We start from the raw sequence: 66268 nt of genomic DNA, 5'->3' as shown, positions 1-66268 counted from the left end.
GCTAATCATTATGGCACAAACCATAATAGTGTCAACATCCCATCATCTCACAAGAAATAAGTGATCAATCTAAAAAACATGACCACAGCCTGCGCAATTATAAATTCCAAGCATAAGCCTTATTAGCACCTCTTGCGATAAGCATATACAATAGAATCCACCATTTGCGCCTCACGTGAAGTGGTTCAAGATCACTACTTCTTGCGTAATTACCTCTCTAAAGATATTTTGGTGACCAATTTGCGTTCATTCTTGATGCGCCCAACTAGCGCATTGAATCTTACAAGGAGCAAATTAATATACTACTAGTAAAGCATTCTATCCACAGTCTAATGAGCAAGGTCAATGTCTAAACAACTCAGTTGACCATTTATCAAAAATAACACTTATCATGCCGAATACGCCCACATAGCGTACTTTAGGCTCCCACAACAAAGAAAAGATCAAGGAATATAGGTCATCTGTTTCTCCCAAAGAGAATCCGAGGATTCACTCAATAGCTAAGGCTCTGGCTTTTACCGATAGGTAAGTCAATGGGTTTGCAATTTTGCATCTAGAAGCGTTCTAGGATATTCTTTATGTAAGTCATTGAAGGCAAAACAGGAATTCTCCCAAAACAATTCCTAAGGATCGTACATCCGAGCATATAAATTACATCACCCATGTCCATCATATCTAAAACAGAGGACTGCCCACCCTAGGTGGCGACAACCCTATAAATTCCTGGCTCATAATGACTAAGTAAGGAAAAACTTCTTTTGGACCATTGATCATGCCTCAGTCGTCTTCATTGATCATCGTTGGCCTATAATGGCTTGACGAAATCTAAGAACCACTATTTGGATAACTGTTTTAGGCTGTAAAAGATTTATTGGAACTAGCAACCTTTTTGTGCTCCTAACTTTTCACCATAAAAGCAGAAGGTAAATCCCTACGGATCTACTTATCCAATTCTCTAACGAGAAAGTTGGGTCATAATGTCCACAAATCAATGTTCCAAACTTATGTCAATCATAGCCTAAGTGGAAATAATTTCACTCCCCAGGAGGAAGTCTTCTCATGGTCTACACCTTCCTCAATGGTGCGACTTTTCGATATTTAGCGAACCTTATGTCTCAACAATGACTATCCAAATCACGCATAACTTTAGAATAGTTTCGCGTCATAATGGAAAGTCAATCAAATTATAGAAATGATTAATCCTCAAAGACTTTATCTTATACTGCGCAACATTGATCCACTTTCTAAAAACAGGGGACTAGAGCCTTTGGCATTATCCTAGGCTCTTTATCAACTTGCGGAGCAATCATGAATGTTTCCTTCTCAATCACCTAGTGATAACGTGGAAAATTTTCATATTCGCTAGCACGCAACTAAGAATGTAGAGTATTCTTCTCTAATGGAGTAATCTATTAGTAGGCACATCACTTCCACTGTCCCTAGGATATTGGAAATTTCTTTCCGTTCTCAACTAGGCTACATAAAAGCGCTATGCTTAGAGTTCTCTATCTTATAGAGTTCCAAAACTCTATTCACGTCACCTTTACTAGGAAAACTTTATGTGACTTAGTTACACTACCACAAAGCTGCTTACCTATATGCACATGATCAGGAGGGTTTACATGACCGCATACAATAATGCGCTACATAACCCTATGTGTTTACAAGACAGCATGCAATAATGCGCTATAGAACCCTAGGTCTTAACTTCACAACCTTATGAGAAGTAAAAAAAAAGATAAGCTGCTTAACGGTTACAGATCGCCCATAGATGACTCTCCGCAAACCCATTACTCAAATGGAGTGTAAAATCTAATATGAAGGGCACTTAGTTAGGGATATACGCAACAAACTAGTGCAATTCCCAATTGGGAAACATTTTGCGCCATTATCCACCTAACATTAACAATATTTAATTCCTTATCTCTACTACATCATTGTGTTGTTGAGTACTAGGAATAATCAATTTTCTAAGCATCTATTTCTCTTCACAGAGCTTTCTAAAAAAAACTCAAATAGATACTCACTACCTTGGTCAAAACTAAAAGCACAAAAGCTCTTATCTAATTGATCTCGACCTCATATGTGCAATGTCAAAAATCATCTCAAAACTTTTGACTTATGGGAGATCAAATAGTCTTGACTCAGATGCGTATCGTAATCTATAAATGAGTCGAGATTGAGGCTTAGCTATCATATCCTTACACATATCTATTCACAAATATCATAGTGGACTAAATGCGCCAATACAAATGACCTTCTACGGCTTTCCTACTTACTTGTGCGCAACCATTGCGAACAAAGTTACACATTCATATAAGAGCAGGATGTCACAAGCGAGTGGGCCCGAAAGGGCCTACTCAAACCATCCATGGCATCTTCTCATTAATGTGATTAAGTACAACAAGCCACCGGTTTATGTCCAATGTCATAAACTAATTCCAATCATCCTAATGTGTGAGTTCTCGAAGACAAGTTTATAGGTTTAGGCCCAACTACGTAATGACTCATGACTAATTCATGTTCACTAGATCATAGAAGGATGTCATGGAGATACCAAGTGCACTTAAGTCGCAAATTTAACTAGTAAGTGCTAATCCCCTGCACTTTCAAGTTAATTTTATGCTCCATACACTTTACTGCATCTAATTGAAAGATGACGATACTCTTCTGGCCATCTCTGTTTCTCGCTTCATAGTTACTTGCAATTAATTCTACTATCCACAAGAATGAGAGAATAAGCTATCAATCTATGACAGCTCCTAAAGTAACTTAAGCGCGAATTAGGCTAAAGAGTCTAATTCAACACAATGCTCTCACAAGCGATGCGTCAAATTCTTAGAGTCATAACAACCTTGTCGGCCTTGACCTTTTCATTACTATGCTGCAACGTTTGCGCTTAGTGGTCAACATTATTCAAAACGTTAGCCAGCTAAGGAATTATACAAAGAAGCACCTTCTCATGTCTCACACTCAAAGTGTGGGAACAGTAAGTGTCCAGACTAAGACAAGTTGGCAATGCTAATAGATTTTGCAGTTACTTGGCGCTAATCTCTTCACTTAGTGTTAATAGATTTTTCTGCTACTAAGAGCTAATCTTTTAACTTCAGGTAATACTTCAATGCACACTATTAAAGTGCGTGAAATTTTGCTCCATCCATTCCCAACAGTTGGATAGAGAGCAAAACACTGCTCATACTGTCTACTCGTCTTACACTTAATGACTAACTCATTTAAGCTCGCATTTCTTGGATAACGTGACTCTTGAATGTTACTTCATCCAGTGATGCAACATCATTACAAGTCAAATTACAAAGTCAATTCGCGCAGCTCAATAGTCAAGATCATATAGAGATCTATTGAGAGCTTAATAATTTCATAACTCCAAAACTCGCCAACCAAAACTACGTAGCATGCCGCTAACCATAGCGCACACATTAGTTTTTATTGTGCCAAACAAGGCAACAAAACCACGGCGACTTTGAGTCATGTTTCCTTACTTTGGCTCAATTAAGTTCTGACCTAAAGTCTCCAAGACTTTTGCTCATCTAAAGAATAGGATTACATTATTCACATTTGAACATCTCTACTAAGTCTAGGTCAACCAATTAACTTCCATAAGCTAAGTCAATTTAGAGAGAAATTCGTATTGGGATTAATTTGATTAGCATAATTTAATTTCGCCACAAAAATCGAAGTTAAATAGTGACAATATTACACAAGTCGTAAGATCGAAAATCCGTTATGGTTGTAATCATCTCTTGCGCCACAGGTAATAATTATCCAAAATTAATTTAATTTATGCACAAAATATTGATTTTCGGGAGTTAATCTATAAAGATTTCTCTCAACCGAATAACCTCCCACTAACTATGGCATGTCTAAAAGCATGATAAAAATTTTTGTCACAATTAATAATGAAATTTAAACAAATAACAATTAATCATTCTATTCTAATTACAACATATTAGAAACTCTAGGAAAAAACAACAATATGCTGTATTTAATATTCAAATTATGCCATAACAGAAAGTATATCACTTCTGAAAATTTCTGAAATTTTCTGGTATTTTTTGGAATCTTAAATAACTAATAAACTCACATAAAATTAGATATAAATATTTCAAAATCTGGTAAAATGCAATAACCATACTAGTAAATAGTAAACTATAACAATAGTCAACAACAAAAAATTCAGCCCCAGAAACTTAATCATGCAACACCAAATGCATTTTAAAGCAGAAATAATAAATTATTATTTCAGGAAAAATATTTTTTATTTTCATAAAATTTTGAAAATTTTACAGAAGATAAAAAATTTAATTCTAAGTCTAACGGTACCAACCATGCTTAAAACAAAGCTATAATGAATTAATTATGACCATTTAACGCGATTCAGAATTCAAAACAAAACAAACAGCGCCTTAGTACCAGCAGCCAAGCCAGCCAAGCTGCAGAGGAAAAACGGTGTGGCTCAGCACGCGGCTCAGAGAGCGGCTCAGCATACGGCGCGAGGCGGCTCAACGCGGCGCGGCGCATGGCGCGCGCGTGGCTGAGCACGTGGCGCGGCTCGAAATGGCGCGGTTTAACGCGAGGGTGTGGAAGGGTGCGGACGCCATCACTGACGGCGTCACCAGGCCCGTGCAGCTCGCGCGCCGCCTTCCAGGGTGTTTTCTGGTTCGATTTTGGTATTGCGAGACTCCATTTTTCAAAATAAAAACATTTATGGTCTTAAAAATGGCATTTAATGAACATAAAAATGATGTTTTTTTTTTACACTCTCAATTTAATAAGAGTGGAAGTGCAGAAACCATGCACTTTATCTTCCTCCTTCATTAATTTTCATGCATCTAATGTGTATATATTTATATAAAATTATACACCTATTTTAATGCATAAAAAAAAACACGAAAATACCCGTATTGGCTCTGATACCAATGTAAATCATAAAATATTATAACGCAGCGGATGATTAATTTCAAAGCCATACCTTTAAGCAGAGTCTGAAGTGAAGGATCTCGTGGGTAAATCACGTGCTTCCAGAATCTTGAACAACCAACCCAGCAGTGGAGTGATATTATAAAATGAATATCACCCACACAAATCACAGTGCAAAATGGCTTGATCGTTGTTTAATGGGAGAGAGTCAGAGAGAGAGTCTGGGAAAAAAGGTTATGGGTAAAAACCCCATAACGTATCTGATATACGTATCTGATATATCAATATATTATCTAAAATATATAATCAGATATATAACCACCAATATCTATCTATCCATCTATCTATGGATATGATAGATATAGATATCCTAAATGGTTATCCAAATAAGTTTTGAATTAAAATTCAAAATTATATAGATAAGGTTCCAAAGGTTCAGGTTCAAAAGGTTCAAAGGGTCATGCCACATGGGCGTCCAATTTCTAACATAAATTCAAATGTTATACATATTCCCAAAGGTCACTTATTTGTATATAAATAAGTGACAGCAGGTTTGGAATAATTGACACATATATATATTTATGAATCAGAAGTTTACCATTTTCTAACTTTCGGATAATCGACATTCTCGCGTGATAAACACCCTCACGGGTATTTCGATCAATTGCCATTGTTAGATTATCTTTCAGTGGTATCAGAGCAAGTTTGTACACATAATCGCAAATGTCAAATTACAGTCCGAAAGAACGTAAATTTTCTGAAAAGTTTTTACCGAAAATTCAGAGTATAATTGATCATCAATCTTCGGCTTTGGTTAATTCTGTTTGTTTATTTTATCATCACCAACGTGTTGTATTCCCAGAAAACTATCCAAAGAAAATAACCGTTGGTGATGCTATTGTTTTGAACCTTGCCGAAAGTGAGGCCGAATTGTACCGTTGGAAACAATTTTATAAAATATTTTTTCGGTTCGAATTGAGTCTCCAAATTGGCATCATCTTGTTCTTCTCAGAATTTTGATCACAACGGTGAAATTCGTTGTGAAAAACGGAAGATTTGATCCTCAAAATTCAAATTTTAGTCTATGGTCTCCGACTCCAATTGCCGAAGAAGACGACCGGAATAATACCTTTGGAGCCGTTGCAGCGTCTGAGTTAAATATAAATTCCATTGGGCCACACTCAAAAATTAAAAGAAAAGGCCCAAAAAATAAGAGTAACTGCAAGAAAATCAATTCCTTTGGGCTGCAAAATTAAAAGACATTTTTTGGGCCAATCCAAGAATCGGCCCAAGTCAATCAGAAGGAGCCCAGCAGCCCAAGGCCTTAAGGATCACCCAGCCCAGCGACGCAGCCCAACAGCCCAACGTTGCAGCCCAGCGTGCGCCTAGCTCCGCGCGTCGACCCAGCGCCCAGCACACCGCGTCCGTCTATTCTGCCCGACCCGCATGTTGACCCGCGCCCTGATCCGCACGTTGACCAACGGTTCACGCCGGTTCGGTCTCAACCAGTCCAAACCGGTCCAGCACAATACTTAGACCGGCAACAACCTGGTCCAATCGGTTTTTTGGCTCGTTCTCCCTCATTTCAAGGTCGTTTTCAGTCATTCAAAAGCCAAAATTTCCAGAATTCTTCTAAGAATTTTTCCGTGGATCGTTGTACTAAATTTTCTGAAAACAAAATTCGAGGAGGAGGCTATCCAAGGGTGTTACCAAGGAAAACATCCAAAGAACCATTGTTTAAAAGGCCCCATTGTGTTTCTTGGGCTCGTAACTATTATTACAATACTCATAAGCAAAGTATTAGGTCTATAACTACAAGGCAACAGTACTGTTCCATTCCTTCGCATGATTTTCATCATCGGGGCCGATTCAATAACTACAAGGCTTATCCTTATTAAGACCTGTTGTTGTCTTTAATTTTGCTTATTTTTATTTTTAGTTTAATATTGTAATATTCACATTTGAAAGTTTCATATTCACATTTGAATTTTCATAGTAACACATTTTGTTTTTAACATGGCTATTAAAAATACAATGGATTCTTCAAGAATCGAGATGCTTAATGGAAATAATTTCCGAGCATGGAAATGCCACATTTCTTATCTTCTTACACATGAGAAAACATTGCATACTTTATTGACTTCTAAACTAGATGATGATTCTAATTGGTTTCAAAATAAATGGATAGAAGATGATGCAATGACTAAGGCAACTATGTTACATAATATGAAAGATAACATTATTCCACTCTTTGAAGAACATGAAACTGCAAGACAACTAATAGAAGCACTAGAAAGTAAGTATGGCGTTCGATCGGATACTCAAATTCAATTGCTCTTGGACAAATATAATAACACTTGTATGAGTGATAAAGAGAGTGTTGGTGATCATGTTAATCAAATGGAATTAATTGCTAAAGAATTATCCAACGCTGGTCATTCTTTGTCGGACAAGATGCAAATAACAACCATACTTAATAGTCTTCCATTGTCTTGGGATCATGTTATCACATCTCTAATGCATAGCGGACGAGAGATTTCAATGGTAATATTGCATGTACTCTTAGTTTTGGAAGAAGAAAAAATGAAGCGCAGGCGTAAATAAGGATTGTCTTCTAACTTGTTGATGGCACAATCTTCACCACAACCACAGAATAATACCCACACACCATTCAATAAGAAAAAGACTACTTTTTTCAAGAAAAAATGGAAGAAGAGATTTCAGAAAGGATAGAAGAAACCGCAAGAATGGCAAAAACAACAACATCACCAGCATTAGATAAGTCCATGTTACAAGTGCAGTCAAAAAGGTCATATAAAAGCCAATTGCCCTTAGAAGAAAGCAGAAAAAGGATAATAACCCCATTACCATGACAATTTCTGAAGCAATGGTGCTTGAGCCTTCATCAAATTCATGGTGGATTAATTCTGCTGCAACTAGACATATTGTGCAAAATAAAGACATGTTCGTGGATTTTACTGAAAAGAAGGTTGGTGAACATAGAATCTACATGGGCAACAACTCCTATAGTGATGTTTTGGACATCGGCAATTGTCAATTCTCTATTGATGAAACTTCTATTGTGCTTCATGATGTGCTTTATGTACCCAACATTCGACGAAATTTAATTTCAGTTCCGGTGTTAACTCAAAAAGGTTTTGAGATTAATTTTAGGTTTAACACAGTATTGATTAAGAAAGGAAGTGTATTAGTGAAAGGTGTAAGAGTGAATGACATGTACTCTCTTCCTATTGATAATAAAGTATGTATTTCTGATTATTTGCATGTTTCTACTAGTAATAGTTCTTATTTATGGCATTTAAGGTTAGGTCATATTAATAAAAATAAAATGTCTCGAATGTTTAAAAGTGGCTTCTTGCCTAAAGTATGTTATGATGATTTTGATATATGTGAACCATGTATCAAAGGTAAAATGACTAGTAAGCCATTTTTTAAACATTGGAAATCATCGGAATTACTTGAAATAATTCATTTGGACATTTGTGACCCTTTAAGAACTAAAACTCATCGAGGCATGGAATACTTTATTACTTTCACTGATGATTATTCAAGATATGGACATATCTACCTTCTTAAACACAAATCAGAAGCACTTGACAAGTTTAAGGAATATAAATTAGAGGTAGAAAAGCAACTTGGTCGGTTCATTAAACACTTGAATAATAATAGAGGTGGCGAATATGAAGCTATGGACTCTTTTTGCAAGGACAATGGCATAAAACATTTGTTTACAATGCCATACACACCACAACAAAACAGGGTCGCAGAAAGACGAAATTGTACTCTCATGGAAATGACAAGGTCTATGATGGCTCATGCTGATCTTCCCATTCATTTTTGGACAAAAGCCAAACCTCTAACCCCTTACGAGTGCTGGCATGGAACTAAACCTAATGTTCAAAATCTCAAAGTTTGGGGATGTAAGGCACATGTACTTATTTCCAAACCTTTAAGGGATAAATTGAGAAGCAAAACTTAGGAATGCAAGTTTATTGGTTATGTCGAAAATAAGAGTGGTTATCGTTTTTACCATCCCGAACATGGATTAATAGACAGTAGAGATGCTATTTTTCTTGAATCCACTGATCTTGTTACTCCTATTGAACAAATTGAATTGCTCTCTGAAGTATCTCCGGATTCTTCTTTTCCTTCTTTATCACACAGTTCACATATTCTTCCTGAACCATCTAATAGTGGGAGCAAACGCAAACTACATGCCGTTGTTTTACCTACTTCGAATCCTGAGATAAGTGGGAGTAAGAGAGCAAGACGTCCATCTACGTCTTTGAAAGATTATTATGTTTTTCAAGTTGAAGAACTTAATAACTTAGTAGATGATCCTATTAGTTATAAAGAAGCAATGAGTAGTAATGATGCTACACAATGGCTTGAGGCAATGAATGAAAAACTTGACTCGATCAAGAAAAATGATGTTTAGGAATTAACCGATCTTCCGAATAGAAGAACAACCATTGGTTGCAAATGGGTTCTTAGAAAGAAATTCAAAGTAGATGGAACTTTGGAGAAATACAAGGCCATGTTAGTAGCTAAGGGATTCACTCAACAACCTGGAATAGACTTCGTAGATACATACTCTCCTGTTGCAAAATTTGCCTCAATAAGGATTCTAATGGCGGTAGTAGCCATGATGGATTTGGAATTGCATCAATTAGATGTTAAAACAGCTTTTCTCAATGGAGAATTAAAAGTGGAAATTTATATGATGCAACCTGATGGTTTCCAGAACCAAGGCAACGAGGATAAAGTCTATAAGTTGAAGAAATCCCTGTATGGACTTAAGCAATCTTTAAGACAATGGTACTTGAAATTCCACCAAGCCATTTTAGAAATGGGCTATGTTGTAAGTCCATTAGATCACTGCGTTTATATCTGGAAAAATGATGACAAGTTAGCAATATTGTCTTTATATGTGGATGACATATTGTTAGCAAGAAATTGTCCAGATATGATTATAAAAACCAAAAATTTCTTGGCATCTAGATTTGAAATGAAAGACATGGGTCTTGCAACCTATGTTCTAGGAATTAGAATTTCAAGAGATAGAAATTCAAAATTATTATATCATCAAGAGAAATATCTAGACAAGGTGCTCAAAAGATTTAATATGGATAACTGTAATTCTTTAAGTATGCCTGTTTGCAAGGGACAAAGTCTTAGTAAAAGTATGAGTCCTCAAACTAAGTCTGACGTTGAGGAAATGAGAAATGTCCCGTATGCCCAGGCAGTAGGCAGCCTAATGTATGCTATGACAAGCACAAGACTTGACATATGTCATGCAGTCGGATTGGTAAGTCGGTTTCAATCCAATCTAGGTAAGGAACACTGGCAAGCAGTTAAACGAATATTCAGATATTTAAAAGGCACTAAAAATTTGAAATTATGTTTTGGTTTGTGTAATCTAGACATAAAAGGATATACTGACGCGAATTTTGCAGGAGATGTAGATGATAGAAAATCTACTAGTGGTCATGTGTTCTTGTTTGGTGGAACAACAGTTTCTTGGTTAATTAAAAAACAGAGTTGTGTTGTAAAGTATACTATGGAAGCTGAATACATAGCTTACAGCACAGCTGTTAGTAATGTGGTCTGAATAAAACGATTTGTTAACAGTTTACAATTAGGTATACCTGTCAGACCGGTCAGTATGTTTTGTGACAATCAGTCTACCATCTCATTAATTAAAAGTGGAGCAAATAACTCTAAGGGAAAACATATTGATGTTAGTTACCACTATATTCAGGACATAGTGGAGAGAGGTGGAATTAAAGTTAACTATATACCCTCAGAAGAGATGGTGGCTGACCCTATGACCAAAGGGTTGTCTCTGGAAAAATTCAGAGAACATATAACTAATATGGGATTGAAAAATACCTAGCCAGGTGATTTAGCTACTTATATAAGAGCATAGTCGGATGACTTTGGGGACGCCTAGATAACCGATGTTTTTGCGACTTCATCTTGCATGGAAACATGTGTTTGGTCAGGTAACAAGATAGAGGAATTGACAAGGTACGAATATCATAGTTAGCATGAGATGTAAAGTCCATAATATGCAATGTGCAAACTAGATGATATTGTCTGCTTGATCAACAAAAAGTCATTAATAAGGTGTGATAAGGAAAACCTTTAGGAATGGGACTTAAAGGAAGTACTTAACAATAATTTCAGTGCAGGTCGACATATGAAAAATGTGTACGGCTGAAGTCGTCAATGGTGATTAGGTATGGACTATGAACCCATCACTGAAAATTGATGTCGTTCACTTGTTATATAGTGAATTGAAGTCATCTAGAATGTGTTGTCAGCGGGAGAACACGTTCATTCGAGTGCGATCAGATTGGTGGCAAAAATGTGCACACGTATGGCCAAGTCACAATTAGACGTCGATCTATGAGGTAATTTCATAGATGAAAGTTGACATGAGACAAAATTTTGGTACCAAGGTTAAAAATGCTCAACTCAGGTTTATCATCTTATTATGGTGTGTTCAAGTGGGAGATGATGGAATAAAGAGTGACCACACCATAATGTGGTGTGACTCACTTCACTCAATCTTCTCTCTCTTAAAGTTCTGAAGAACCTTCCCGCAAGAATGTTGAAACTATCTATTAGTTAGTTAATGGTTTGAATTTAAACATCAATAGACACAACTCATGGTGACTATTGTGATATGAAACAAATTCAAATGTTATACCTATTCCCAAAGGTCACTTATTTGTATATAAATAAGTGACAGCAGGTTTGGAATAATTGACACACATATATATTTATGAATCAGAAGTTTACCATTTGCTAACTTTCGGATAATCGACATTCTCGCGTGATAAACACCCTCATGGGTATTTCGATCAATTGCCATTGTTAGATTATCTTTCACTACTCACAAAAAGTCTCTTAAGCAAAAGAGAAGAGATCTTGGGTAGGAATGTCTTGTTAATTGATTGTAACTTGCGTCATAACTTGCAGCCATTGGTTCATTTAAGTTCTTACATTGACAAAGTTTGTTGTTTGTTGAGGTTCAAAGACAATAGACTTCCCCGATAGATATTCAAGTAGACAAGTCAGAAGCTCTTAATCCAGATATTCAGCCTGAAGCACTTCTCTATGACACCTTTGAACCAATAACATATGCTAAGGAAATTTCCATGTCAGAACGCCACTCCCTAGTTGTGAGTGATCTTGATGACCCACTGTTTATAGATATAAAAAAAATCGAAACAATTGGTTAAACCAAACCGAACTGGCTATATTTGGTTTGTTTTTAAATATGAATCAATCTGTGCAGTTTTCAAATTTTTTTTTTCCAGTTTCTATTAGGTATCACTTTAGGCACCTTGGTATCGAATTAAACCGAAAACGACTGAAAGTTTCCCATATTAAACATAATATATATTATATATAATGATATTGGTTGAGTACAAAGTTCACTTGATTCACTTAATTGTTTATTTTTTCTTAAATATTCTAGGTTTGACATTGCTAATATGATAAGTTATTAGTTTGCTATTCATATGTGCTTTGGTCAAGTTTTGCTACTACTATGCTTACATAGCCATAGTAGATGTTCATGTCAATTTTTATTTTTTATTTTAACTCTACCCGATAGACTTGTGATTAGTCTTATGGGATAATTGTTTTAAACTTTGGTTTTGCTTTGGTGTCAAGGCTTCGATTTTCAGATTATATTTTGTTTCTAATTTTACTTCAATATTTTTATATAAATTATTTACTATCTTACAAATTTAAAAAGTAACTCAAATTTAAGAAGGCTCTAAACCGATTAAACGCACCGAGCTGAACCGTTTGAATTGGTGTGGTTTGGTGCAGTTTAGTGAAAAAAATAGCCTATATCGGTTCTCAATGTAATAGAACCAACATTATTGGTTCAGTGTAAAATTTCACCTAAACACCGACCGTCCCGAATTGATTACATCCCTATCATTGTTAGAATAGGTCTCTAAGCAAGATGTGAATTTTTGTATGGGGTGTTCTAAGTGAATCCAAGCCCCAAGATATTGCAATGTGGGTCTAGACGATATGGAAACTATTGGCAAATTTCCTTAACCCCATGACCATGATCAAGGCAAGCCCAAGAGAGAGTCACGGATTGAAGATAGTATCAACAATCCAAGCTTGTTTCGCCCACCTCGGTGCAGAGCTCTTTGATCCAGATGTTTCAGTCTTGATAGCATCATGTTCTATCATTTTGAATGTCTTTTTTTTATTAAAAAAAAAAAAAAAACTTTTTTGGAGGGTTTTGCTACAGTGGCTGGTGGTTTTGAATGTGGCTGCTTGATGGGTTTATCTTGATTGCTATGCCTTTTTGGTTGCTGGTGGTTCCTTTGATATATTGGATGTGAACATGTTGTATTGAACTTTGTTCTATCTATATATTTGTCTTTTAATTTTCCTAAAAAAAAAAAAATATTATCTTATATCAAACAATTAAAAATAACCACTCTCATTTTATCTCATGTCCTGAGTATTATAAAATCCTTTTTGACCCCTTGATACATATCTAATTAGACAAGAGCATCTATTTACATACCATATAACATCTCAGTGCACACTATTGCAGGGTACACCACACCACACACAATTTTGATTTACTATTACTTTTTTGGGACAATTACAAAAGAAAAAAAACTCACACACACACACAAGATTTGAGTCTTATAACAAAATAAACATTGAGTTTTTAATTTTGTCAATTTAAATTCTAAACTTTTGATTTGTTTTCAATCTAAACCATTTGCGTATTTTTTAAAGTAAAATCAATAAAAAATTTAGTATTTTACTCATTAAACTCAAAGAAAAATATATTTTAGACATTTTATGTATACTTACATTGATTTTAATGACTAAAATAATATTTTTTGGGTCAATTTCACTTAACGGAAATATACAAATAGTTTAAATTAATTGATTATAATTTAAATTGATAAAATTAAAAATTAAAAATTTATTTTGTTAAAATGCTAAAACCTTGCCTTTCGTTGTTGGTTGTTGTTGTTGTTGTAATTGTCCTTATTTTCTTTTACAATTCACACCACATATAATTGTTGTTATAATTGTCCTTATTTTCTTTTACAATTCACACCACATAATCCTATAATACCCTTATCATCTAACCTATCTCTAACACTAACCAACCACCACTGACTGCAACCTTTTCCACTGCCGATGCTGCCTTTTCTGTCTTTCTTTGCCACCCTCTCTCTATCCCAACCCCCTCCATTTCCCTACGCCGCCGTTGTCAAGGAGAATAACACTATACAAATAATTGAAAACATAAAAAAATAGGTAAGTTACACTAACTTGTCCTTAGGTTCGGGAAAACACAGTTAGCCTACACTTTTTGACATAATTACAATCAGTGTGTTTAGTTTGAGTTTTCTGAATTAAGTTTTTTGAAAATTGACTTTTTTGATTTTTGTGTTTTTTTTAGTGAATATTTTTTAAATTTTAAACATTTTTTTTTACTTTTTTAGATGCACCTTACTTAGATGTATCTAAAAAGTAAAAAATTTGTGAAAAAATATTTTAAAAAATTAATAAATACATAAAAATACAAAAAATGTACTGAATTCTTTTATTTTTTTTGTATTTTTGATATTTAGTGAATTTTTAAAAGATTTTTTTTACAATTTTTTTACTTTTTAGGTGTATTTATGTTAGGTGTGTCTAAAAAGTAAAAAAATTACTTAAAATATTAAAAAAATTCAGTAAAAACAAAAAAACAAGAAAAATAAAAAAGTAGAATTTTCTGAAAAGTGTTTTTTGAAAAGTAGTAACAAGCAATGATTTTCTTTGACATTTTAATTCACATAGCAATTAAATCATTTTTATCAGTAATTTGTGAATTGTATGAATAAAAAAGAATAATATTGTCATCTATTTTGAACTAAAATGTATAAAATTTTAAATCCCAAATCCTAAATCTTAAATCATAATAATTGTAATAATCCTAGACCCTAAACCCTAATAATCTTAATAACCCTAAATCTAAACTCGAAATTCAGGATATCTGTATCATATTCAATGTCAATGTCATACATTTTATCCGAAAAATGATAAAATGTTATATTCAGTTCACACTATTTGTCTGACAAAATCGACAAGATTGTTCGTGTCATTTAAAATTTGTAAAGAAAGTAGCTATAATCATTAAATTTGTGGAGAGATCGCTTCATGAGAAATTCTATTATGCACACTCCTTGAAAGTAGTATACCATATGTACCCTTAGTTATACCATTTTCTTCTTTACTTATAACCAATTTTTATTTTATTTTTATTTTTATTATGACATTATTTTAGTTAAGACTCATGAAATCTTTGATTTTGACTCATATAGAGTTTGATTAGAAAATATATAATTATGCCGTTTTCTTACTTACTTATAAGATACATATAACACATACTTTTTGCCAATATTTATGCTGTTTCATATGTTTTTTTAAGAGGAATTATCTTATCTAATTAGGCTGTGTGCCCTTCCAATTCTAATTGTCTTGTCTAATTAAGTTATGTGCCTTTCCAATTCTATCAATTGCTTTATGTAACACATGGAATAAAAAATAATAAGTATGTAACTAATAAAATTATAAGGACATAATAGGTAAGATATGAGATGCACGTATGGTAATAACTTTTTTGTTTTTTAGGGTGCAATTTTGTTAAATTTGAGAAGAACACCCCCCATCCCGGCTCCTATTTATTTCCCACCTGTATTTGTTGCCCTAGATCGATCGTTTATCTCTGTCGGCGTTGATCCAACGGTCCTCTCGCTCTAGCCGCCTCTCCCTCCGAGCAACCCTCCCATCGAACCCGTTTGTTGCTCTATATTTCTCTCTGTCGGTGATCCTTTCTCACCAACAATGGTCCTCCCTGTCCCGCTCGAGTCGAAAAATCGCCGCTGGGATTCAAGTCCCAACTAGCACAATCCCTAATTCATCGGCGAGAAGCATCAGTAGATTCAACCACCACTACCACCGCGGTCCTCCTCCTCCATCGTAGCTCTCACAGGTATTCCCTTCTCTCTCTCTCTCTCTCTATGCATACATATACACACTGTATTTCTAGTCTAATATATGCTGTGATTTTTGTAATATTTTGTCTCCCTTTCTCTGTAATGTGTATGAAAATATAGATCTTAGATCTTGCTCATAACGATTCCTTTCTTTTGATTCACAATCTTCTCAATCTAATAAATATGTCGCTGATTTGCTCCCCAAGAATTGGCAATTGCTCTGGTTTTTTTGTTCTTCTGTTGCAACTTCCCTTCACTGTTGAACAGTAAGAGAGCCAAGAATAATTAGGGTTTCTCTGTGTGTAAATTATTATTATTATTATTATTTTTTGTTTGATTGTGAATTTGTAATCCCAGGTTCTATTCATGATTATGAATGCGTATTCTATTGATAGATTATATTTCTAGGTTCCTAACACCGGCCATGCTGATGAGGAATAGCAGCGCAACGCTAATTGCCTTTGTGATTAGATTAGATGTTTTGTGGTTGGAGTTGTGCTGGAATATTTTCCTTTCTTTTTCCAGTTGCTTGACTGATTATGATTTGAAACCAAGTTACCCATGCAGAGCTTCATCAATTTTTTTTTTTCTTTCTGATATATATATATATATATGAAATATGTGTATATTTATGTACATGTGTATATATATATATATATATTGGATCACTACATCTACAAAAACATCTCATAAGAAATATTGTCGCTTAGACACCAAATACTAGTGACTGCGAACAAAGGACTAGCATTAAGGAAACATGTATTGTCCATATAGCGATATGCATTATGGTGCTTGATACAGGATAAAGCAAGCACGCCTGTTAATGACTTACGAGAATGACCTAACCGCAATCACTTCTAATGGTCTGACTCTACGCGATTTGAATGATGTCCCACTAACCCTAACTTTGTACTACCCATCATTAAGCACAAACCCAGGAATAACATTAATTATAGTTTTATTTTATTTTATTTTATTTTATCTTAATTATGCCATATATGGTGTCATGATCTACTGTGCTGGAGGGGGTGGCCTAACGGCGGTAGCCAAAAGACAAATTTGTTCCTGTAATTGATTTTGGATTTCTTCAATTTGTTGATTACAGTATTCTACTTGTTGATTAGCCCAATTATCATTCGGAAATATGGTAAGAAACCGTATATAATTATTACGTCGAGAAATATAATAATATAATATTTCATTTAAAATAACAAGAATATCAACAAAACTCATACATAATAAAAATTTAAAAAGAAATACTTACAAGTATTGTCACTATTCTTTTATTGTTATACTTCAAACGGTAGGGAGGAAATTACACACTGAGAGTGAGAGGGAGAGAGTACAAACTTATAAACTGGAAAATAAAATTGCGTGCCTTCAACAAGGGTGAGACATCCCTTAAATAGAAAAAGAAAAGCTAATGGATAAGGATGAGCGAGACAAGTGGCGTGTCCTGGTTGGTGGTGGAGTCGATTATCTTATCTCCTCGAAATTCCCTTATCGCCGGTGTCGACAAAGGCCTGTTGGTTGACCAGCTGGTATTATGGTAGACAAGGAATCTACTTTAGCCGAAGGTAGATTTGTCGTGACATGAAGCTGGAAAGTGGTGCTGGATTGTTGGTGGAAAATGCATTATTCCGCTTTTCCTTTTTCTTTCTTGTCTTTTTCTTTGCCTATCTTTTCAGCAATAATTCCTATCAAGGAATCCCAAAATCTCCAAGATTTGGGTCGGCATCTACTGGATCTTGTGATTCGCCTGCCAATACTGTGAATTCATTATCATCCTCCTAAGGATTAGTATGGCCTTCATCTTCTGGATCTCCATGACTGGTACCAGATTTCATACTGGTATCATCTCTGGTGAATGACTGAAGAAATTGTTCTTTCATATAGTCTATACTTTTGATGACTAATTCTTGTTCTGAAAGTGCTGGATATTTTTATCGCAATTCATTTTGAATCTGGACAAAAGGATTCTGGACTGTTGGTGCAGCCGGGATAAGCTTGGGAGTAGCATCCCAGCAAGCCTGTATATGACTTTTAATTTTCTGGAGGAGTTCTTGATGAGGTTTTGGATCATCCATTTTATTCAACCATTTATAAAAGAAAACTCTCTTTAGACGGGGAACTTTGTTCTGGAAATCACATTGGAAATTCCATTTCCAAATCCATGGGATACCAAAGCGAATAACAAAATGGACTGTAGATTTAGACATAGAAATGTCCTTATATCCTGGAAGGTCGTATGCAATTTGCCATTCTTTAAATGCATTGCGAATATCTTCTGGAAAGGCATCGATTTGAATACCAAATTTATCCCACCAAATGAGAAACCAGTTTGGGAGATCGTTTTGAAAAATGTCAAGAAGAACACGGATAAACCAAGAATGATTTCGTGGGGGATTCATATAATAAAATGCTTGGGAAAAAGCATTGATATAATCCCAGTAACTGTAACGAGATTCTTTAGAGCGGATCCCAAGAGTACAGGTAACATGAGAATGCATACCACAAGCCGGCATGGGCAATATTTGCTGGATAGTAGCCTTACTGTAATTAATAGGGCTAGTTGTGCGGTTGGGCTCAGCAAAGGTATGTTTGAAATCAATAGAGGCAGTATCAACTAGGATCTGCTCATAAATGTATCTGTACTGATCAAAGTGAGGTAAAGAATGTTGAGTAGTCAAATACCTCCTTTTAATTTCCCATGGATCCTTCATTAATTGAATATCGGAATTTTCAATATAGAGGACGGTCTCCTCAATAATAAAATTCTGGACATAAGGTACTGGAGGAGTAAGGAGGACATCTTTAGCTGTATGGCTAGATTCCCCTTTTTTACTGGAAAAGGCATGTAAGCCTGGAAAGTCTGTATGATAGGGATTGGAACCCCTTCCTCAGCCCCGTCTGCCCGGGCCGCGGCCTCTACTGGACATTGTTTGGACCCTGCAAATATTCGCGGGTTAGAAAGTCAGGAAGAGAATTAGTTTCTCTTTTGATATATTCAATATCAAAATCAAATACTGAAAGTTGGCCCTGCCATAAGGCAAAAATTTGTTTTTGAGTCAGATTTTTAACATCTTTTTTAAAAATCTGTTTGCTGCGGAACAATCAACTCGGATAAAAAAATGTTGGTTTAATAAATCTTCCTGGAATTTTAAGACACATTTAACAATAGCTAAACATTCTTGTTTAATTGTCGGATAATTTTTAGTAGCTTGATGCCAAATACTAGAAGTAAATCTTAAAAGTTCTTCCTTTTTACTGTTGGGATTAAATTGTTTAAGTATGCCACCATAACCAAGATTAGAGGCATCGGTTTCAAAAATTTTCTTCCATTATGGATGTGGTAAAGAAAGACAAGGTAGAGTTTTTACTCTAGTCTTAATTTTCTAGACAGCTTCTGTATGCTCTGGTCCCCATGGAGGAGGATTTTTTCTAAGTTGGGAATATGAGATTGCTGGATCAGTAGCATGGTTAGGATAGTAATCATGGATATAATTCAAGCTTCCTAAAATCGCTGTAATTGGGTTTTATCTTTAATTTCGTCTGAAAATTTAGATGCAAATTCCATACTTCTATTAATGGGAATAACAGTACCATTATGGATATTATGACCCAAAAATCAGATTGTGGTTTGAAAAAGTTGCATTTTTGATGCAGAAACTACTAATCCATTTTTAATGATAACATGCTTAAAAATATTAAGATGTTTCATATGCTGGTCAATTGATGAAGAAAAAATTAAAACATCATCAATGTAATAAATGGAAAATTCTGTATAAGGATTGAAGATGTCATTCATAATATGCTGGAATTCAGATGGTGCATTTTTTAATCCAAATGGCATAACATTCCATTCAAAATGCCCAAAGGGTACTGGAAAAACAGTTTTGTATCTATCTTGTTCAGTGATTTGGACTTGCCAATATCTTGATTTCATGTCAAATTTAGAAAATATCACTGCATCCTGGAGGTGATCTAAAAGATCTTTTTTATTAGGAACTGGATACCTAATCCACTGTAAGACTTCCTTCAAAGGTTTGTAATTAATGACCAATCTTTTTTAATCTTGCTTAGCCTCTCAGAAAGAGAATTTACTGAGTCATTGTAGCATAACGATCTTAGTTTAACATTAAACACCTCGTTTAATAATTACCCAAAAAAAAAAACACCTCATTTAAGTTTTCTGAAATCACTTAAGCGTTCAATACTCAAGTCTAAAACGATAAATTTGAATCCCTTTTAATTTTCTTCCTATTTCGCTTTCTTTTCTTTGACTTTCTTGTCTAGCTCTCAAGATGATAGTTTCTCTCCAATTCTCTCCGTGCTTCTCCATCCTTCTCTCTTTCATTCAAGGAGCTAATTAGCTTGGGACCCTAATTGTTCCATTAGCTTAAGTGGCCAAGTTGAACTCAAACAAATCTTGCTTAGCCTCAAAGATAGAGAATTTACTAAGTAATTGCAACTTAACGATATTAGTTTAATATAAGCACCGCATTTAAGGTTTTCCAAATTGCTCAAGTGTTCAATTCTCAAGTCCAAAAAGACGAATGTGAATTCCCTATGATTTTTTTTCCTATTTCTCTTTCTTTTCTCTAACTATTTCTTCTCTCTCTCAAGAAAAAAGTTTCTCTCTAACTTTCTTTGTGCTTCTCCGTCCTTCTCTCTTTTGTTCTAGGAACTAATTAGCTTGGGCCCCTAATTGTTCCGTTAGTTTAAGTGGCCAAGTTTAACTCAAACAAATCTTGCTTAGCCTCTAAGAAAGAGAAGTTATTGAGTAATTGTAGCTGAACGATATTAGTTTAACATAAACACCTCATTTATGATTTTCGAAATCACCTAAGTGTCCAAGTCTCAAATCAAAAATGATTTTTTTTTTCCTATTTCTCTTTCTTTTCTCTAACTATCTCTTATGACTCTAAAGAAAAAAGTTTCTCTCTAACTTTGTCTGTGCTTCTCCATCCTTCTCTCTTTCGTTCCAGGAACTAATTAGCTTGGGCCCCTAATTGTTTCATTAGTTTAAGTGGCCAAGTTTAACTCAAACTAATCTTGCTTAGCCTCTAAGAAAGAGAATTTATTGAGTAACTGTAGCTGAACGATATTAGTTTACTTAAACACCTCATTTGTGATTTTTGAAATCACCCAAGTGCTCAATTCTCAACTCCAAAAGGATGAATGTGAGATTTTCTTCGTACTTCTCTTTCTTTTCTTGAACTTTCTCTTCTTCTCGCGCTCAAGATAAAAGTTTCTCTCCAACTTTCTCTGTGCTTCTCCATCCTTCTCTCTTTCGTTCAAGGAACTAATTAGCTTGGGACCCTAATTGTTCCATTAGCTTAAGTGGCCAAGTTTAAGTCAAACTAATGTTGCTTAGCCTCAAAGATAGAGAATTTACTGAGTAATTATCGATATTAGTTTGACTTGTCATTTAAGGTTTTCTAAATCACCTAAGTGTTCAATTCTCAAATCTAAAAGGATGAATTTGAATTCCCATTGATTTTCTTCCTCTTTCTGTTTCATTTCTTTAACTGTCTCTTCCAGCTCTCAAGAAAAAGGTTTCTCTCTAACTTCTTAGCGCTTCTCCATCCTTCTCTCTTTTTCGTTCTAGAAACTAATTAGCCTTGGCCCCCTAATTGTTTCATTTGTTCAAGTGGCGAAGTTTAAATCAAACTAATCTTGCTTAGCCTCTAACAAAGAGAATTTACTAAGTAATAAATTGTAACTTAACAACATTAGTTTAACTTCAATACCTCATTTAAGGTTTTCGAAATCTCCTAAGTGTTCAATTCTCAAGTCCAAAAGGTTTAATTTGAATTCTGTTTGATTTTCTTCCTATTTCTCTGACTTCTTGTCTAGCTCTCAAGAAGATAGTTTCTCTCTAACTTTCTCTGTGCTTCTCCATCCTTCTCTCTTTCGTTCTAGGAACTAATTAGCTTGGCCCCCTAATTGTTTCATTAGCCTAAGTGGCCAGGTTCAAATCGAACTAATCTTGCTTAGCCTCTAAGAAAACGAATTTACGGAGTAACTGTAGCTTAAAGATATTAGTTTAATTTAAACATCTCATCTGAGGTTTTCAAAATCACCTAAGTGTTCAATTCTCAAGTCCAAAAGGATGAATTTGAATTCCCTGTAATTTTCTTCGTATTTCTCTTTCATTTTCTCTCACTTTGTCTTCTAGCTCTCAAGAAGAAAGTTTCTCTCCAACTTTATCTATGCTTCTCCATGCTTCTCCATTCTGTTCTAGAAACTAATTGAAACTTTTTTCTTGAGAGATAGAAGAGATAGAGAAAAGAAAGAGAAATAGGAAAAAAAATTATAGGGAATTCACATTCGTCCTTTTGGACTTGAGAATTGAACACTTGGGCAATTTGGAAAACCTTAAATGCGGTGCTTATGTTAAACTAATATCGTTAAGTTGCAATTACTCAGTAAATTCTCTTTCTTAGACGCTAAGCAAGATTTGTTTGAGTTAAACATGGCCACTTAAGCTAATGGAACAATTAGGGTCCCAAGTGAATTAGTTTCCTTGAACGAAAGATAGAAGGATGGAGAAGCACGAAGAGAATTGGAGAGAAACTATTATCTTGAGAGCTAGACAAGAAAGTTAAAGAAAAGAAAGAGAAATTGGAAGATAATTAAAGGGAATTCAAATTTATTGTTTTAGACTTGAGTATTGAACGCATAAGTGATTTCAGAAAACTTAAATGAGGTTTTTTTTTTGGGTAATTATTAAACGAGGTGTTTAATGTTAAACTAAGATCGTTATGCTACAATGACTCAGTAAATTCTCTTTCTGAGAGGCTAAGTAAGATTAGTTTAAGTTAAACTTGGCCACTTTAGCAAATGAAACAATTAGGGGCGCAAGCTAATTTGTTCCCGGAACAAAAGAGAGAAGGATGGAGAGGTGCAGAGAAAGATAGAAACTTTCTACTTTAAGAGCCAGAAGAGTACAAAGTGCATGGAAGTACAAAGTAGTGTGGTTACTTCTGGCTATTTGCTACTTAGCTGTTGAGTGTGTTTATGCTCCTCATCAAATCTGCATGCGGCCCATGAACACATTTTGGGTTAAGTTGCTATTATGCTTGGGTTTTCTACTTTAATTCTGTGTTTTCTTTCTTTCATTTTGTCTGCTTAGATATGTTTTGTTAAACAGTTTATACTGGGTTGGACTAGGCTTTTTGCGATTTTGTTTTGTTTATTTTGGTTTTTGGTTCTGCTTCTTGTATAGTGCTTGGCTTGGGCCTGGGGTATGCCCCTTGTAGTGGTGTAAGTTAGAGAAAGTAAGAGAAAAGAAAGAGGAATTGGAAGAAAGTCAAAGGGAATTCAAATTCATCCTTCTGGGCTTGAGAATTTAACACTTAAATTATTTAAGAAACCATAAATGTGGTGCTTATGTTAAACTGATATAGTTAAGCTACAAATATTCAGTAAATTCTTTCTCTCAGTGGCTATGCAAGAATGGCAAATTGCATACAGTCACCTTCAAGGATATAAGGACATTTCTATGTCTAAATCTACAGTCCATTTTGTTATTCGCTTTGGTATCCCATGGATTTGGAAATGGAATTTCCAATGTGATTTCCAGAACAAAGTTCCCCGTCTAAAGAGAGTTTTCTTTTATAAATTGTGGAATAAAATGGATGATCCAAAACCTCATCAAGAACTCCTCTAGAAAATTAAAAGTCATATACAGGCTTGCTGGGATGCTACTCCCAAGCTTATCCCAGCTGCACCAACAGTCCAAAATCTTTTTGTCCAGATTCAAAATGAATTACGACAAAAATATCCAGTATTTTCAGAACAAGAATTAGTCATCAAAAGTATGGACTATATGAAAGAACAATTTCTTCAGTCATTCACCAGAGATGATACCAGTATGAAATTTGGTACCAGTCATGGAGATCCAGAAGATGAAGGCCATACTGATCTTTATGAGGATGATAATGAATTCACAGTATTGGCAGGCGAATCACAAGATCCAGTAGATGCCGACCCAAATCTTGGAGATTTTGGGATTCCTTGACAGGAATTATTGCTAAAAAGATAGGCAAAGAAAAAGCCAAGAAAGGAAAAGTAAAAGCGGAATAATGCATTTTCCACCAATAATCCAGCACCACTTTCCAGCTTCATGTCACGACAAATCTACTTTCGGCTAAAGTAGATTCCTTGTCTACCATAATACCAGCTGGCCATCCAGCAGGCCTTTGCCGACACCGGTGATAAGGGAATTTTGAGGAGATAAAATAATCGACTCCACCACCAACCAGGACACGCCACTTGTCTCGTTCATCCTTATCCATTAGCTGTTCTTTTTCTATTTAAGGGATGCCTCACCCTTGTTGAAGGCACGCAATTTTATTTTCCAGTTTATAAGTTTGTACTCTTTCCCTCTCTCTCTCTTGGTGTGTAATTTCCTCCCTACCGTTTGAAGTATAACAATAAAAGAATAGCGGCAGTACTTGTAAGTATTTCTTTTTAAGTTTTTATTATGTATGAGTTCTGTTGATATTCTTGTTGTTTTAAATGAAATATTAGATTATTATAATTCTCGACGTAATAATTATATCCAGTTTTTTACCATATTTCCGAATGATAATTGGGCTAATCAACAAGTAGAATATTGTAATCAACAAATTGAAAAAACCCAAAATCAATTACAGGAACAAATTTGTCTTTTGGCTACAGCCGTTAGGCCACCCCCTCTAGCACAGTAGATCATGAGACCATATATGGCATAATTAAGATAAAATAAAACTATAATTAATGTTATTCCTGGGTTTGTGCTTAATGATGGGTAGTACAAAGTTAGGGTTAGTGGGACGTCATTCAAATCGCGTAGAGTCAGACCATTAGAAGTGATTGCGGTTAGGTCATTCTCGTAAGTCGTTGACAGACGTGCTAGCTTTATCCTGTATCAAGCACCATTATTGGTATCAGAGCCATGTTTAAAGTTCATTATAGTTAGTTTTATTTTATTTTTAATTATACATATATGGTCATCATACAACCAGATGAGTACTCTTCCTACAGAAGAAGTAAATACAGTGGCCAATACAGTAGCTTCTACATCAGAAGCCAGAGAGTTTGTTGCTTATCAAGATGTCAAGGAGGCACTTGATAAATGGACAATACCAAAGGTTAAACCAGATACCATCTATAAGATAGGTATGCTAGACTTTTCTAGCAGAAAAATCATCAAAACCTTTGAACATGCAGCCTCAGTCCAAAATAATGATGAACTTATGTATTTAATACATATCCAGGATCTTTACCCTTTTTTACAGAAATACAAATACGTCCACATAGGACATGTTCAAGTGGCCTTTAAGCCATTGACCCTTCTACGTCAAAATACCAGTATTCAGTGTACATTACGAGATGGTAGATGTACCAATTGGAGAGCTTCACTTATGGGAGCCATAGAAACCAGTTTAGCTCATGGTCCAATATACTTTGATATATACCCAAATTTGAGCGTAGCCCTTGCAGATCAAAATCTTTCTGAGGTTTAAACTAAGAGTTTTGTCTCATTGTTATGAGTATCTTCCAGGATCACCACCATTTACGGTAATTTCCAGAATTTATTTAAAGGTTTTATCAACTTTAAATCCTTACATTAGAAAGCAGAGTGATCAAGGTCATACAGTGCTAATCGATACAAATTTATACAGTAGCCAAGTTGCTATGCCATAAATGATTGAATGGCAGAAAATAACTTTTCCAGACAGATGGCAAATTACCAATGCTGTTCCACCTCGACCTATTGTCCAGCAAAAACTGGATGATGTTATCCAAATTGAAGGAGGTAATGTCTTTCTTCGTTTCCAGCGACCACAAAGACAATTATCCAGGAGTATGTCAACCACTAGCGTTAGATCTACTCCTTTTAGAGAAGCCTATAGAGTAGACTTCCCTGAGTCATCCGGACATTCTACAGCTGAGCCTCTAGAATCAGTCATACAAGGTATGCCCTCTAGGTCACTAAGTAATCCTGACCACATAGATCCTATGGATCCAGTAGTCCAAGGGTTACAGTACTCAACAAATAGAATCCCACATGGTGTTTATGAACCACGGGAATCCAGTAGCAAAGGACCCTGTAGTCCTACAGCCAGTGACATGAATTTTGAAGTTTAATGAATTTTAATCCAGGAAGTGAAAATAGGAAAATCCTAAATCAGGATTTTTACCAGGATAAATATGCAAAATTCAGAGAATGGTATTTTGCAACACATACTTCAGACCAATTAAAAGAAACCAAAATTCAGTATTATAAGTATTTGGAAGAAAACCAAAAACTTCTATCATTTCCATTATGGTTTATGGAAAATGGTAGCATCCAGAATTCGCAAATAAATGTCTTAGCAAATGTTCATAAAAGTTGGGTAGCAACGGATGGTAATATAATTACTTCTATACATCCTCCACCCAAATCTCTAGAATTACTTCCTAGTGACTACTTCCAGTCAGCCTTTAGTTATTACTGCTTTTGTGGAACCTCCAGCAAACAGCACTAATACTTTGACAGTTAAGGAAATTATTCATATTTTTAAACAGCATAATTATACAAACCTTTTCTGTCAAACTATGGGCAAACAATTAACCAGAATTGAAGAAACAGTTGTTAATATTCAAAACACCTGTCATCTTCAACCAAAAACTCCAGACATACAACCTGTAGCTTTTAAGCCTACCCCTATAGTGACAAATTTTAATCTAAAACCTAAAAAGGATAATACAGAATTTATGGATACTCTTTTAAATAAGATTAAAAATCTTCATATAGGAGAATCTTCACAAGTTAACATGTTATCCAAAAATCATTTTAACTATCAAAATTTGGAATCACACCAAATATCTGAAATTCAGGCTAATTTCCAAAATGAACCCTCTTCTGTTAGTAAAGTCCATTATGGATCAAATATAGATAGAACTGTTTACATTGCTCCTAACAGGTATTATTATTCCAGACCTAGTCCTATGGATATCCTTTATGAAGAAGACTTTCTCCATAGCCAGAAATCATACCACAGTAGAACCATTTATGAATGGAATATTGATGGTCTTTCAGAATACTAGATATTTGAGGTACTTCAGCATATGCCCATGTTTGCAACAGTGTGCAAGCAGAATGAGAATATTGACCACCAAGTTGCTAGATTTATTGTTAGTGGTTTTATAGGACTACTCAAAGGATGGTGGGATAACATCCTTAGTACAACTCAAAATAATGAAATCCTAGGCTCTACTAGGGTTAAGATTGATCCAGATACTAGGGCAGAATCTACTGAACAAGATGCTGTTTACACTCTGGTAAACACTATAGTTCTCCACTTTATTGGTACTGTAACAGGTATTGAAGATCGTAGTAGAGAACTATTACAGAAATTAAGATGTCCATCTTTATCTCATTTTAGATGGTATAAAGATGTCTTCCTGATGAAAGTATATCGCAGAGCTAATGCCAATTCAGATCATTGGAAAGCTAAATTCATTGACGGTCTTCCTACTCTTTTTGCTGAAAGAGTCAGAAAGAAGTTATGAGATCGTCACAACCAATTAGCTATTCCATACAATAGAGATACCTATGGTCAACTCGTAGGTATTATCACTGATGAAGGACTTACTTTATGCAATGATCTTAAATTACAGCAACAGATGAAACATCATCTTACAGGAAGAAAAGAATTAAGCGAATTCTGCGAACAATTTGCCTATGATACAAAATTACAGTATCCTCAAAAACAGAAAAGGCATAAAATTGAAAAATCTCCAAAATATCATTCTAGGAGATACAGAAAACATAAATATGTTAAAAACCAAGTCCAGCAACAACCACCATCTAAAGGAAAACAAAAATCTTTCAGGAAAAAATCGAAATCTACAGTTAAATGCTACAAATGTAGACAGATAGGACATTATGCTAACCGTTGTAAGTCAAAGATACAACAAAAGCTAAATGAACTATCACTAGATAATGAAATCCGGCCGCAGATTCTCAGAATGCTTTCTGATGAATCAGATACTTCTTCAGATAATGAGGATGAGATTGCAGCACTTTATTCTTCAGATTCTGACACTGAATCTGAAAACTCTCCAGAAATTTGTGACTGCAAAACAAATCTTAATCAGATTTCCGATGAAGTCAACTATTGGAAAACTATAGTTGAAATAAATGGACTTGATATTGGAGGACCCAGTATCAATCTTCTTACAGAAGATGAGCAAAATATGATTAATATTGCTGATCAAATTTCTAATCCAGAAATGAAATTAAAATTCTTAGAATTATGTTTACAGCAACAGAAGCAGCAAGAAATTCTTCCTCCTCAGCACTACAGTATGAAAGAAGTTTTTCAAAGACTTTAACCTGTTACTGTTGAAAAATCTCTGACAATCTAGGATTTAAAAATGGAAGTCAATGCTTTAAAAGTTGAAATTAAACATTTACAAACTTCCAATATTGCTATTAATTCTGAAATAAAAAAGATTAATAGTCAATTACAAAACAAAGAAAAAGGGATAATTATCAATGAACCCGCTTCAAAATCCACTCCAGACTCAAAAGAGCTTGATTATCTCATGCTTATGAACACGGCAACCTTTCAGAAATGATATATCAAAATTACCTTGATGATAAAACCTGATTTTATCATAAAAGATGCTATTGCTCTGGTTGATAGTGGTGCTGATATGAATTGTATTAAGGAAGGATTAATTCTTACTAAATACTTTCATAAAACAACTCAGTCACTTACAAGTGCAAGTGGCAATTCTTTATATATCCAGTATACTTCCAGAAGTTTTAATCTGTAACTAAGGATTATGACTTCCCACTTCATTTGTTCTTATCAAGAACATGTCGCAGGCCATAATTCTTGGAACACCATTCCTATGTTTATTAATGCCAATCACTAAAATTGATTCCATAGGCATTCATACAACCCTAAATAATCAGCCGATTATTTTTGAGTTTATTACAGAACCATATACGAAAGAGTTAGATCAGATTAAAGATCTAGTTAATTTCAAAGAAAAACAAATTAATTTTTTACAAAAAGAAATTAGTTTTCTTACTACAGAACAAAGACTTCAACAGTCTTCTTTCCAGCAAAAAATCAAATCACTTGAACAAGAATTTCAACATGAAATCTGCAGTGATATTCCAAATGCTTTCTGGAATAGGAAGAAACACATAGTTTCTCTTCCTTATGAACCAGGTTATGATGAGCGGAAAATCCCAACCTGCGCTCGACCAAGTCAAATGAAGAAAGAGTATTTAGAGCTCTGTAAATCAGAAATTAATACTCTTCTCCAGAAAAACCTTATTCGTTCCAGTTATTCGTTCCAGTATATCTCCTTGGAGTTGTACTGCCTTTTATGTTAACAAAAATGCCGAAATTGAACGAGGTGTGCCAAGATTGGTCATTAATTACAAACCTTTGAATGAAGCCTTACAGTGGATAAGGTGTCCAGTTCCCTAATAAAAAAGATCTTTTAGATCGCCTCCTGGATGCAGTGATATTTTCTAAATTTGACATGAAATCAGGAGATTGGCAAGTCCAAATCACTGAACAAGATAGATACAAAATTGCTTTTACAGTACCCTTTGGGCATTTTGAATGGAATGCTATGCCATTTGGATTAAAAAATGTACCTTCTGAATTCCAGCATATTATGAATGATATCTTCCATCCTTATACAGAATTTTCCATTTGTTACATTGATGATGTTTTAATTTTTTCCTCATCAATTGACCAACATATGAAACATCTTAATATTTTTAAACATGCTATCATTAAAAATGGATTAGTAGTTTCTGCATAAAAAATGCAACTTTTTCAAACCACAATCCGATTTTTGGGTCATAATATCCATAATGGTACTATTATTCCCATTAATAGAAGCATGGAATTTGCATATAAATTTCCAGACGAAATTAAAGATAAAACCCTATTACAGCGATTTTTAGGAAGCTTGAATTATATCCATGATTACTATCCTAACCTTGCTACTGATGCAGCAATCTTATATTCCCGACATAGAAAAAATCCTCCAGAGCATATAGAAGCTGTCCAGAAAATTAAGACTAGAGTAAAAACTCTACCTTGTCTTTCTTTTCCACATCCAGAATGGAAGAAAATTGTTGAAACCGATGCCTCTAATCTTGGTTATGGTGGCATACTTAAACAATTTAATCCCAGCAGTAAAAAGGAAGAACTTTTAAGATTTACTTCTGGTATTTGGCATCAAGCTGCTAAAAATTATCCGACAATTAAACAAGAATGTTTAGCTATTGTTAAATGTGTTTTAAAATTTCAGGATGATTTATTAAACCAAAATTTTTTGATCCGAGTTGATTGTTCCGCAGCAAAACAGATTTTTAAAAAAGATGTTAAAAATTTGGCTCAAAAACAAATTTTTGCCACATGGCAGGGCCAACTTTCAGTATTTGATTTTGATATTGAATATATCAGAGGAGAAACTAATTCTCTTCCTGACTTTCTAACCCGCGAATATCTGCAGGGTCCAAACAATGTCCAGTAGAGGCCGCGGCCCGGGCAGACGGGGCCGAGGAAGGGGTTCCAATCCCTATCATACAGACTTTCCAGGCTTACATGCCTTTTCCAGTAAAAAAGGGAAATCTAGCCGTACAGCTAAAGATGTCCTCCTTACTTCTCCAGTACCTTATGTCCAGAATTTTATTATTGAGGAGACCGTCCTCTATATTGAAAATTCCGATATTCAATGGATGAACAGGAACAAATTTGTCTTTTGGCTACAGCCGTTAGGCCACCCTCTCCAGCACAGTAGATCATGAGACCATATATGGCATAATTAAGATAAAATAAAATAAAACTATAATTAATGTTATTCCTGGGTTTGTGCTTAATGATGGGTAGTACAAAGTTAGGGTTAGTGGGACGTCATTCAAGTCGCGTAGAGTCAGACCGTTAGCAGTGATTGCGGTTAGGTCATTCTCGTAAGTCGTTGACAGACGTGCTAGCTTTAGTTTGATTTGTTTTCTATCTAAATCATTTGCGTATTTTTTAAAGTAAAATCAATAAAAAAATTAGTATTTTAGTCATTAAACTCAAAGAAAAATATATTTTAGACATTTTATGTATACTTACATTGATTTTAATGACTAAAATAATATTTTTTGGGTCAATTTCACTTAACGAAAATATACAAATAGTTTAAATTAATAGATTATAATTTAAATTGATAAAATTAAAAATTCAAGATTTATTTTGTTAAAATGCTAAAACCTTGCCTTTTGTTGTTGTTGTTGTTGTTGTTGTTGTAATTGTCCTTATTTTCTTTTACAATTCACACCACATAATCCTATAATACCCTTATCATCTAACCTATCTCTATCACTAACCAACCACCACTGACTGCAACCCTTTCCACTACTGATGCTGCCTTTTCTGTCATTCTTTGCCACACTCTCTCTATCCCAACCCCCTCCATTTCCCTACGCCACCGTTGTCAAGGAGAATAACACTATACAAATTATTGAAAATATAAAAAAATAGGTAAATTACACTAACTTGTCCTTAGGTTCGGGAAAACACAGTGAGCCTACACTTTTTGACATAATTACAATGATTTTCTTTGACATTTTAATTCACATAGCAATTAAATCATTTTTTACCAGTAATTTGTGAAATTGTATGAATAAAAAAGAATAATATTGTCATCTGTACGAGCAAGAAATAATCTTCTCGTATAATCTTGTTGATCAAGTCTGCGTTCCTCCAAACGACGTCGCTTTACTCCTTGAAAACACAAACGTGAGCTAGCCGGTGGGTGTGTGTCAGATACCTGTCCGATGCCTAAGTCAGCAAAATAGACAAATAGACAAAAGCTCTGTGTATTCGAGAATCAAAGTTGTGTTACCTTTCCATAGGTGATGTTGTGAGCTTTTATAGGTTCCGTGTGGCGCAATCCTAGTAGGACTCTTATCTCGCCGTGCAGAGTCCTCTTAGGAATTACTCTCCTAAAAGATAATGCTTATCCTTCAACACCCCCCTCACTGCTTAAACCAAGTGAGATAGTCCTAACTCGGTGGTATATCCAAACGACCGAGCTAGCATTGCCATGGCACAATGACAATGTAACCGAGCTAACAATACTCATGTTGCATTTATCCCGGCACTTTATGTGTAATATGTACCTCGGCTTCGCCTGTAGATCGTGTTAACCATTGCGTACGTGGACCAAGCTACTCAATAGCAAGGTCTTGAGTTGAAGCCAAAAATACCTCGGCTCAAGATGGTTTGACCGAGCTAACTGTCACCGCGCCGACCGTAGTGACCGACCTAACCACCAAGCTCTCTCAGACCGGGCTATCTGTAAGGCTCCTCTGGACCGGACTAATTACAAGGCCCTTTTACTTAGCCCTTCTTACTGTGGCCCACAAAATGACCCATTACCCAGCTCGGCCCAATTTACATATAAATTACCCTCTCAATAATGTATAAAATTTTAAATCCCAAATCCTAAATCTTAAATCATAATAATTGTAATAATCCTAGACCCTAAACCCTAATAATCTTAATTACCCCAAATCTAAACTCGAAATTCAGGATATCTGTATTATATTCAATGTCAATGTCATACATTTTATCTGAAAAAATGATAAAATGTTATATTCAGTTCACACTATTTGTCTGACAAAATCGACAAGATTGTTCGTGTCATTTAAAATTTGTAAAGAAAATAGCTATAATTTCATTAAATTTGTGGAGAGATCGCTTCATGTGAAATTCTACTATACACACCCCTTGAAAGTAGCATACCATATGTACCCTTAGTTATATCATTTTCTTCTTTACTTATAACCAATTTTTATTTTTTTTTATTTTTATTATGACATTATTTTAGTTAGGACTCATGAGATCTTTGATTTTGACTCATATAGAGTTTGATTAGAAAATATAGAATTATGCCATTTTCTTACTTACTTATAAGGTACATATAATACATACTTTTTACCAATATTTCTGTTGATTCATATGTTTTTTAAGGCGGAATTATCTTGTCTAATTAGGCTTTGTGCCCTTCCAATTCTAATTGTCTTGTCTAATTAGGTTGTGTGCCTTTCCAATTCTATCAGTTGCTTTATGTAATACATAGAAGAGAAAATAAGAAATAATAAGTATGTAACTAATAAAATTATAAGGACATAATAGGTAGGATATGAGATGGACGTATGTAATAACTTCTTTTTTTTTAGGGTGCAATTTTGTTAAGTTTGAGAAGAACACCCCCCATCCCGGGTCCTATATATTTCCCACCTGTATTTGTTGCCCTAGATCGATCGTTTATCTCTGTCAGTGTTGAACCAACGGTCCTCTCGCTCTAGCCGCCTCTCCCTCCGAACCACCCTCCCATCGAACCCGTTTGTTGCCCTATATTTCTCTCTGTCAGTGATCCTGTCTCACCAACAATGGTCCTCCCTGTCCCGCTCGAGTCGAAAAATTGCCGCTGGGATTCAAGTCCCAACTAGCACAAACCCTAATTCATTGGCGAGAAGCATCAGTAGATTCAACCACCACTACCACCGCGGTCCTCCTCCTCCATCGTAGCTCTCACAGGTATTCCCTTCTCTCTCTCTCTCTCTCTATGCATATATATACACACTGTATTTCTAGTCTAATATATGCTGTGATTTTTGTAATATTTTGTCCCCCTTTCTCTGTAATGTGTATGAAAATATAGATCTTAGATCTTGCTCATAACGATTCCTTTCTTTTGATTCACAATCTTCTCAATCTAATAAATATGTCGCTGATTTGCTCCCCAAGAATTGGCAATTGCTCTGGTTTTTTTGTTCTTCTGTTGCAACTTCCCTTCACTGTTGAACAGTAAGAGAGCCAAGAATAATTAGGGTTTCTGTGTGTGTTAATTATTATTATTATTATTTTTTGTTTGATTGTGAATTTGTAATCCTAGGTTCTATTCATGATTATGAATGCGTATTCTATTGATAGATTATATTTCTAGGTTCCTAACACCGGCCATGCTGATGAGGAATAGCAGTGCAACGCTAATTGCCTTTGTGATTAGATTAGATGTTTTGTGGTTGGAGTTGTGCTGGAATATTTTCCTTTCTTTTTCTAGTTGCTTGACTGATTATGATTTGAAACCAAGTTACCCATGCAGAGCTTCATCAATTTTTTTTTTTCTTGATTAGATTAGATGTTTTGTGGTTGGAGTTGTGCTGGAATATTTTCCTTTCTTTTTCTAGTTGCTTGACTGATTATGATTTGAAACCAAGTTACCCATGCAGAGCTTCATCAATTTTTTTTTTTTCTTTCTGATATATATATGAAATATGTGTATATTTATGTACATGTGTATATATATATATATATTGGATCACTACATCTACAAAAACATCTCATAAGAAATATTGTCGCTTAGACACCAAATACTAGTGACTGCCAACAAAGGACTAGCATTAAGGAAACATGTATTGTCCATATAGCGATATACATTATATTTAAATATTTTTAAATATAAACTGAAAACTGAAAACGAAATGATTACCAAGCAGGTCCTTGGTAACTATTTTTTATTTTTTATAGTTATTATTCTTGTCTTATAACTCTTTGTTTAATAATTTCTCTGTAATTATTAGGTTTTTTTTTTTTTTTTTCTTTCTTGATGAATACATGTATTGTTTTATTTTATTTTACTTTATCTATTAGTTTGTTTGCCAATTAATCCTTGGAACAAATTTGTTGCTTCTACATGTCAATGATTAATGGTAAAAAAACAGACATCTTTCTCGAAATCTCCATTGAGACTTAAGTTCCTCTCTCAAATTACTTGGCAATCAAAATTATAATTATAATTTTTAATTAATTTATTTATGATAATTTTTCTCTCATTATTATTATTATTATTATTTCTTGATTAATATATATTATTTCTTGTTCTTTATCTATTAGTTTCTTTGCCAAGAAATCCTGAGAACAAAATTCATTGCTTGTGGGTGTCAGTGCTTGAAGTTAAAAAATCAAACATCTTTCTCACAATCTCTGTTGACTCTTAACTCTCAGATTTTTTGGCAATCCAAATTATAATCTTAATTTTCTATTTATTTATTTTTGATAATTTCTCTCATTATTTGGTTTTTTTCTTGATGAATGTATATTATATTTTTCTTGATTTTACTTTGTGTGTTAGTTTGTTTGTCATGAAATACTAGGAACAAAATTCATTGCTTTTACATCTCAATGCATGATGTTAAAAAAATGGATATCTTTCTCGCAGTGTCCATTGGGACTAGGTTCTTCTAAGATTTCTTGGCAATTAAATTTATAATCTTAACTCTCAATTTCTCAGCTTCCTTAATTAGTAAGTTTTTATGAGCTATGGTTTTTTGATTTGGTTACTTGGTAATTATTTATATTATGTTTTGTTTTCATAGTTCTTACTCTCGTCTCATAATTCGTTCTTTAATATTTTCTTTATTTTTCATGATTTTTCTCTAAATATTTGGTTTTCTTCGTGAAGAATATATATTATTTTTTGCTTTATTTTACTTTGTCTTTTAATTTGTTTGCCAAGAAATCGCGGGAACATAATTGATTTATTTTGGCTCTCAATGCTTAATGTTAAGAAAACAGTCATCTTTCTCGCAATCTGCATCGAGACTTAAGTTCCTCTCTAGATTTGTTGGCAAAGAAAATTATAATCTTAGTGTCTAATCTCTTTAAATTTAATAATTTTTCTCTCTTTTTTTGGTTTCCTTGTATATGTATTATTTCTTGCTTGATTTTACTTTATCTGTTAGTTTGTTTGCCAAGAAATCCTAAGAATAAAATTCATTCCTTTAGGTCCCGATGCTTGATGGTAAAAAAACGGACGCCTTTCTCACAGTCTTCATCGAGACTAAGTTCCTTCTCAGATATCTTGGCAATCGAATTTATAATCTTAATGCTCAATTTCTCTGTCTCCTTAATTATGACAATTTTTATAGGTTATGGTTTTTTTCATTTGGTTACTTGGTAATTATTTTATAATATTTCGCTTTCATAGATATTATTCTTTTCTTATAATTCTTTGTTTAATATATATTTTTTTATTTTTAATTATTTGGTTTTCTGCTTGATGAATATATATTATTTATTGCTTTATTTTACTTTATCTATTAATTTGTTTTGTCAAGAAATCCTTGGAACAAAATTTATTGCTTCATAATTGATGGTAAAAACACAGACATCTTTTTTGAAATCTCCTTTGAGACTAAGCTCCTCTTTTAGATTTCTTGGCAATCAAAATTATAATCTTAATTTTTAATTTATTTATTTTTGATAATATTTCTCTCATTATTTAGTTTTCTTCTTGATGAATGTATATTATGTTTTTCTTTATTTTAATTTATCTGGTAGTTTGTTTGCCATGGAATACGGGGAACAAAATACATTGCTTTTATGTCTCAATGCCTGATGTTAAAAAAACAGACATCTTTCTCGCAATCTCCATTAAGATTAAGTTCTTTTTATGATTTCTTCTCAATTCCTTAGTTTCCTTAATTACTACTTTTTTATGAGTTATGGTATTTTAATTTGCTTAGTTGGTAATTATTTATATAATGTTTTGTTTTCGTAGTTCTTGTTTTGTTCTTATAATTTGTTCTTTAATATTTTCCTTATTTTTCATGATTTTTCTATAATTATTTGGTTTTTTTCTTGATGAATATATATTATTTTATCTATTAGTTTGTATGCCAAGAACTCGGGGGAACAAAATTGATTGTTTTTGGGTCTCAAGGCTTATGTTAAAAAAACGGATATCTTTCTCACAATCTGCATTGAGTCTAAGTTCCTCTTTCAGATTTTTGGGCAAAGAAAAGTATAATCTTAAGTTGTAATTTCTTTGTTTTTTATAATTTTTCTCTTTATTTGGTTTCCTTCTTGATGAATATATATTATTTCTTATTTGCCCAGAAATCCTCCGAACAAATTTATTACTTTTGGGTCTCAAAGCTTGATGTTAAAACAACAAACATCTTTCTCACAATCTCCGTTGAAACTAAATTCTGTCTCAAATATCTTGGCAATCAAATTTATAATCTTAAATCTCAATATCTCGGTTTCCTTATAAGTTATGATTTTTTAATTTTGTTACTTTGTAATTATTTTATAATATTTTGTTTTCATAGTTATTATTCTTGTCTTATAATTCTTTGTTTGATATTTTCTTTATTTTTAATTATTTTTCTATAATTATTTGGTCTTCTTCTTGACGAATGTATATTATTTATTGCTTTATTTTACTTTATCTATTAGTTTGTTTGCTAAGAAATCCTTGGAACAATATTTATTGCTTTTGCATATGAATGATTGATGGTAAAAAAAACATACGTCTTTCTCAAAATCTCGGTTGAGGCAAAGAAAATTATTGGCAACGTTGCAACGAGAGAATTATAATCTTAATTTTTAATAGTTATTCTTCTTTCTTGATGAATATAATATTATTTCTTGCTTGATTTTATTTTATCTATTAGTTTGTTTTCCTAGAAATCCTGGGAACAAAATTCTTTGTTTTTTTTTTTTTTTTTTTCTTTTGAGTGAAATTCTTTGCTTTTGGGTTTCAATGATTGATGTTAAAAAAATGGATATCTTTCTCACAATCTCCATCAAGAAGACTAATTCCTTTTCAAATATCTTAGCAATCAAATTTATAATTTTAACTCTCAATTTCTCCATTTCCTTAATTATGATATGACATTTTTTTGAGTTATAGTTGTTTAATTTGGTTACTTGGTAATTATTTTATAGTATTTTATTTTCATAGTTATTATTCGGGTAAATTACAATGACACGCCCTCTGTTTATCTAAAATATGACTGTCAACCCCCCTTAATCTTTAAAATACCACTGCCACCCCTTGTCAGTAACCCAGTTAATTGAAATAATAAAATTATTGCAATACCCTTATTTATAAGATGAAATGCTACAATTTTTTATTTATTCCTCTTTAGTATACTGCAAATCACCACAACCATCTCCACTCATAAACCTTATCTTTCCTCACAAACACTCCAAACACAATTGATCAGATTTAGCGTGGCTGGTTTATGGGATTGGTGAGATTTACGCAGTTGATGATAGGTAATCGGCAAATGGTAATGCAATTTGGGTGTGATTGGGAGGTCGTGGATGCCAATGTTTGAGATTTGGAAGGCCATGGATGAGGTGATGATATGGGTTTTTGTGAGGAAAAACTAGTGGTGGAGGTAGGGTAGGCTGGTTGATTTGGGCAATAGAAGAGGGCAAGTCTGTTGGTGGTGGGTAATGGTCTTTGTTTTTTGTAGAAAAAGAGATATAAACATGGTTTATTTGGGCGTCCCTATTGATGGGTGATTTGAGTGGTTGATTTGGGCAGTGACACTGGGTTTTTTTTTGGGTGGGATTGGGAATCGGAGGTCAATGGAGGAGGTAGTGGCTGGTGAGGTGTTGCAGAGCATAGGAAAAAAAGAGGGAACCCAAATCTATGTTTCTGTTCACCGCGCATTTCTCGTCAAAATTGAAAGCATCAATTGGATTGGGTTTTTAATTCTTCACTAGTAGTTCATATGTGAATGTATATATATGTATTTGTTTGGTTTTATAAGATATAAAAGCCAATGAACTGAGTTTGAACTGAGTTTGTACTCGTTGTTTAAGGGAAAAATGAAAAGTTTTAGTGTATATACATACATATATATATATATATATATATTTATTAGTACTGTTAAGATATATGCATTTGTTCCTGTGTATATCATGTTTGTATTATGAGATTTGAAAAAATAATTTTATTTTATTTTATTTGCTGAAAATAAAACAAAATTACTGTTAGAAATTAAAATGAGGTCCTAATATGTTTATTGTTAATTGGTTATGGAGGAGGGGGAAAAGAAAGGGAAATGAAGATGGTGGTATTGTGCTGGGTTGGATGGTTTGATGCAAATTTGCAGGTATGAGAGGGAGAGAGTGTCTTACTGGAGAGATTTAAGTTTTGAGGAAATAAATAAAGCAGTCTTTACAAGGGCAAATTTGACATTTTGGATGAATTTTTGCTGATGTCATAATTTTTCATTAGGTCACTGGATGGTTGACTAACAGAAGGACCAAACTATTACAAAAATTACTAAGGTAAGGAGGGTAATGATATTTTAGAGAATAAAAGGGGCGACAGTATGATTTCAAATTTATTCAGGGGGTGTCAATGTATTTTAGGTTTATTATTCTGGTCTTATAAATTATAATTCTTTGTTTCATATTTTATTTATTTATTTATTATTTCTCTATTCTCTGTAGTTATTTGATTTTTTTGATGAATATATATTATTTATTGTTTTATTTTACTTTATATTATTTTTATTTATTTCAGTGCCTACCTATCATCTGTATTAGTTTCAGTAAATATAGCCATATTAAAAAGGTCAATATAATTATGTTAAAAATATGATAGTAGTTTGATTTTTATTACAAAATTTACTTAGGTAAGGAAGGGTAATGATATTTTAGAGAATAAAAGGGGTGACAGTATGATTTCAAATATATTTAAGGGGGTGTCGATGTAATTTAGCATTATTATTCTTGTCTTATAATTCTTGGTGAATATATAGTATTTATTGTTTTATTTTCTTTTATATTATCTTTGTTTATTTTAGTGTCTACCTACCATCTGCATTAATTTAAGTAATTTTAGCCATATTAGGAGGAAGGTTAGTAAAATTATGTCAAAAATACGATAGTAGTTTGATTTGATTGATTTTCTAAAAATTAAATTTTTGGTTTTCGTGCTTTTTTTGTTGAGAAAATTGATGAAACATCCCTCTCCAACTTTGTGTAGTAGAAGAGGTTCAAGATTTTTTTTTTTATTAGTTAAAGTCTCTGAACATTTTCACAGAAAAAATTTGACCCAAAGAAATTTTGCTTGACATAGAAATTTCGACTGACTTAGAAATTTCAACTTCGACTTAGAAAAATTTCAATTTTTGCGGAGAAATTTCAAATTTTTTTTGTGGAAATTGAAATTTCTCTGAGTCGCATTTTTTCTGTGAAAATGTTGAGGAACTTTAACTATTATGAAAATAATATATTCAGGGGGGTGTCGATGTAATTTAGCTTTATTATTCTTGTCTTATAATTCTTGGTGAATATATATTATTTATTGTTTTATTTTCCGTTATATTATTTTTGTTTATTTTAGTGTCTACCTACCATCTGCATTAGTTTCAGTAATTTTAGCCATATTAAAAGAATGGGTTAGTATAATTATGTCAAAAATATGATTGTATGATTTTGATTGATTTTCTAAAAATTATTTTTTTTTTTTGTTTTCGTGCTTTTTTTGTTGAGAAAATTAGTGAAACATTCCTCTCTAACGTTGTATAGTAGGAAGGTCAGTTTTTTTTTTTTTTTTTTATTAGTTAAGGTCTCTTAATATTTTCACAGAGAAAATTTGACTTAAAGAAATTTTGCTTGACATAGAAAAATTTTGCCTCACTCGGAAATTTCGGTCCCGACTTAGAGAAATTTTAATTTTTACAAACAAATTTTGAAATTTCGAATTTTTTCTGTGAAAAATGTTAAGGGACCTTTAACTACAAAAAAATAAATAACTTTTAATTTTTTGAAAAGTGAGCTCAATATTCTGAAATCAAATAAAGTGAATTTGTTTTTTTTCTTTTTTTTCTTTTTCTTCAAATCTCAACGGGAAGTGTGAGTGTAATTTCTAAAAAAATTCTACATAATATTATGGTTTTTAAAAGAGATTTATTAGAAATTTTTTTTTAAGTATTTGTATCTTAATTGGTTCATAAAATATTTTTTTATTCTGATAAGTCATATTATTTGGACATTTGATCCACCAAATCCTAATTTTCATATTTAAGGTATTTTATAGATAATTCTATGCTTACAAATATTTTTTGAATGGTTAGTAATTTGGTGATGTGAACATTTACATTAGCGATGTGAATATTTATATTGATGTGTTAACATTCACATCACGAAACATTCATACTGTCAATGTGAATATTATTATTAGAGATATTTTGATAACTATGTTACCTATTAGACTTATTGGAACATAAAAAAATAATATGAACTAAATGGAACATGTACGAGGAGCAAATATTCTATGCTTTCGTGCTCTTTACGTCTAAGCTGCACGCTTCTCCGAACAACGTCATCGAACCTGAAAACACAGCGACAATGAGCTACTTAGCGGGTGTATTGCTGAAAAACTCTTCTGACAATCAAGTTAACACTCACAGATAGAGAAGAAGACAAAAGAGAAGATAGCTCTATATCAAAAGATTTCAAATCTATTGCATGGAGGCATCGTAGGGTTTATATAATTCATGCATGCTACCCTGCTCATCCTCTCTTAGGCACGTGGATGTACTATCCTCTCTTCGTCTTACACGTATGTGTGTGTGTGACAATACTCTCAAACAGTATCGACAAAACAACCAAACAGTATTGACGCGCTTGAACAGTGGATTCCTCCTTATGCTCTCCAATTAGGCCACGTGGCAGCTCTTGCTGAGCTATCCACAATTCGGCATGTGGCTGTCCATTCTAAGATCGGCTTCCACCAATCGGCTTGTTCTCGAGATGCGTATCGAGCCAACCGCAGCTCGGCCAGGCTAGCCAGACCCGCTTTAGCTCTATACTATAGTCCCACTCTACTTGAACCACCACAGCTTGGTCAGATCTGCTCGGTGCACTAGTAGAACACTACAGGTGAGATGGTGGAGCTCGGTCAACCCTATTTGGTGGAGTTAGTCTATCTCAGTCTAGCCTAACTAACCGCAAGGCGATGGGCCGAGCTAGACACATCATGTTAACAACTAAGCCCTTTTGCACAGTCAAAACTCCCCTCTCAGAACACAAGTAAATAAAAAGAGATTCGTGAAAAATCAATGTAGTATGAAAATAAAACTAACGAAGGAAACCAAGCGAGGGGATTAAAACGGCACTTCCAATAAAGACACATACATATAGCAGCATAGATACATTTTTGGATCATATATAATAGTCCAAACTCATGCCATTGTACTATAAAAAAAATGAGATGGAAACATGTACTTTTTGATTGATAAAATTTCGGATAGAGAAAGGAGAGGAGAGAGAAAAAAAGTTATATATATATATATATATATATTTTTTTTTGTTTAACAATGATTTAATATAGGATAAACTATAAATAGTCTGTTTGGTAACTATTTTGTTTTTAGTTTATATTTACAAAAATTTTAAAAACTATCATAAAAACTTATTTGATAATTTTTTTAGTTTATAAATGGTTGTCTCAGTTTATAAATTTTAGGAAAAAACATAAACTCAAAAAATGAGTTTACGTTTTCAGTTTTCAATTTTTTTTTTCAAATATTCTTTTTTCAAATAATTTTTTTTTCAATTAATTTTTTCTTCAAATATTTTTTTTTTCAATTAATCTTTTTTTCCCAATTAATCTTTTTTTCAATTATTATTTTTAATTAATCTTTTTCATTTTTTTTTCAATTATTTTTTTAATTAATTTTTTTCAATTATAATGTGTGCGATCCCATTGTCATAAATAATAAAAATAAATATAACTATTTTAGGTCTGAACAAACATATTTTTTAGTTTATGTTTTTAAATTTTTTTAAACATTTTGTTCAAATCAAACGCGTTTGTACTTTATGTTTTTCTAAAAATAAATAAAAATCAGTTTATAAAATTTTTGTAAATATAAACCAAAATCGTAAACATTACCAAACGTTAAATATCTCTTGAAATTTGTTTGAAATACGATTTATCCTTTGTGATTTTGGAAATTATGTCACGTCTCGTGAAATTACTAATTTCCTAACAGATAATTTCTTTTACTAATAAATTATCAAGTCAATTTTTTTTTTTACTGATATCATAAATTTATTTTAATTAATAATTATGTAATTCTATCTTTTCAATTAATTGGTTACATAAAAAATTATGACAAGTAATTTTTCAAATCTGTATTTTAAGGGGTATCTAAATTGGAGATAGTCTATCTAGACAAAGTTGTGTCAACAAATTTATTAGGCTTTTTTTTTTTTTGGGGGGGGGGGGGGGATGAATTAAAGAAGTCAATTTATTGGTTTATTTAGGTTATATCACCTTTTTATTTTTTTACATGTTTTTTCATAATAAATAGAAAAAAATCCGTTTATAAGTTATATCTAAAACAACCGGAAGCTATGTCAAATTCATTTAGTTTTTCTTGTTTGGGAACAAGTCATTTTAGTAATTTTTTTAACTTTTTATAATAAAAAAATATGTAAAAAGTAAAGAGAAAATATAACATTTGATTTTTTGATATAGTTTGTTGAGTTTTAAAAATATTTTTAGTGATATTTGAAGTTTTAAATTAAAATTGAACTTTGCCGACAGGCAGAGATAAGAAAAGGAGATAAAAATCAAAACCATGTTCCACCATTTCGGGTGTAGATAGGCACATCACATCAACATTGGTCTTTGATTTATGTATATTGTGTCAAATGCAATGACATTGACATTGGTATATTGTTTCTCGTCAACATTGGTCTTTGATTTATGTATATTGTGTCAAATGCAATGACATTGACATTGGTATACTGTTTCTCATTTAAACGATTTCTTAGTTAATTGTTTGGACGTGTAAAAGATTTGAGTACACTCAAACGTAATCGATATCCAACTGCTAAACAAGAGATTGAAGTATGGTTTAGGACTAGGAGTAAGAACCATATGATTTTTTTTTTTACTTGCGTTAATAAAATTGATAATGCAATAACTTTAATGGTAGATGAGTCGGATTGATCAATGCCTCCAACGGATCTATTGGCCTTTGTGTCCTCAAAGCGTGCCTGCGAAAAGGTTTAAAGGGGAAGATGATCCCTCAACGGACACTTTAACGATCAAGTCAGGTTAAAGCAAATTGACTTGAGAGAGAGAGAAGCAAGGGGATAGAAAACTTAACCTCGATATATCTCGAAAACTTCCTTATATCCTTTGCTCATTATTTCCTTATTTATTATAAGTTATTTTGTTGGCCGAAAGTCTATAGCCTAGTTGACATTGTTCATGGTGAGTCTGCTTCTTCCGACGTGAGGGGATTGCCACATTTAATGCTACGAGGGTCTCATTAAATGGTTGATGTGTAGGTGCAATAACTTTGCAGGTTTTTTGTCTGCTTACGTGGCTAGGCCTCTGCCTGACAAGTGTTTAAATGTTATTAATCCTGGCCCAGCGTTGATTTCTCAGAGTTACTAGGCTTTAATAATTAGGCTGTGAGCTGGTCCCTGATCTGTGGGCTAGGTCCTCTTGGGTGCCCATTAGTATTAGTAATCCCCTATTCCCAAGTGCAACTTTAGTCCAACGAAGAGAATAAGAGTGTGAGAGGTAGTCTCCCGAGGTTGGGAGGGACAGGGACAGTGGGGGGATTTTTGGGAGAGCGGTCGATCGTTAAGATGGTCGAACATGAAGAATAACTGTCAGGCCGACCGACCATGAGGGTGGCTGATCGAGAAGAATGACCGTCAGGCTGGCTGATAGCGAAGGTGGCCGAGCGTGAGGGGAGAACATCAGGTTGACCGATCGATGTGATGGTTGACCGTTGAAGGGATCGACCATTGAGGGCATTTATGGTGCATGAGGCTCGAGGAACAAGAACGCACGTGATGATATGAAGTGGAATGGACGGGGGGAGGAAAGAGAATGAGTGCGATGAATGAGGGATCAAGGTTGTGCACGTGGGGCAATCTGTGCCACTGGTAGGGGAGGTGAAACGGTAGGAGGAAATGAAGGGGTTGCATAGGGGGTGACGTAGAAAAGGCGGAGGTTTTAACTTGGTGGAATTTTAAACTGGCAAATTTTAGTCACGATCCTTGGAACATAGGCAAACTTTGGACATTCGGACTAGTGCGATTTACTTACCTGATTGCAAAAAATAACACATTCCAAACTTGAGTTCCTACATCTCGGTGAACTCTCCCCTGTTATACATTGCAGATTTCCTCGCTCCCGTATCCAAGCCAATATATAGAAACGTGAAGGAGATGGCACAAGACAAAGTGCAATCCATGACATCAGATGCGTTAGGAGACGATGACAGAGTGGCACTAGCGGAACAATACAGAGTGGAAAGGCTGGGGGAAAAGGTCGCGGAGTGGCCAGCATGCCCCCTTTCAACGACGATGATCTCGGCGGTCCAGCCGATTAGCCAAGTGGCACTTGACCACTGACATACCAAAGCTGACAAATCTATGCTAACAACAGAGGATCTGAAGGAGCTGCGTATCAGATATCAGATTTCAGGGGACATACAGTTGAGAGTGCCCACGTCGAAGGAGAGAGCGACGTTCGGCCAATAGAGTTTGTGCTGTACGAGGAGGCGTTGCGCGGGGGCCTAAGGTTGCCACTGCCCTCACTGGTGGTCGAGGTGTTGAACCGCCTAGAAGTAGCGCCAGGGTAACTGATGCCGAATGCATGGAAGATCCTATTTGCTTGTGCGAGCATAGTCGCTGGCGACCGGAAGAGAGGTAATGACGGTGGATGAGTTTTTTTTGTGCTACAAGGCCTCGGGGCAATAGGAGACTTGGGTGACCCTGGAGGGGATTGGTGGCTGGGTTTCCCTCTTCAGTGAAGGGGTAGAGGCCAAAATGGTTTTTCATGTCAGCAGATGGCAGGAGGGGAGTTCGTACGACTTGGAAAATGCCAACCAAGTCGTTGGAGCCAAGGTTAGATGCTGCGGTAGAGAGAAGAGTTACGCAAGTGAAGGAGTGGATGAAGAAAGAGAGGCTAAAATGGGATGACCCGGTCCAACCTTTAGCCTTGTTTGCCCTAAAGTTGGGGCCTGAGCCTACCGAAGGAGATCCTGTTCCAGAAGAGATGAAGGCAGTGAGGAAGGCACAGGAGGCAGAGGACACGCGAGCGTTTGCCAGGGCTGACAAATACAAAGAGAAATAGTTAGGCCCAGCGCTGAAGCTGGTCGGTCCGACCACGACCTAAACCGTTGAGAGAAAAAGACTTAGGTGTCGTTTGGCAAACTTAGCTTTTTGACTTTTTTGACTTTTTTAGTCTGGGACATTTTTATTCGTTTGGTTTTCTTGTTTGGCTTTTTTGACTTTTTTACATTGGAATGACAAAATTGCCCTCTACTTGGAAATGATGCTTTTTTGACTTTTTTGTTTCTATATGGGTCAATTTGATAATTTTGCATCAAAAGTCAAGTGTTTTGTCATTTTGTGATTTTGTAGCTTTTTTTTTGTCCATATGTGCTTATTTAGTCCCAACTCAAAAACCAAACCGGGGCTTAGCAACATTTGTGCCTCTGTAAGCGCCGGTGGATCCATTGAGGGAGAGGAGTAGAAAGGAGATAGAGTTGGTGTTGAAGAAAAAGAAAAAGAAGAAGAATAAGTGGAATGTGGTGTCAGAGGGGAATGAAGAAGGACCGCTGTTGAAGAAGACCAAAGACGGGGCAGTGGAAGTGCCCCTAGGAGTAGAGGGGGAAGAGACCAGGGTTAGTGTAGAGGCGGATAGAGGTTTGGCCGACTGATCGACAGACCTGCCCTCCAAGGACGTGCCCTTAAGAGAAGTGCCCCCAAATCTGGAGTTGAGGAGAGAGCGAACGAGTGGAGCAGAGACAAGCGCCGTGTTGGGGACCGTCACTTATCATGTTCGCACGGTGGTCGGCTGCTTGGCGGGCGATGGGGGTGAAGCCAAGGCGGCAGCAAATCGTCTATTGGGGATTGTGGAGGACGCAGCCGTGCGGAGTGGTGCACAATATACAAAGGTCAACCTCATGAGAGGATTCTGTTTAGCTCAAATGGAGGCAGTGACCTTGGCGGCTGCTCTGCTGGGCAAGGCAGTGGGGGCGAATGTGGAAGCGGAGCCATTTAAGGTCCAGTTGGAAGGGGTTCGGGCTCAATTATAGAACGTAAGGGCGGAGACGGTTGGTTGGAGAAAGGCAACGCAGAGCGCTTGCGCGAAGGGACTGGCCTATGCTTAGGGGGTAAAAAGATAGAAGTGTTGGCGGTGGTGCAGAGTTACTTGGCAGTGGTGCAGAGTTACTTGTGTCCGAGCTGTCAGTCGTCAAGTTTGAACTTGAAGTGGTGCGTCGTAGGGTGGTATCACTAGTGTTTGAGTTAGCGAGCGAGCATAAGAGGACTGATGAAGTCCAACAAGCTTGCACCATTGCCAATGAGAGATTGGAAAAGGTCCTCGTAAATAATGAAGAGTTGCGTGATCTGGCCTTGAAGGAGAAAGAAGAGGCAGATGCATGAGTGGCGGGGTTGGAGAGGGCCCTGGAAGAAGAGAGGGCTAAAGTAGCAGAGTTGGCTAGGGTGATGGCGTTTGAGAGGGCTGCCTATCCAGATTTGAGCACCGCTGTAGTAGAACAATTTAAGTTATCCTCTAAGTTTCAAATGGCCATTGACGCAGCTGTGGTGAGGAGCTTGGCTAGAAAAGGAGAAGGTGGGACGGGACCGTCAAATGTGGCTGCTGCTGAGCTGGTGGAGGGAGAGACCAAAGAAGAAATAATCCAGAGGTTTCAGTAGTCGGACTATTATAAGCACGAGATGAGCATGTACTAGAACAGTAGCTGGACGAGCTTGAAGTATAGGACGGAGGAGCTTTTCTCAGACATGGATTTCAGCGGCGTGAGGCCAAGGGAGGGGGACATTGCCTAGACCCCGCTGGATGAGGGCATTGAAGAAGAAAATTTGGCATCCAGCGAGGACGATGGGGTTAAAGGCGAAGCAATGTAAAGATTGGCTTTATTTTGTTTTTTTTTTTTTTTTGTTGTTGTTGGTAATAGCTCATTGTAATAATTGAAATGGCTCTTTTGTAAAGAATATCTAAATGGTGTGAAGAAATTGCGTTTAAATTACAAAGATTATTTGCCTAGTGGCTGTTGTTTTGTGGTTATATTGTTTGTGTGATTGTTGTTATTAGTTTTTGTATGGGTGAACTGACTTTGTGCATGGTGTTGTATGAAAATGAGTATTACTTGAAAGAAAGAAAATAATTTGTAAAAACAATCATGTTATTGAAAACAATCATGGTTATATAAATATGATTGTAGTAGACTTAACTGGATTGAAGGTTACTGGACTTGGCTAGACCGAGCTTGAGACTTAGTCTACTGAGGTGTGCTTGGCTTAGTTTGGTTGAGTTCTTCAGGCTTGGTCTGGCCTAGGCTTGTGATGCTCAGTCTAGTTGAGGCTTACTTGACTCAGTCTGGCTGAGGTTTACTTGACTCAGTTTGGCCGAGCTTTTCAGGCTCAGTCTGGCTGAACTCTTCCGGATTGGTCTGGCCTGGGTATATGATGCTCAGTTTGGCTGAGGCTTGTGATGCTTAGTCTGGCTGAGGCTTACTTGACTTAGTTTGGCCGAGCTCTTCAGACTTAGTTTGGTTAAGACTTGTTTGATTTAGTTTGGCTGAGCTCTTCAGGCTCGGTCTAGCTGAGGCTTACTTGACGTAGTCTGGCCAAGCTCTTCAGGCTCATTCTGGCTGAGACTTGCTTGGGTCAGTCTGGCTGAGCTCTTTAGAGAGGTACAACATGAATAATGGGGACTGAAAATTTTTGTCATTAATGCCTAGTCCTGCGATCATAAGTTTATACATTGGATGTCAAGGAAAATGAATAAGTGTTCCGACAAGCAAAGCGAACCATACAACAATTGAACCATACAAAAAGCAGAAGAGGCCATTACAAGTGTTCCGACCAGTAAAGTGAACCATACAACAATTAAAACATACAAAAAACAGAAAAGACCGGTTTATTGGAAATATCGCTTCAAGTGCTCGGCATTCCATGGATGAGGGAGGTCTCTACCTGTCATATCTTGGAGACGGTAAGTGCCTGGGCGAGGTTTAGTTTTGACAATGTAAGGTCCTTCCCACTTAGCTGTTGCGCCCTTGGTTGGGTTTTTGGTGGCAAGAGTGGCTTTTCGTAAGACTAGGTCTTCTATTGCTAATTGTCAGGGTCTGATTCTGCAGTTATAATGTTTTCGCATTCTCTGTTGATAAGAGGCCAGCTTGACAGCAGCTGACTCTCGTAGTTCTTCAATCAAGTCTAGTTCGGCCCGTTGCAACTAATTGTGTAGTTCTATGTTCGGGTGTATCATCTTAGGGATTGGTAGACCGATTTCTACGAGAATGACCACTTCGGCACCGTATGTTAGGCGGAAAGTGGTTTTGCCGGTGGGAGTTTGTGCTGTCGTTCGGTAGGCCTAAAGCACATTTGGGAGTTCGTCTACCCAGAGTCCTTTGGCGGCTTCCAACTTGGTCTTGATTATTTTCAACAGAGAGCGATTGGTGACTTTAACCTGCCCGTTAGCTTGGGGTTGGTTAGGCGAGGAGAAACAGGTCTTGATGTTAAGCTCAACGTAGAATTCTCTGAATTTGGCATTGTCGAACTACTTGCCGTTGTTGGAGATGATGGCTTGAGGGACCCTGAAACAGCACACAATGGATTGCCAAATGAACTTGGTGGTATTCTGTTCGGTAATCTTGTCAAAGAGGCACCACTTCTACTCACTTGGTGAAGTAATCGATGGCGACCACAACGAACTTTACTTGACCTCTGCCGGTTGGCAATGGACCGACAAGATCGATGTCCCATTCGGCGAAAGGATAGGGGTTGCTGAGTGTGATCAGTTCCGCTGGAGGGTCGTGGAGGATGCTAGCGAAGCGTTGGCATTTGTCACACTTGAGTACAAAGTCAGTGGCGTCTTGGTGAAGCATAGGCCAAAAGTAGCCTGTGCAAAGGATTTTATGAGCTAAGGACCGTCCCCCAGAATGGTTACCGTAAACCCTTTCATGGACTTCTCTCATTACATAGGTAGCTTGGTCAGCATTTAGACATCTGAGGCACGGGCATGAGAATCCTTGTTTGTATAAGATGCCATCGATAATGACATAGTTAGACGACCAAGCTCTAATCTTGTCGGCCTCCTATTTATTCTCTGATAAGACGCCCTGTTCTAAAAATGGGATGACGTCTTGGGCCCATGGGATAGACTCGTCTTGGAGCAGGTGAACCTCCTATTGAGTTGGTGAAACTGCTAGGTGGGTCAGGTATTCAATTTGGACACCATGGTCAAGGTCGGATTGGTCTGTTGAGGCTAACTGGGCTATTTCATTTGTTTGAGAATTCTCTGACCTGGGAACATGCTTGGTATGAAAACTATTAAAGAGACGGGTGAGGAGAAGAGCGATGTCCCTGTATGACCGCATTGTTTCCTTCTTTGTATCGAATTCGCCTGTTATCTGTCCGACAACCAACCGAGAATCACTAGACACACAGAGATGGTCGACCCCAATGTCCCTGGCCAGCCAAAGACCTGCTATTAGGGCCTCATATTCGGCCTCGTTGTTACTTGCGGGGGAACAGAAATCGAAGAGCACACTTGAAGGATTCACCCTCGAAGGTGGTAAGGATTAAGCTAGTTCTACTACCTTCTTTGCGGGATGAACCATCAACGCTAAGAGCCCAGGAATGGGGGTCTTCTGTGTCAAGAATGACGTTTACTGGTGTCAGGGGTATGTCAGGAGAGTGAGGTTAGTGAATTCTAAGATAAAATCTGCAACAGGGCCTTTGATTGTTGTTCGGGGTCGGTAGGAGATCTCGTACTGGCTTAGTTCAACGGACTATTGTGTGAGCCTGCCTGATGACTCTAGTTATTGCATAACCTTTTTCAAAGGCTAGTCAGTGATGACCACTATGGAACGGGCTTGGAAATAGGGTCGGAGGCATCTGGAGGCAATGACCAGAGCTAAGGCCATCTTTTCTAGCAAGGAAAAGTTATGTTCTACCCCTCGAAGTGTGCGACTAATGTAGTAAACTGGACATTGGACTGAGTTTTCTTCTCTGATGAGGGCAACACTGACCGCAGTGTTGGAGACAGCTAAGTAGAGGAAGAGGGTCTCTCCTAGCATTGCTTGAAAGAGGAGAGGAGGGTTGGCCATGCATTGTTTCAGTTGTTGGAAGGCCTCATCGGATTTGGTGTTGCATTCAAAAGCCTGTCGGAGAACTTTGAAGAATGGAAAGCACTTGTCGGTTACTTGCGAAATGAAGCGGTTAAGGGCGACAACTTTGCCGATGAGCAGTTGAACTTCCTTTACCGTTCGGGGAGATTGCATTTCGATTAAGGCCTTGATTTTCTCTGGATTGGCCTCAATACCTCTGTGGTAGACCATGAATCCCAAAAACTTACCAAACCCAATGCCGAAGGCGCACTCTTCTGGGTTCAGCTTTATTTTAGATTTGCGTAAGGCGTAGAAGGTCTTCTGCAGGTCAGTTAGGTGATCGGAGGAGAGTTTTCTTTTGACGAACATGTCGTCGACGTAGACTTCCATATTCTTACTTATCTGGTTTTTGAAAATGACATTGACCAGGCGTTGGTAAGTGCCCCCCTCATCTTTCAAACCGAATGGCATCACATAGTAATGATAAGTTCCTCTGTCAGTAATGAAAAATGGTGCTCCTGGTCAGCTGCATGCATTAAGATCTGATTATAGCCCTAGAAAGCATCCATGAAGCTGAACATCTGGTGTCCTGCTGTTGCGTCAACCAACAGATCGATCCTAGGTAATGGGTAGCTATCATTAGAACAGGCTCGGTTGAGGCCGAAGTAGTCGACACAAAGTCTCCACTTGCCATTGTTTTTGCAAACCAAGACCACATTGGATAGGCATTTGGGATAGTCTACATTTCTAATGAACTGGGCCTGTAACAACTTGTCTACTTCAACAACGATGAGGTTGTTGCGCTTTGGATGGAAAATGCGTTGTCATTAGCGGAAAGACCGAAATTGGCGTTCAAAACTAAGGCGATGAGAGAAGGGTCAATACCTGGCATGTCGGAGTGAGTCCAAGCAAAGACATCGTTATGCTCGGCTAAGAGGGATGTAAGGTCTGTTTTGGCTAGGAGGGCAGCTGACTCCCAATTTTGGCCATCTTTATCGAGTCGGTTGAGTTAATGGGTATTTTGACTAGTTCTTCCACTGGTTCCCCTGTGATTAACTCTTCCTTATCGCTGACATCAAGGCTTTCTATGATCATAGTCTCCTTCATTCTAACCTCCTTTAATGAGGCGACATAGCATTCTCTGGCCATCGTTTGTTCGCTCTTCACTATGTCGACCTCCTGATCGGTTAGGAATTTCATAGCCAAATGGTACATGGAGGTTACGGCTTAGAGGGCATTGAGAGCTGTACTGTAACAACCCCGATCCCTGATTAACATTAATCCATGATTAATTATGCCTAATTAGTAATTAAGGTAAAATTCAGGAGTAAATTGCATGTGTGCGTTGCGTTATAGTGTTTATATCTGTTTAACGTAAAAAGATCTATTCATGTTTTTCTTTCGGTTTGCGAATTGAAGGCCTTATCGGCATCCGATTCAGAAATTGACTTGATTTATGTGTTAATTAAGATTTTTAGAATTTTATGGTAGGTTTAATTGAAATTCGATTTGGAACGATTAAATTAGATTAATTTAATGCCCATTTATTTGGCTTTATTTAATTACACTTCTACTTAAGCCTACATAAGGCTTATACACCTCATTTTGAGCCTTTGGTTTTCATATCATCTTTGAGCCTCCAAGAGGTAAATACGTGAGAGAGAGAGAGAATTAGGGAGTGAGAGTGATCTCAAGAAAGAAAAGAAAAAATTGCTAGGCAAATAAGGGGCAAATGGCGAATTGAGCTAGGATTCACCAAGAGTTCAAGAATTGGGAACTTTAAGTAGGTCTTACATCCCTTAAACTTTCATTTTGACTCACTCCTACAAGAATTCAAGAGAATTATGTTGATTGATGCAAGAATTGAGCTAGGATTAAGGAAAATTAAGTTGTACCATGCATGCATGTCCATACCATGAAGTTTTGAAGTTGTTTTCATGAGAATTCTCAAATGCATATTTATATTATAGTTGTAATCTAAGAATTCACCATGTTTTGGGAAAGAATATCTCATGTGATCATGTTTTGGAAATCATGAATTCAAATGAATACATGCATGGCATAACTACATCATGTTCTTCCATTTCAAGATGGATTTTTGGGCAATTGCCATCTTTTTGGGCCTTGATTCTATGAAATAATCTTTAAATCATGATGTTTTATGAATTCCTTAATGTTTCCCAGAATTTTGGCCCAAAATATTGAGTTTTGAAGTGTTTAGCTTGAGTTTGAAGCTTGGAGATCAAATCTGAAAATTCCAAAATTTGAATTCACGCTCGAGCGAGCACTCTGAGTGCGTGTACTTCCACTCGAGCGACCTGAGGCACACTCGAGCGTGAAATGCATGTACCCAGAAGTTCATATGTTTTGCAGCACGCTCGAGCGAAGGTCTGAGTCTTACGCTCGAGCGAGGATCGAGCGTCCGTCGAGCGTGAAAATCAAGCAACCAGTACTTTTTCAAAGTTTACAGTCCGCTCGAGCGAGGTAAGTCATGCTCAAGTGAGGAAAGCCACGCTCGAGCGTGAACTCCATTTTCAGCAAGTTTTGGAAAATGTTTTCAAGTGCATTTTTGCATTCTCATTCCATCATAAGCATTCCTAGGCCATGATTAAGACTCCATAATGAGGTTAAAGGCTAGAAACACACTAAGAACAAATGAAATATCCGAGCATGTGTATTCAATGTATGAATCTGACATGTTATGTAGGTCACGCGCCTCAGGATAGGTGAATTGCCTACTTTGCTACCAATTTGGAGCTATCAGTTATCTGTGAGTAATAACTTAGTAAAGCTATGTTCAAGTAAATTATTTTCTGCTCACAGATTAAGAACTATTTTATGAAATGTCATGTTTTATGCAATGAATGATTGTCCAAGTTTAACAAGTACTTATGACATTATGCTACGATTCAAGTAATATCATGGTTCAAGTATATGCAAGTTCCCGATACCAGAGGTTCTTTATGGGACTGACAAGTTTACAAGTTCCCAGTCCGAAGGTTCCTTTATGGGACTGACAAGTTATTCTTACCCGGCCAGAGGTTCTTATATAGAACTGACAAGTATGATTTAAGACATTCTGTGTGATCTGTCAGCGCTGATGGATGTATTATGTAAGACTAAGCATGAACTTTGAATTCTAAATATGCCCAGAATAAAATACGAATGTGAGTTTCAGTTTCAGCCACAGATATGGGACATCATTCATTTACCCTTTTACTTTGTTATTATTCGCTGGGCCTCCGCTCACTAGTTATTTATTATGTATGTAGGTGAGCAGACTCGTGATCAGGCTTAAGATGATGCCTGGGGTATTTTGTATTGGTCAGCCACCCCTTTGCGCCTCACGAGGAGGTTCCAGATCAAGTCATGTATTGTGGCTGTGTCAATGTGAATGTATAAGACTGTTTCTTTTCTCTTATGAACAAGTTCATCTTTTGTATGTACGTGAAAGTGACGTGTAAATATTGTACCTATGACGTCACTTGTATGTATTTAAAGTTAAAGATTTTTAGTTCTATGTATGTCTTCACAATTCAATGGACTTCGTATGTTTTGTATATTTGTTTCCGCAGTCCCTAACTATATGCTATTATATCAAGAGACCTTTGGTAATCTAAGGATTACTGGCCGGTTACGACGCTAAACCTATAGGGGCGGGTTTGGGTCGTGACATGTACGTCCAAGTATAATGTTGTAGGCGGAAGGGCAATTGACGACGAGGAAAGTGAGTAGTTTCGTAGACTGTCGTGGATATTCTCCGATGGTGATTGAGAGGTCGATGGAGCCTATAGACGCCACCTGATCTCCAGTGAAGCTGACCAGAGGGGTTTGTAGAGGAGACGACTTTTCTTTCCCAACTTTGAGTTGTCGATAGGCGTTGAGGAAGATGATGTCTGAGGAGCTGCTATTGTCGACAAGTACTCGTCTGACTTTGTAATTCGATAAGAGAGCAGAAATGACCAGGGGGTCGTCATGGGGGTAGCGAATGCCTGTGCAGTCTACCTCCGTAAAGGTGATCAATTTAGAATATTGTCGTGACGGCCTTTATCGGAGCCTTGCTTGATTTTTTGGAGCACGTAAGCCTTCCGACGATGACCCTAATTTGGCCGAATGGGAGGCAGGAACGCTTTGCGCGCGAGGTTATTGTGGAGCCCAGTCATCATGCCGCCTAGGTGGTTCAAGCTATCTAGGAGGAGTATGTCTATCATTGTGCCTCGAGGGGTCAGCTCTAGGTCTTTGGTGGGAGCGGGCTATTGTGAACCGGTTGAGGCACCCATAGCAGATCAAACCCTCGACTTGGTCCCTAAGGTTGACACGTTCTTCAATGGTATAGTCGTGGTCACGATGGAAACGACAGTACCTAGACTGGTCCCGCCTAGTGGAGGGGGATTTCGATGGTTGGGGCCACTTGAGGTCATAGTTATGCTAGATTTGGTGCAAGATTTGCTCCATTGGTGAGTTGAGAGGTGTGTATCATTCGAACCGACCAGGTGGTCAGGTGGGAGCTGATCGGTCTTAGCGTGGGGGTCGGTCTGTATACTGCGAAGGTCAGTGAGTGTATTGCGAGTGCCTAGGTTTAGGTTCTTTTCTCTTTTCCTTAGACTGTGAGGTTTTGAATGTGGAGTCTTGGTGAGTCATCAGGGAGTCTTTAGCATTCATGTATTTCTGGGCTTTGGCAATAAGGGTGGCCATTACGGTCAGGGGGTTTTTGGAGAAGGAAAAGAGAAAATTCGATGGGCGCAAACCGACCATGAAGGCTGTGAGAATGACCTTGTCATCGTTTTCCTCCACTTGTAAGGCCTCTGCATTGAAGTGGGTGACAACGCTGCGCAGCGATTTCCCCTTGGTTTGCTGAATGTTTAGCAGTTAAGTCGCCAGGTGTCGTTGGCGCTGCGCACCGATGAAATGGCTCGGGAAAGACTCGCTGAGCTGGTGAAAAGAAGTGATAGAGTCTGGGGGAAATTGGTTGAACCAGAGTCGCGCTGACCCCTTCAACATGACGGGAAAAGCGCGACACATGATTTGGTTTGGAAAGGCGTGGAGGATCATAAGTGTCTGAAATGCTTCTACGTGGTTGACTAGATCGGTGGTACCATCGAAGGTGCCAATCGACGACATTTTGAACTTAGAGGGTAAAGCTTTATCCCTGATAGAAGCGATAAAATGGGAGTTGACGGTAGAAGAAGGTTTATGCTGCATGTTCTGCATGACCCCTTGTAGCTGAAGTTTCATGGCTCTTAATTCTTCATCCCAAACGGGGGTATTATCTCCACAAGCATGAATTGGGGGTTGAACACTGCTAGCTTCGCCTTCATGGATGGTAGCGTGTTGCAGTGGCGGGTGGTTATGGAACAACAGTGGTCCTTCTTGACGGAGCCTAGATGAGGGGCACGCAGATCGTCGAGGTTCGACGGTTGAGACTGTGGGACAAAGGGAAGGAATATTCCTTGGGACACATGTGGCGAGAAGGGGTGATGATTGTGGGTTTGTTCCGGGTTAGGGAGGACTATTTGCGGTGGTTGAAGAGAAATAGGTAAGTAGCGCTGGAGCAAAGCGTTGATCAGGGCTAAGTTTTGTTCGATCAGCCAGTTGATACTGTTGGTGAGTTCTGGGAAATATAGAGGCGGGTTATTTGGGTTGGAGGACTCGACTTCCAAGTTACTAGCATTGTGTTGTGAAACCATGGACTTGATCATGACCATTAACCTTGATGTGGGAGGTGGGTGTTAACATGGTTCCCTCCAACGACAATGAACACAACTGTCGACCAGAAGAGATTTCCCACAAACGACGCCAACTGATAATGCAATAACTTCAATGGTGGATGGGTTGGACTGATCCATGCCTCCAACGGGTCTGTTAGCCTTTGTGTCCTCAAAGCGTGCCTGCGAAAAGGTCTAAAGAGATAGATGATCCCCCAACGGACACTCCGACGATCAAGTTAGGTTAGAGCAAATTAACTTAAGAAAGAGAGATAGAGAGAAGCAAGGGGATAAAAAACTTAACCTCGACGTATCTCGAAAGTTTCCTTATATCCTTTACTCATCATTTCTTTGTCCATTCCAAGCTGTCTTGTTGGCCGAAAGTCTATAGCCTAGTTAACATCGTTTATGGTGAGTCTGCTTCTTCCGGTGTGAAGGGGTTGTCGCATTTAATGCTACGAGGGCATCATTAAATGGCTGATGTGTGGGTGCAATAACTTTGTAGGATCTTTGTTTACTTATGTTGCTGGGCCTTTACCTAACAAGTGTTTGAATGCTATTGGTCCTGGCCCAACATTGATTTCTCAAAGTTACTGGGCTTTAATATCTGGGCTGTGAACTGGACCCTGATCTATGGGCTGGGCCCTCTTGGATGCCCATTAGTATAAAAAATGAAAAGGATTTAAAATTTCTAAGGTGTTAAAAACTTACCCACTTCAGCTCTAATCGCCACTATTACTAGCTCTGATAGCCACTATAAGCCCTTTTCATAACCCTGCTTAGCTCCTTCTTCTCTACCCCTCACTAGCTCCTACGTCCCTCTCATCTCCCTATCTTCTTCCACCCTCCCTCCACCTTTAACCGCCACAACGTAGCTCCTTCTTTCTCTCTCTCTCTTTCCAAACCTTCATTTCTCTCTCCGCCACAACCACCCCACCACTACCACCACCACCACCACTCGACCACCTACTTTCTCTCTCTTCTTTTCCAGACTCTTATCATCCACCTTTGACACCGACCTAAAAAACCCAGAAATAGAATCACCTAATCTCTCTCCTCCAAGTTTCTGTCTCGTTCTTGGAGTGTGTCTGCTATGGAAGTCTCCAAAGCTCTCTCTCCTGCTCATATGTTATCTAAGACCTTCAGCGTCGAACTTCAAGGCTGCGGTGGTGGTGGTGGTGAAGCCATCCGGAAGGACATTGCCGGAGAAGTGGAGGAGATGACCACTGTCTCTGGCAATCCTTTCTTGTTTGCTTCTTCTGAGACTTCTTAACTTGTAATGGAATGCATAATGTCACAGTCTATGAGTATATTAACAGAATCATCAAAGCCATATATATATATATATAAACAAATTGTGAGTGTTTTGTTTGTTAGGTCTGTGCCAAACTATCTCTTTTTCTAAAATGGTTTCTATATTATGGGCAATTAGATGCTAATTTGGTGATTTTATTCCATATTTCATTGTATTTGCTTGTGGGTTCTTCAAATCTTCTCAAAATTTTGAAGTTTAAAAATAGGTAGTTGCACTATCTTATTTTTTTGATTATGTGTTTTTGGGGTTAAAGTTCATGGAAAAGCCAAGTGTTTCATAAACACACTGGTAATCTTGACAATTTCTCTCTCTTCAAAACCCAATTGTTGTTCTGTTTTCTCAATAATTTATTCACTTTTAAGTAATTCACAAGCTTCAATGATATTTATTTGTATTTACAGTGCAGGTATATAATAACATGAAATGATTAGTGGTGTACGACATGATGTAGAATTGAGTGAGTCAGTGTGAGTGAATTTGGATTTGAGAGTTGGGTTGGAAAATTGGAGGAAGAGGAAAGAGGATGAGTTTGGGTATGAGAGGGTGTGTTTGCATCTTTCTTTTGAAATTTGGGTCCAAAATGTAAATTTTTTTAAAAAAATTTCGTTTCAAATGTGACGACAAGGGCAAAAATGATACGATTTCAAAAACTTTGGGGGTAAAATTAAAATTATTCAAAATTTGGGGACGTAATTGAAAATCGAGACAAAATAAAGGGGTAAAAATAAAAAAAAAATTCTAAAATAAATCTGAATCACAAGATAATAATTTTGAATAATTTCTAGATAGTTAAATCTGTTATGCTTTTTAAACCAAAGTTGTGAATGTTTGCACCATCTCAAATTTATCAGTTTTGCTATAGACACAAAACTAATCAAAAAATTAAACATATAATATATATGAATAGATAAGATTTTATAAAATTTATTACTTAATATTTACATTTAAAAAAAAAAATCTTATCTATTCATATATTTTGTGTCTTTTTCTATGGTGGTCTTTTATGTTCTTAGAGTTATTTTTGGAAAAATTGGTGATACATCTAAAAAGGGAACGCATGAAGCATTCCCTCCATACTTGCATCTCCATACTCATTTATACTCTTCTTGTGGGCTCAAATTCGAACTCACATTGATGATTCGAACCGTTTACTTTGTATTTTCTGTAATAAAGGTGATACATGCAAAAAACCAATTTCATCGAATATCTACAAATATTAGAACAAATCACATTTTGTTTTATAAAATGAATAGCAAATAGAATTCTAAATTTAAACCATTCATTTTATTAAACAAAACATGATTTGTTTCTGTGTTTATAGTTGTTCGATAAATCTAATTTTTTGTATGGATAATCTTTATTGTGAAACCTATGAAATAGACGGTTTGGACTATCAAAGTGAGTTCGAATTGAGGGCCACAAGAGAAGTATGAATGGGTATGGAGAGATAAAGTATGAAGGGAACTTATCCCTTAATAACTTGATTCCACATTTAAAATTAGATATATTAAGTAATAATTAATTAAATCTATTTAATAATAACTATTGATATCACGTATAAATTTAAGTGTCTCTTAAAATGTAGGCTAAATTTTAAGAAAATTTTAAATCATATGAAACTTAGTTAATTCTGACTGAATTTATAAATACTAAACATAACCATTGATATATACTATTATAAACTCACCACTACCACTATCATGCCACCACCACTACTACCACGATCGCTATTGCTACCAGCATCACTACCACTACTGCCTCCATTGTTGCTGTTACCGCTACCATCATCACTACCATGCCACCGTCACCATTACGATTGTCGCCGCTACCATTATTACTACCACATTCATCATCATTGTTATTGTTATCACAAACTACTATCATTGTACTATCACTACATTTGTTATCGCTACCACCACCACCATCGCCACCATCAATACTACCGCTATTACCACCACTACCATCATGCCACCATCGCTACTACTGCAACCACCACCATCAGCATAATACCATCACTCACTATCACCACTGCTTATCACCATCACAATATAAAAATTGAAATATATAATTTGAAAATAGTAAATTTTAAATTTAATCTTATACATATTAAACAACTTATTTTTAGTTCAGCATTTCAATTTTTATCAAACAGCTTTTTAGCTTCAAAAATTTAACATTCAGTTTTGAATATTTAATTTTTAATCTTTAATTTTTAATTTTTAACTTTATCAAATACCATCTTAGTTCTATTTGTAATTTCTATATCTATTCACAAACACCACCGCCATCCACTGTCGGCCGTCGATATCAGAAAAATCGCCGACAGCATGTGATATAGCAATGATAGATAGAGAGGTGACAACTGGAACATATATATAGGCAGATAAATAAATGTAATATAACATTTTAAATTCTTTTTGTTTGCATAGTCCGAAAAGAATAGAATTTAACATTTTCATGGCAAAAGTTTTTAAATTAAAACTTGGGCCCTACCACAAAATAGCAACAAGTTAAAGTCATTAGCCCTGTTTGGTAGAGCTGTGGGAAAGTGCTTATAACTTATGCCTAAACAGCTTATAACTTATAACTTTCAGCTTAAGCTGATTTCCAGCTTATTCTTAAAGCATCTCCTGCCCCACTCAAAGAATAAGCTGATTTCTGACTTCCACAAAGCTATAAGCTATAAGCTATAAGCTAAACCAAACACATCAAAATAGCTTAAATTAAGTTAAAAGCTGAAATAAGCTGTAAATAATTTCTGCCAAACAGGCACATTGTGTGGTCTATATGTTGATATAAGGTGGAACACTAGCAAATGGGCTAGTGGATTGCCAGATGAGATGAGTTTGTGTGGGACCAATCCTAAAGTGTTTGAAACTGGAAAAATGGTTGGTCATCTCCTCATCAACCTTTGCCATTTCAGAGCTTGAAGAAAGTACACAAAGAGGTTCCTATTTCATTCTGATCTTCTGAATTTGGATCAAACAGTATGGGCCCATCAACTGTAGAATGATTTTGAACTTGAAAAGGCTCTTGTTTTATTGTGATATGAATTGGCACAATAATTGTTAGGTAGTTCTCAAATATTATGTGATATTGTCTATATGATTTTCTCAATAAATGTAGAGTTTTAGAACACATTAGGTGTTTATTTTTTTCTTCCAATTACCTAACAAAAGGTCAGTCATTATTGTTATAATTGTAAGTTTTTTTGTTATGTCATTAATTGAACGCTCCACATACATAATATCATAGTATTTTCCATAATTACTCCCGATTAGATTGGACAACATGAGACCCTTCAATTATATATAAGTTTTGTTTTTTCAATTTGGCTTCTCTATAGTTACTCGTGAATGTCTAACAGTGGGAGAGAAGCTATGAGCTATACGCTTAGGTCATGTTTGATTCACAAGACTAATAGTGAAGTATTAATAATCATATTAAATTAGTGTGGTATTCATTATCCAATATCCATTGAATTAATAATATCACCCCTACCTAATTACTAATAATCATACAAATTTGATAAGTTAATTATCCATTGGATTAATAATCCTAAACCAAAATGTTAAAACAAACATAGGATAATTGGCCCCACGGATTAATAATCTCAATCACATGCTCTAATCCACCAAATCAAACATGCCATTAGGGTCTAGTTTGACAATTGCTTTTGAATCAATTTTTTTAGATTTTCTTGGCTAAGGGTTTGTCAAACTGGCCAAAGCATATATATAAATTGTGAATGTTGAATTTTGACCTCATAACTAAATTAAATCTTTTCATCAAGATTAAGGAAATAAAGTTGAAGAGATAGAAAAGCCCAACACTTACACATAAGAAAGCAACAAACACTGGTGGCTTGTTCACTCAGGGACACTCTGACGATCAAATCAATCAACTTATCTCTCAAAGATAACAACTCAATCACAAAGTTTACAAAGTAAAACATACCTTAAATCCATGGGGCTTTCTTTTTATAATGAATAATGCCCCTATCTCCTTAGAAGTCTTACTAGGACTTTATCCCTTATATGGATATCACTTATTAAGAATCATCTTATTTAGATTATAACAAACTCAGTCCATCCTTACCCAAATAGGCAGTCCAACATCATTCTTACCCGAATATCTCAGACTCCGACGATCAAATCAAGCTACTTATCTCTCAGGGATAACAACTCAATCACAAAGTTTACAATTCTTTTTATAATGAATAGTGCTCCTGCTCCCTTAGAAGTCTTACTAGGACTCTATATAGTTAGAGTAACTCCAACCACACTCTCTATTTTTCACTAGTTAAAGTACAAAAAAAGTACTCTTTATTTTACCTAATTACTTTAGCTATTGTGTTCTCCAACCACACTCTTTATTTTATCTAATCATTTAAACTAACTTAATTAATTTTAAAAAAAAATACTAATTGTTGATATTTTACTAATATAAATTTGCAATAACAATAAATTTGCCCATACAAACATACAAAACCTATAGAATGAGGAGAGAAAAAAAATACAAAATAAGTTATTTCGTAATTCATCAAACAAAATTGAAAGAACATATAAAATTGCTACAAACACACACACACACACACACACACACATATATATATAAAATCCCAAATCCAAGACATAAATATACAAAAAATCTACAATATATACATACATAATTGTTTGGAGAGCCTCTAGGGCTCTTCAATTGTAGCCACAAAAAAAATAGGATGGTAAAGTAGCTAGCCCAATAGCTAGCCCATTTGTGAGACCCCTAACTTTTGTAAACCCTATTAAATCCCTTACTTTTAAATTATTTCTTTGAAATCTCTCAATTTCTTAATTAATTGCAATTTTAACCCTAGAATCAAAATGCATGCACCAACTGAAAACTCGCAATCCCTGATCGATTTTGATAACTTAGAAATCATTCTAATACCCTAATACTAATTAATTGACTCCATAAACGTAGAATTACCACTTGAAAACCCTAGGTTTTTTCAATTTTTATCACGCTCGTCGATTGATAGCCTTTTTATTCAAAACAAGAAATTCAAACCGAATTTGATTCTCTAATCCTAACTTAGTTAAATTTTACTCTAAAATAAATGTTCCAAAATTAAGGCCTTAGCCCTCATATTTTACTTAAATCACAAATTGACCCTAAGTTAATACCATTGTATATATATATATATATTTGTAGCTCTTATTCATCAAATCTTTTTGTACACAATATCTATGGAATTTGTACACTAAATAAATAGGAAAATCTCCCCAAATCTTGAGCACATGGCTAGCCATCATACCTCCTAGGCTATAATCATTATATTTTAGTACAAACAAATCATTTGAAATCTTGGAGCAATAATGACCTTGGTACCTATAAAGATTTGCTATATATATGAGTGTACTTCTAACTAAAAGGTATCTAAATAAGCCCTAAACCTAACTAGATCATAATTAAATACATAAATAAGGTTCCAATACATGAGTTTAATTCCAAACCCTCACTTCTTTTATTAATTTCAAGATTTGCCCCAAACTAATACATGTCCTTTTTATACTATAGTACCACCAAATCAATTTTTGGATCTATATATACATTGGGAATATATCCATAGTACTCATATATTGAATAAAATATACCCCATTTCCTTTCACCATGGCCGGCCAACCTAGGAGAGTGTGAGGGATTAATTTTCAAAGCTTGTAATCACGGCAATCTAGAAGCAAAAGTACCAAGTACCCCTAAATCTAGGGATTGTGTCCCCAACCTAGTTCCATTCCAACTAGAGACTAACTAAATCTTGTATAATCACATAATTAAGTCCCCTAATCACTTCATATTCCATTAGACTCCAAGTAAATCCAAACTTTTCAATCCAATTCCAACTAATGGGCCTTTGTGTCTTTTCACACCAAATTTACATATATATACAACCACCCACTTAGCATGGCATACACAAACAACACACACACACACACACCTACATTCGGCCTAGAGGAGAGCAAGAGAAAAGTCTTGAGAGGGAGAGGAAGGAAGAGGAGAGCAATCTTGTTCAACTTGGCCTAGCTTAGCAAGTAAGCCACAACACAACTCTCTCTTTCATTTTCCTTTTTCGAATACATGCTCTTAAGGGTTCTAAACATTGTTTTCAAATGTGTTTTAATGATTTCCTTGTGTTAAAAAAATGAAAAGAGTCGAGCCATGATTCTACTCTTCTTGTAGTTTCCCTTAATCGGTACAAAACTATCTTTTTCATATCTCTCTCAAACTTTCCAAAGGCACACCTTCAAGATAAATTTCTGAGTCTAATATCTATTATTTAGCATGTTTTCATCACACAAAATAAATTAAGAAAAATTTCCCTTAGTGGATCTCTCTTCTAACAAATCCTCTTGTTTTTTAGTATTGTGCATTAAAAATCTGTTTTTACAGCCAACTTTCAAAAATTCTATAAAAATGTAGAAAAATATTCTGGACCTCATTTTTATGCCAAATCTTCCTTAAGAAATTAGTTTTCAAGGAAAATTGGTTTCATTGAAAATAAGTGAGCGATTTGTGAGAAAATCCAATTTTCGTAACGGTCGACGAATCTGGATAGCACTGGAGTGTTTCTTAAATTACTAAAAATTTAGAAAAGCTATCACATTTTTGAAACATGTTCTGAAAACTTGATTAAATTCTCTATGAACCATAGGAAGGTCAGGTTCGGTAAAAATCTAAAATAGTCCTTTTGATTTTAATCTTTAAAGGGTACTGAATCTGAAAATTTAGTTTTGCATGGGTGTTTTATGCTCTTGTGTACATGAATATGCTTATTAGTACATGATCATGTCTTGGTATGATATTGAATGTGTTATGATTATGTTCCTTTTCTTCTTCAATGGATCATGCTCATGCTTATGTGGATATTATTATCTTGTTAAGTTGATCTAACTTCGATTTAAAACATTTAACTCAACGGAAAACTTAATTGGGACGGTAATGGGTTTTCGATCACTTGAATATTGAAGAAATGATAATATGTTATGTATGGATTGATGGGATGTGCTCCCTAATTGAAGTTTAAGTCTTGCGCAAGCAGTCGTCGCGTAAACCCTAGAATGGAACGGACGTATTCGGACTCTTTGCGATGGTTTGATTGGTGAGATAAGGTTGGGTCCGAATGGGACATTTAGGAGGATAAAACTTTTTTGGAAGAATGAGGTTGGATTCAGGAGATAAAATCTTTTTCTTTTGGCTGTCCCTTTTGAGGCCCTACGGTTGGCGCTACGCGGTATATAACCATTGATAGGCATCCAAGGTTAGTTCTGCAACAAAGCAGCAAAAGGGGAGTTTCGAATAGTCCGGTGTCCAATTCTTGTGGTTGGGAGAATGAAATCTCTTTGGGGGATTTCTAGAATACTAACTACTAACATTATAACATTTATTATCTATTTGAATGACATGTTCATTTCCTCTATTATTGAAATTGTTGTTATTGACTTGAATATATGCTTCACTACTTGCTTGCTATAAATGTGATGGTGTATTGGATTGGGAAAAAGGGACGGGGTGTGTGTGCGTTTACTAGACATTCAAAGCTCATGACGTTTCATGCCAAGTATTGAAGACTAGTAGACCGGTCGAAGGCAAAGCTGAAGTATTTGAGGACGTATGACTATCCTATGAGAGTTAGGGGTTAGTTATGTTAAACATGTTTGAGATTGTAAGTGATAGATCCTATGTTGTATTTAAGACGTGATTTGTAATTTGTATATATATATATATATATAACATTTGTAACCTATCCTTATACCCTGTCAACTTATGTAGGCCTTGTGTTAATACCTTGTCAAGATCTGTCAAAAAGGTAGCTTTGCTATCTAAGGTGATTGGACTTTGAAGGGAGGCTATTTTGACTCCTCCGACCTTCTTGGGATCTTGCTTGGTTATTATCCAAAGGACTCATTAGTGATGTTTCCTACTCTTGTAACCTTAGATAAACCCTGTATTTAATGGTTAATATATTATCTGATGTTCTCGATTTTTGGGGCGTCACACCATTGGAGCTCAAAATTAGACTTACATTGACTAAAACGCCTAACAAGCCTTGTTTAACTATCTCCTTGGAGATGCTCGATATCACTTATTGAGAATCCTCCTTTTTAGATTATAACAAACTGAGTCCATCTTTATCCAAATAGGCAGTCCAAAATCATCCTTACCTGAATATCTCAAATTTCAATATAGTCGCACA

At 35.7% G+C, this 66268-nt stretch overlaps 1 long non-coding RNA gene across 1 annotated transcript; it reads left to right on the top strand.

The window, feature by feature from the left end:
- Positions 1 to 15603: 15603 nt before the first annotated feature.
- On the top strand, positions 15604 to 30887 carry LOC114274924 (uncharacterized). The gene is made up of 2 exons (XR_003633553.2): positions 15604 to 16006; positions 30540 to 30887. It is a non-coding gene; the product is annotated as an uncharacterized LOC114274924 (long non-coding RNA).
- The last annotated feature ends 35381 nt before the right edge of the window (positions 30888 to 66268 follow it).

This window comes from Camellia sinensis, chromosome 13, assembly GCF_055761805.1.
Source record: "Camellia sinensis isolate YWXY chromosome 13, ASM5576180v1, whole genome shotgun sequence".
NCBI lineage: Eukaryota > Viridiplantae > Streptophyta > Magnoliopsida > Ericales > Theaceae > Camellia > Camellia sinensis.
The sequence above is the reverse complement of the archived record's forward strand: the minus strand, read 5'-3'. Positions and strand labels throughout refer to the sequence as shown.